The sequence below is a fragment of the Panulirus ornatus genome, chromosome 33 (genome assembly GCF_036320965.1).
Source record: "Panulirus ornatus isolate Po-2019 chromosome 33, ASM3632096v1, whole genome shotgun sequence".
Taxonomy (NCBI): domain Eukaryota; kingdom Metazoa; phylum Arthropoda; class Malacostraca; order Decapoda; family Palinuridae; genus Panulirus; species Panulirus ornatus.
In genome coordinates, this window is record NC_092256.1 from 14,256,357 (window position 1) to 14,328,445 (window position 72,089).

The window sequence follows — 72,089 nt, forward strand, 5'->3', positions numbered from 1 at the left end:
CCCAGAAAATATGTCCTGGATGCCGGGAAATGCTACCCTCGAGGACATACTGTAATTCATGCACAGCAGGAAGAAGATAGTCCTAACCATCACACGCCATCCACGAGAATCAGAGGGTCATCCTTAGAGGCGTCCAGGACTTATAGGAAATAACCACACGTGAGATTAGAGAGTCCTAATAAAGCGATCCTGGAGGCCAGAGAGCCTAAAGAGGGTTAAAGAGCATTACTAAAGATCCTTGTGATCCTTGATCCTTGGCGGTGAAGGAGTGGACTCCCACGTACCATACACCCACATTGTAGCTCGGGTCGGGTCGCCTCTCGCAGTTCCTCTTCCTAGTGCGTCGTCGTTTTCCTTTTCTCTTGGCTCTGGAAGCCTGGAACTGTCGTGCCTTAACCTCTTCCACGCGGAAATTCTTTTGAACATTGGTCTCGACGTTTTGTTTTATGCTGGAATTCACAGGGGTCGCTGGCGAGGATTCGACCATCACACACAACACGCAGGTTGAAGGGGTCCTTCCTGTCTTGTGCTCTTATGCTATAGAGTGTAAGGAAGTACATTATGTATACTATGGCTTCCTCACAGTCTCGTAACTCTGTAATCATGTTATGGTCTCGAAGAATAGCAGGAGGGATATATATATATATATATATATATATATATATATATATATATATATATATATATATATATATATATATATATATATATATCCCTGGGCATAGGGGAGAAAGAATACTTCCCACGTATTCCTTGCGTGTCGTAGAAGGCGGCTAAAAAGTGAGGGAGCGGGGGGCTGGAAACCCTCCCCTCTCGTTTTCAGTTTTCCAAAGGAAGGGACAGAGAAGAGGGCCAAGTGAGAATATTCCCTCTTAGGCTCAGTCCTCTGTTCTTAACGCTACCTCGCCAACGCGGGGAAATGGCAAAAATGTATGAATATATATATATATATATATATATATATATATATATATATATATATATATATATATATATATATATAAGGTTGATAGATATAGATATATACGTATACATACAGAGAAGAAGGCAAGAATAGCTTGAATGGGATAAAACAGAAAGAAATAAGGGTAAGATCTTAATCATGTGCAAGTATCATCATTTCAACACCAACATGTAACTTTAACCTAGTCTCCCTTTAATGTCTGGCTGGAAATCCAGTTCTCTCAGTAACCTCGTGTGAGTTAAGTGTCAAAGGCTTTCTGCTAGTCCAATAACAAAGTCCACTCACACATTTTTTTTTTTTTTTGTCTCGCTGGTGCTCACTCAGCCATAAAATCTAAGAGATTTGTTATGCCTGACCTCTTTTGCGTGTGTGTGTGTGTGTGTGTGTGTGTGTGTGTAATATCACCCTCCTCTTTATCTAACTAAGTGTTCGTTTGTTTGTAAGCCACCAAATCACTCAGTCAATCTATCTCTCTCTCTCTATAATAAATACGTGCTTCCCTTTGACTACTACTTTCACTCACTACCCAGAAAACCTTAGTCTTCTTTCTCCGTTCTATGAACGCAATACAAAATAATATTTACATAAACGTCGGAAATATTCACCATGAACTCTGCTCCAAGGATAACCAGTCGTCTACTTCATTTTGCTTCACCTCACGAGAGAAGCCTCATACTTTTATGTTTGTCTGTTTGTACATGTGTGTGTGTGTGTGTGTGTGTGTGTGTGTGTGTGTGTGTGTGTGTGTGTGTGTGTGTTTGAGGAGCGAGAGGGCGTGAGAAAGTAAGTGATAGGGCGAGAGAAAGTGAGAGAGACAGAGAGAGTGAGTGAGTGAGAACAAGATATGAAACCAGTGAGAAGGCAAGCTGCACTTAGTCACTATCATATTGCCACAAGAAGACCCACCGACCTTGACTTAAACTCGAAGTCTTGTGTTTCCAAACGAAATCTTTCATTCTTGACTGCGTCCCCTCAGGAACTTTGCTGGGGCACTTTCTCTTTCCTAGAGGTCAGGTGTAGCTTGGCTGTTTAACCTATGGAGGTTGTATTCACCTGGTACTAATACCACTAACGTAACGGAATTATTTATGTAATTTACAAGACTCGCGTCATCGCCGCGGACACCTACTGATACCTTAATCGACATAGAGGTAGATTTTAGCCTCTCGACGCTTTGTAAACACTAGAGAGGTGGTCGTCGAAGACAGAGAGAGCGGGGAAAAGTTTTTTTTATAATAAAAGTCGAAGGCAGAGACAGCGGGGGAAAAATGTTTATATAAAAACGAGCTTGACTTTTTGATAGTTTCATTTTTTAAGATATGAATTTAGATTCCCATGAGCAATTGCCGAATAACATATAATTTCTTCTTATACATCCTGAAGGCAAGTTAAGTAGATACTCCCTTGCAGTTTGAACGGACATCAACTCACCACATACCTTCATCAAACCCCAGTATTCTGAACCCTTGAACTCGATGGTACGACCCTTAAACCAGTAGGGACGTAAGACCCTTGCGTTACAAGTCTTGGGTTTGACGACCTGACCTTTGACCTGATCTTTAAAAGGTCGGGAAAAAAGTCTCGAGTCGTCATACCCCAAGGCTCATACCGTCGTGTTTTCAAGCGTCGTACAGTCGTGCTGAAGGTCTGTTACAACGGGTGGGTTCAAGCATCGAACTGTCTGGCTTCAAAGAACCCTCATCGCCATGCTCATGGGTCGTACCGTTATGTACAATGGACAGAGAACTATGCCGATGGACTGATCAATGTGTTTACACCACGGTCGCGCCCCTGGCCAGGGTTCGAATCCGACCCGCGGTGTAGAGAACGGAGAACTATGGAATATAACCGATGTCTTCACAGGTTTGTGAAAACCTCTACGCCCTGTCGACCTACGTCAGTCATATAACAAATCATTGACAGGTTTATATATAATTATCTCCGAACCAATGCCTAAAAAAAAAAAAAAAAGAAGTCCTGTAGTTACTTAAGACCTCTCTATAAGTGCTCCTGCAGCCTAAGGTTGCGTTGCTTTCAGTAGCAGGGAAATATATAAACCCCTTTCCAGTGATAAGTACCGTGATAACTCTATAGTCTGGATACAGCCTGAATTTTCATCCATGATATAACCTCTTGCAGGCGGAGCCCGGTAACACCTGTCTGAATAATAAGAACCGAAAATGCTTATGCGTTCAGTAAACAATACCCCAATTTCCTTTAAGGGAATTCTAGAACAGATATGAATTTTTTTCTGAGATTTAGGTAGCTTTTGGTGTGGCAGACGCGAGCCATTCACGCTGCTCAACAACTAGGATTTTCTCCTCATCATATTCTGTCTTGGAATAAATTATTCGTAGGTTGAAGACGCAGGACCTGTGTGTATGAGAGAAACAGTGAGGTAGCGGTACACACACACATACATATACATATATGAACACACACATACACACACAAATGAATGATAATCAAGAAGCATAAAGAGTATTTGTAGAGAAGAAAATTATATTAAGAATACGAGACTAAGAGAGATGAAAAAGTAAACTAGAAAGGTGGGAAGGAGATGAGGAACATAAACAATAGAAAGAAGGAAGTGAGAAGATAAGGAAAAGAAGAGAGGAAGAAGAAAAGGAAAAGAAGAGAAAAGCAAAGAAGACGAAGGTTAAGAGAAAGCAGGGTGAGGATGGTAACACGAACACGAGAGACAGGCCAAAAGGGAGGAAGCAAAGATAGGAACCCTTGATAAGGTCATACTACCAGCATCCGACGGCACCTTCTTCCACCAACCCCAACCCAACACTGGCCACCCGACGCCGGGACACCACCACCCATTCCCCCCTCAACGACTCCCTCCACCCACCACAGCCGCCCCCCACCTAACCCGTCCCACTCCCAACCCCCTTACCATAAACCTGCTCTCACCGACCTCACCTGCCCACAACGCGGGAGACTTCCTTGATCGCTCGCCGCTCGGGCCCGTCCATGTGTGTCTGCCCGGCGTGGGGTGGCTTGGCGTGGGCTTCTCGTGATGCGCGCGTTATCATCTTCGTCGACCATATTCGTTGTTTCCGTCACGGGAGCGCGTGATTTTGCATCTCTGTACGCTTAGATTTTACTCGGGGATTCGGGTTTGTTTCGTCGCCGCGCCAAAGACCCTAAAGTTGTTGTAGAAGGTTGTGAGCGAGGGTGCAGAGTGGCAGACAGAGAGGGGGGGAAAAGAGTGGTAGATGAGTAGATCATGAGATCCGTGATGAGCCACAAGACGTGTGAGGTAACGTGTGAGGTAGAGGGAGACTCCTATTCAAGTTCATGAGACTTGGTGTATATACGTGTGAGGAAGGAAGCAGATGGCTGGAGGTCTAGTTTACTTTTAGTGGACTCTAAAGCCTAAAGAATATGTCAGGGTTACTTATCTCTGGTTATCATGACTTCGTATTACTGCCAGTCATACATACTCACTTACTCCTTGTATTGTACCTTGAATCTTTGCCACCCCCAGTTAATAGCAGTTCAAGGTGGAAGTTAAAGGCGTTCAAGGTGGAAGTCAAAGGCGTACTTCACTTCCAGTGAGTCATTCTCATGTTCCAGGATGGTGGTAAGGAAACATTTCCTGGAAGCTAGACACCGCTGACGGGGTCCAGGTTCTGGGAAAAACCTTACTCCTACACCTTGAAGATCCCCTCCGGCTGCCAACCTAAATGAGACCTGCGTTTTATTTGTGTGGCGCCCGAGACACATAAGCAGCAGCCCACGGCGCCATACCACCAGCGTCGGACACAAGGTGGGCCGGAACTGATGACTGGCTTGGTTATGCCTCCCACCATCCTGGACGAGGTCAAAGCTGCGCGCTCCACTACAAAAGGGTCGACCAAGAGCCACTCGGCTGGTGAGAACTCAGTTTCACTTCAGGCTTGACAGAGGTGAGTGCTCCCACTCAGTGCTTCCCAGGCAGTTAGTTATGCAAGGGTTAAGATCGCCGGATAGCCTTCATTGCTCTACCTCAGATCAGTTTGTATTGAGACTCCGTCTTCACAGGACGCGAGTACTCATAATTAATTCATGTCGCGTCAGTGGAGTTTATTCTGAACCAGCTGTTGAATATGCTTCCGTTCTTAACTTGCGCTCTGACGACACTACGTCAGTTAGCATATGCCACCACGAACAACACAGTGAAAGTTAGGTACACCAGGAAATTAGCTTCAGTGTGTTGTTTTGCAATTTGCTGGTTATTTGTAGTTCTCAGGTTCATATGAAAATAGATTTACTGATTGATCTATTTTGGTTCATATGAAAATAGATCTATTTTAGGTTCTGTCGATGTGGATATCATCATGACTTATCTCCATAAGGATGTGTTAATTCTCTTCAATGTGACGTTGCAGATGAGGCTCGTGTGGTTGCTACTGATGGTGGTGTTGGCCACCTTTGTGGCGGCTGACGATGCCAAGGACGCCGACAGCAATACCAAAGATAAGAAGGCCGACGACACAGGCGGCGCTGCCCAAGGTCGCACCCGCGACACTGGGAGCAAGACAGGTGAAAGTGGTAACCCTGGTCAGACGAGATTCCTGGGACCTCTCATTCAAGCTGGACAAACCATTTTGGGAGGACTTCTTAGTGGTGGACAACCTGGCCTCAGCGGTGGGCGCCCTGGCTTCAGCGGTGGGCGCCCTGGCTTCAGCGGTGGGCGTCCTGGCTTCAACGGTGGGCGCCCCGGCTTCAACGGTGGGCGTCCCCGGCTTCAACGGTGGGCGTCCCGGCTTCAACGGTGGGCATCCTGGCTTCGGTGGGCACCCTGGCTTCGGTGGGCACCCTGGCTTCAACGGTGGAAACCCTGGCTTCAACGGTGGAAACCATGGCTTCAACGGTGGAAACCATGGCTTCAACGGTGGAAACCATGGCTTCAACGGTGGAAACCATGGCTTCAACGGTGGAAACCATGGCTTCAACGGTGGAAACCATGGCTTCAACGGTGGAAACCATGGCTTCAACGGTGGAAACCATGGCTTCAACGGTGGAAACCATGGCTTCAACGGTGGAAACCATGGCTTCAACGGTGGAAACCATGGCTTCAACGGTGGAAACCATGGCTTCAACGGTGGAAACCATGGCTTCAACGGTGGAAACCATGGCTTCAACGGTGGAAACCATGGCTTCAACGGTGGAAACCATGGCTTCAACGGTGGAAACCATGGCTTCAACGGTGGAAACCATGGCTTCAACGGTGGAAACCATGGCTTCAACGGTGGAAACCATGGCTTCAACGGTGGAAACCATGGCTTCAACGGTGGAAACCATGGCTTCAACGGTGGAAACCATGGCTTCAACGGTGGAAACCATGGCTTCAACGGTGGAAACCATGGCTTCAACGGTGGAAACCATGGCTTCAACGGTGGAAACCATGGCTTCAACGGTGGAAACCATGGCTTCAACGGTGGAAACCATGGCTTCAACGGTGGAAACCATGGCTTCAACGGTGGAAACCATGGCTTCAACGGTGGAAACCATGGCTTCAACGGTGGAAACCATGGCTTCAACGGTGGAAACCATGGCTTCAACGGTGGAAACCATGGCTTCAACGGTGGAAACCATGGCTTCAACGGTGGAAACCATGGCTTCAACGGTGGAAACCATGGCTTCAACGGTGGAAACCATGGCTTCAACGGTGGAAACCATGGCTTCAACGGTGGAAACCATGGCTTCAACGGTGGAAACCATGGCTTCAACGGTGGAAACCATGGCTTCAACGGTGGAAACCATGGCTTCAACGGTGGAAACCATGGCTTCAACGGTGGAAACCATGGCTTCAACGGTGGAAACCATGGCTTCAACGGTGGAAACCATGGCTTCAACGGTGGAAACCATGGCTTCAACGGTGGAAACCATGGCTTCAACGGTGGAAACCATGGCTTCAACGGTGGAAACCATGGCTTCAACGGTGGAAACCATGGCTTCAACGGTGGAAACCATGGCTTCAACGGTGGAAACCATGGCTTCAACGGTGGAAACCATGGCTTCAACGGTGGAAACCATGGCTTCAACGGTGGAAACCATGGCTTCAACGGTGGAAACCATGGCTTCAACGGTGGAAACCATGGCTTCAACGGTGGAAACCATGGCTTCAACGGTGGAAACCATGGCTTCAACGGTGGAAACCATGGCTTCAACGGTGGAAACCATGGCTTCAACGGTGGAAACCATGGCTTCAACGGTGGAAACCATGGCTTCAACGGTGGAAACCATGGCTTCAACGGTGGAAACCATGGCTTCAACGGTGGAAACCATGGCTTCAACGGTGGAAACCATGGCTTCAACGGTGGAAACCATGGCTTCAACGGTGGAAACCATGGCTTCAACGGTGGAAACCATGGCTTCAACGGTGGAAACCATGGCTTCAACGGTGGAAACCATGGCTTCAACGGTGGAAACCATGGCTTCAACGGTGGAAACCATGGCTTCAACGGTGGAAACCATGGCTTCAACGGTGGAAACCATGGCTTCAACGGTGGAAACCATGGCTTCAACGGTGGAAACCATGGCTTCAACGGTGGAAACCATGGCTTCAACGGTGGAAACCATGGCTTCAACGGTGGAAACCATGGCTTCAACGGTGGAAACCATGGCTTCAACGGTGGAAACCATGGCTTCAACGGTGGAAACCATGGCTTCAACGGTGGAAACCATGGCTTCAACGGTGGAAACCATGGCTTCAACGGTGGAAACCATGGCTTCAACGGTGGAAACCATGGCTTCAACGGTGGAAACCATGGCTTCAACGGTGGAAACCATGGCTTCAACGGTGGAAACCATGGCTTCAACGGTGGAAACCATGGCTTCAACGGTGGAAACCATGGCTTCAACGGTGGAAACCATGGCTTCAACGGTGGAAACCATGGCTTCAACGGTGGAAACCATGGCTTCAACGGTGGAAACCATGGCTTCAACGGTGGAAACCATGGCTTCAACGGTGGAAACCATGGCTTCAACGGTGGAAACCATGGCTTCAACGGTGGAAACCATGGCTTCAACGGTGGAAACCATGGCTTCAACGGTGGAAACCATGGCTTCAACGGTGGAAACCATGGCTTCAACGGTGGAAACCATGGCTTCAACGGTGGAAACCATGGCTTCAACGGTGGAAACCATGGCTTCAACGGTGGAAACCATGGCTTCAACGGTGGAAACCATGGCTTCAACGGTGGAAACCATGGCTTCAACGGTGGAAACCATGGCTTCAACGGTGGAAACCATGGCTTCAACGGTGGAAACCATGGCTTCAACGGTGGAAACCATGGCTTCAACGGTGGAAACCATGGCTTCAACGGTGGAAACCATGGCTTCAACGGTGGAAACCATGGCTTCAACGGTGGAAACCATGGCTTCAACGGTGGAAACCATGGCTTCAACGGTGGAAACCATGGCTTCAACGGTGGAAACCATGGCTTCAACGGTGGAAACCATGGCTTCAACGGTGGAAACCATGGCTTCAACGGTGGAAACCATGGCTTCAACGGTGGAAACCATGGCTTCAACGGTGGAAACCATGGCTTCAACGGTGGAAACCATGGCTTCAACGGTGGAAACCATGGCTTCAACGGTGGAAACCATGGCTTCAACGGTGGAAACCATGGCTTCAACGGTGGAAACCATGGCTTCAACGGTGGAAACCATGGCTTCAACGGTGGAAACCATGGCTTCAACGGTGGAAACCATGGCTTCAACGGTGGAAACCATGGCTTCAACGGTGGAAACCATGGCTTCAACGGTGGAAACCATGGCTTCAACGGTGGAAACCATGGCTTCAACGGTGGAAACCATGGCTTCAACGGTGGAAACCATGGCTTCAACGGTGGAAACCATGGCTTCAACGGTGGAAACCATGGCTTCAACGGTGGAAACCATGGCTTCAACGGTGGAAACCATGGCTTCAACGGTGGAAACCATGGCTTCAACGGTGGAAACCATGGCTTCAACGGTGGAAACCATGGCTTCAACGGTGGAAACCATGGCTTCAACGGTGGAAACCATGGCTTCAACGGTGGAAACCATGGCTTCAACGGTGGAAACCATGGCTTCAACGGTGGAAACCATGGCTTCAACGGTGGAAACCATGGCTTCAACGGTGGAAACCATGGCTTCAACGGTGGAAACCATGGCTTCAACGGTGGAAACCATGGCTTCAACGGTGGAAACCATGGCTTCAACGGTGGAAACCATGGCTTCAACGGTGGAAACCATGGCTTCAACGGTGGAAACCATGGCTTCAACGGTGGAAACCATGGCTTCAACGGTGGAAACCATGGCTTCAACGGTGGAAACCATGGCTTCAACGGTGGAAACCATGGCTTCAACGGTGGAAACCATGGCTTCAACGGTGGAAACCATGGCTTCAACGGTGGAAACCATGGCTTCAACGGTGGAAACCATGGCTTCAACGGTGGAAACCATGGCTTCAACGGTGGAAACCATGGCTTCAACGGTGGAAACCATGGCTTCAACGGTGGAAACCATGGCTTCAACGGTGGAAACCATGGCTTCAACGGTGGAAACCATGGCTTCAACGGTGGAAACCATGGCTTCAACGGTGGAAACCATGGCTTCAACGGTGGAAACCATGGCTTCAACGGTGGAAACCATGGCTTCAACGGTGGAAACCATGGCTTCAACGGTGGAAACCATGGCTTCAACGGTGGAAACCATGGCTTCAACGGTGGAAACCATGGCTTCAACGGTGGAAACCATGGCTTCAACGGTGGAAACCATGGCTTCAACGGTGGAAACCATGGCTTCAACGGTGGAAACCATGGCTTCAACGGTGGAAACCATGGCTTCAACGGTGGAAACCATGGCTTCAACGGTGGAAACCATGGCTTCAACGGTGGAAACCATGGCTTCAACGGTGGAAACCATGGCTTCAACGGTGGAAACCATGGCTTCAACGGTGGAAACCATGGCTTCAACGGTGGAAACCATGGCTTCAACGGTGGAAACCATGGCTTCAACGGTGGAAACCATGGCTTCAACGGTGGAAACCATGGCTTCAACGGTGGAAACCATGGCTTCAACGGTGGAAACCATGGCTTCAACGGTGGAAACCATGGCTTCAACGGTGGAAACCATGGCTTCAACGGTGGAAACCATGGCTTCAACGGTGGAAACCATGGCTTCAACGGTGGAAACCATGGCTTCAACGGTGGAAACCATGGCTTCAACGGTGGAAACCATGGCTTCAACGGTGGAAACCATGGCTTCAACGGTGGAAACCATGGCTTCAACGGTGGAAACCATGGCTTCAACGGTGGAAACCATGGCTTCAACGGTGGAAACCATGGCTTCAACGGTGGAAACCATGGCTTCAACGGTGGAAACCATGGCTTCAACGGTGGAAACCATGGCTTCAACGGTGGAAACCATGGCTTCAACGGTGGAAACCATGGCTTCAACGGTGGAAACCATGGCTTCAACGGTGGAAACCATGGCTTCAACGGTGGAAACCATGGCTTCAACGGTGGAAACCATGGCTTCAACGGTGGAAACCATGGCTTCAACGGTGGAAACCATGGCTTCAACGGTGGAAACCATGGCTTCAACGGTGGAAACCATGGCTTCAACGGTGGAAACCATGGCTTCAACGGTGGAAACCATGGCTTCAACGGTGGAAACCATGGCTTCAACGGTGGAAACCATGGCTTCAACGGTGGAAACCATGGCTTCAACGGTGGAAACCATGGCTTCAACGGTGGAAACCATGGCTTCAACGGTGGAAACCATGGCTTCAACGGTGGAAACCATGGCTTCAACGGTGGAAACCATGGCTTCAACGGTGGAAACCATGGCTTCAACGGTGGAAACCATGGCTTCAACGGTGGAAACCATGGCTTCAACGGTGGAAACCATGGCTTCAACGGTGGAAACCATGGCTTCAACGGTGGAAACCATGGCTTCAACGGTGGAAACCATGGCTTCAACGGTGGAAACCATGGCTTCAACGGTGGAAACCATGGCTTCAACGGTGGAAACCATGGCTTCAACGGTGGAAACCATGGCTTCAACGGTGGAAACCATGGCTTCAACGGTGGAAACCATGGCTTCAACGGTGGAAACCATGGCTTCAACGGTGGAAACCATGGCTTCAACGGTGGAAACCATGGCTTCAACGGTGGAAACCATGGCTTCAACGGTGGAAACCATGGCTTCAACGGTGGAAACCATGGCTTCAACGGTGGAAACCATGGCTTCAACGGTGGAAACCATGGCTTCAACGGTGGAAACCATGGCTTCAACGGTGGAAACCATGGCTTCAACGGTGGAAACCATGGCTTCAACGGTGGAAACCATGGCTTCTACAATATCTCACTCGAATCTGCCACCACTTTCCAAGCCCTCTCTCCAAGACTCGTGCATTTACCTCTCTCACCTCTTACGTGTGTGTCATAATATGTACCTGATAAATCCTTCCCCACAGAAGGGGTGATCGGTTGTTCCTTCATATATATATAAAATTTGACTTCCTAAAAATATTACCTTGGTTTCCATTCCGGTGCCTAACTATCATCACTTAGTAAGACTATTTCCTGGTGGTTATTACATGCATTCTTAACACCTTTGTAGGGTTAGAACGGCTAATCCATCTATTCAGTGACCCTTTACTCCCTCTCTAAAATCAAAGCCATCCAACCCCACCTTATGGTTGCACATTTCCTCCATTCATTAAGACTACTCCATAAACTTGACTAAAATTTACCTTTGTTTTCTAATCGTATTTGACTTGACTTTTCTAGAGCCTGCCTCTAGATTCTTCAAAAAAAAGAAAGTGATTCGATATATGAAGAGTATTCAGGAGTAGGGATGATTATAGTCAGCCATATACAGTATGGATAGAACTTGGCAAATCATGAGCAACTCAAAGTTGTAGAAATAATGACAACTCTGAGAGAGACTTTACAATGACTGTCACGAGACAGTTTTAAGCACTGGACGAACAGGATACAATTCCTTTATATTGTCTTGAAACGGTGGACGTTGTGACAGAGATACGAAACTTATTCATTCATTTATTCATACATGTTACATAAATACATAAATGAGGAGATGTGAGAAATATACCTAACATGAGTCTATGAAATCATGAATTCAGATCATGACCCTCGGAAACACGCATTAGCGACCGAGGCCCAGCGGTGCCTTGCATGTGTGATGACCGAGACATGTGTCGAAGCAGCACTTGTCGAAGCCGCTGCAGGCACCGTCGTTGGAGCAGGACGTCGGTGCGAAGAAACTCCTTGTGGGAGGACACTGTGGCCGGACAGGTGGACAGCGGCCTGGCTTGACAACACCAGCGTGGCTCTGGGGTTCGTGGGCGTCCTCACAGCAGTAGGCCTGGCCCTTGGGCGTCCTGCACCAGTAGCGGCAGTCGCTGGGAGGAGCCACGGGTGATGGGAAGTAACCACCACCCAACCCGCTGTGAATTCCACCGATTCCTCCACCCACTCCGAGTCCGCTGTGATGACCGAGTCCTCCACCCACTCCGAGTCCGCTGTGATGACCGAGTCCTCCACCCACTCCGAGTCCGCTGTGATGACCGAGTCCTCCACCCACTCCGAGTCCGCTGTGATGACCGAGTCCTCCACCCACTCCGAGTCCGGCGTGATGACTGATCCCCCCACTCACTCCGAATCCACTATGGTGACCACCGCCGATTCCTCCGCTCACTCCAAATCCACTGTGGTGGCCACCGCCGATCCCTCCACTCACTTGGAATCCATGTTCTACCCCGCCGAATCCACCGATGGAGCCTCCGAGTAATCCTCCCCCGAGTAATCTCGCCGACTTCTTGTCGCTGGCAGCGAGACCCTTTGACTTCTCTGCTTTCTTGTCTTCAGCTGCCGCAAGAGCAGCCACCATCACTAACACGCCTATAAACTTCATCTGCAACAAACGTTAATGTCGAATAAACATCGGCAAATGGACTGATCTCTTCAGCAAGACCTTACGACCCTTAAGCACGACGGGATGACATCGGAGGACCAAGGTATGACCCTTCGGTATGACGGCGCGATGTTTGACCTATCCCTTAAGGGCCAAGCCATCATAACGAGGGATTACATCTCCGTGACCAAACGTCGTGCTCAAGGTGTCGCTCTGTTGTGCACAGAGAATCTACTATGTTCCTCTAACATATACCAGAACCCTAGTTTCTATTTCATGAGAAAAGGATTACTGTTCTGACGCATTCAGTACAGATAATACTAGAAAATATATGCATGAACACTGTGGTTCACAATGGTGCGACCACCTCACCTTAACAGCAATGGAGATGGACTGGGATGGTTGTGCCGGTGGGAAGGGAGCACCACCTTTATATACCAATGACCAACTGGTGACCTTCGCTTCATCAGTGACAGCTCGCCTCACCCTCCCTACCCTACCTCTCTCTCTCTCTCCCTCTCCTTTCACACACACTCTCTCTCTCTTCCCCTCCCCACCTCACTCTCTCCCTCTCTCTCATCCACAGACATACCTAATTCTGTTTTCTCATGTTCTGCACTAAGTTTTGAGGGTAAAACCTCTCTCTCTCTCCCTCTCCTTTCACACTCTCTCTCTCTCTTTTCCCCTCCCCACCTCACTCTCTCCCTCTCTCTCTTTCATCCAATGACATACCTAATTCTGTTTTCTCATGTTCTGCACTAAGTTTTGAGGGTAAAACCTCTCTCTCTCTCCCTCTCCTTTCACACTCCGTCTCTTTCCCCTCCCCCACCTCACTCTCTCCCTCTCTCTCTTCATCCAATGACATACCTAATTCTGTTTTCTGATGTTCTGCACTAAGTTTTGAGGCTACAATCTTTACTCATGCGAATGATTATGTGACCTAAAAAGGTAGAGAGGGTAGGGATGAAAGAAGCAAAAGGGAAGTAGGGTGGTAACGGGAAGTGTTCCCCCCCCACTTCCGTGTAAGGGTCTGGGGGTCTGTCGTTTTTATGAATACGGCAGGCAGGTGGGACGCACTGCCCCGCCACGCCACGTAGATCCCCCAAGCCCTCATTGAGAATGGTACCCGGAAACTATCTGGGCTGTGCAATCCTTCATGGTACTTTTTCTCATTACAAGCTCATGGCTTCAAGGTCAAGGCTAACGCAATGGCTGTGGTTCGGCAAAATACTAATAGTTTTAATGGCCGTTTAATGCCTTCGTCCCAACACCAAGCATTGAAAAAATATAATACTCGCTCTTTTCATTTAGCAAACTGCAATGTGGAGCGAGGGTACCTAAGCAAGGGGATCGTCCCATACCCTAGCCAGGAGCAGCTGAGTGGTTCATCTCTCCAACACTTCATCAGAGAGGGTTGAGTGGTGATGAATTCTGCCACAGTTTTACTTATCACAGAAAGTGTTCGGGATGGTATGACACCAGCTCTGTCCAAGAGACAAGTGACAATAAGTCTATAGGCCTGTATGATGACAAGATGGCATACCCAACAACTGACATGACATGACTGATTAAGATGACTGTCATCTCCTCTCACAGGTACACACGGACTCATGTACACTCCTACGTAAATGCAGAGATGTCGACACTCGTTTCGCTTACACAAATGATGCACTTTTAAAAAAATGCATTGATATGACAGTACTGTACTGACAGAACAGTTACATTACACTGGTCATACTCACACTTAGCTTGTATATCATATTGATTATATTCATAATATGCTTATATATGTAATTATATTCTTACTGGCATTATGCATCATATTGATTATATATTCACACTTATACATCATATTGATTATATATTCACATTGTTATACATCATATTGATTATATTTACAGTGAACTTATACATCACACTGATTATATTCACAATGAACTTATACATCAAACTGATTATATTCATACTAAGCTTATAAAACACAGTGATTACATTCATACTAAACTTATACATCACAATGATTACATTCATACATACCTTATAATTCACACTGATTAAATTCTTACTGAAGGACTATGAAATAACATTACAAGGTTTCATCGCATTCATCGTTCTTATTTTCTGTATTATTATTATCGGCTTTCTCTTCCCCTCACCGTCGATGACTACTTATTCTAATATTTCTCGCCAGTCAAACAGTGCACTATGAGGCTTGTGTGATCTCTAACCACAATTGGTGTATTGCAGGTTTATTTTTTTCGTACATGTTTGCAATTTCCCCGTGAGCCAGGTAGCGTCAAGAACAGACGACTGAGCCTAAGAGGGAAATCTCCTCCCTTGGCTTCTTGCTCTGTTCCTTCTCTTGGAGAGCTATACAGGACGAGAGGATTTCCAGCCACCCGCTTCAATTCCTCTTCGTCGCCTTCTACGACACGCAAGGAATACATAGGCAATATTTCTTTTTACCCTATCCCCAGGGATAATATATATATATATATATATATATATATATATATATATATATATATATATATATATATATATATATATATATATTTATATATATATAACTTGTTCTTAATATCTAATAAGGAGGAAATACCAGTAGGGGAAAAAAAAAAGGTCCTCCCTCACCCTTCGTTACCTTGGCCACCGCTTGTACTCTTCCTGGGTCAGAATCACCTCCACAATCGCTTGCTGCTCCCTCACTGAGCGACAGTAGACGATCAATCCATGAAAGCCACGCAGGCAACATCCCTCTGAACACTCACGCACGAAAACACCCCAAGGAAAGAAGGCCAGTAGGATCTATATTCTCCTATATTGCCGGGAAGATATGTATGTCTATGGAGATGGATGCCTTTGGTGAACCAATACAGCTAGGTGATGTCAGTAGCGCGTCCATCCTAGACATGTGACAGTGACAGAGATGATGAGGATGGTTGAATGGGTTGTGGTATGAGCAAATCTAGCGTTGAAAAAAAAAAAAGGTGATGGTTTTGTTGCCCGTCTCAGATGCCTTCTATTAGAACAGGAGCAGACAGTGGGTCAAGCTTAGCATAAAACGCATCAGAGAAACTTGCCGGCGAACTATTCTATTACCAATATCAGGTTTTGCTGGGTTTAGAAATTCACCACGACAAACCTTAAGACTGAACTACCAGGTGGTATGCCCGAAAAGTAGTAATGCAATAAAGTTAACACCAGCATCGTGAAAATAACCTATCTTGAATCAAGTTATTACAAAAGTTATTAAGCTTTCCTATCTTGAATTAAGTTATTACTAAAGTTATTAAGCTTTCCTATCTTGAATTAAGTTATTACTAAAGTTATTAAGCTTTCCTATCTTGAATTAAGTTATTACAAAAGTTATTAAGCTTTCCTATCTTGAATCAAGTTATTACAAAAGTTATTAAGCTTTCCTATCTTGAATTAAGTTATTACTAAAGTTATTAAGCTTTCCTATCTTGAATTAAGTTATTACTAAAGTTATTAAGCTTTCCTATCTTGAATTAAGTTATTACTAAAGTTATTAAGCTTTCCTATCTTGAATTAAGTTATTACTAAAGTTATTAAGCTTTCCTATCTTGAATTAAGTTATTACAAAAGTTATTAAGCTTTCCTATCTTGAATCAAGTTATTACTAAAGTTATTAAGCTTTCTTAACTGGTTGTTTATTTCATCTCTTCTAGCCTCAAGAATTACGTGATCCAGGTAGACGAGTCGCTTTACATATCTGTGCAGACAGCGGTGAAACTCAGCACATAACACGAGCAGATTATCCTTGGAGAAACTGCCACACACACATTATCCTGTTATGCTTTACTATCATGTGGTCCAAGTTTTCTGTTATATCTAGTACTCAATATAAAGCATTTAACATTCTCCCAATTGAGTAATATTCATATTGTTGGTACTGACATTTTTAAGGAAGGGAGAAACCATCACCCACGTAGGTTTTCTGACGAAGAGCTGATGGGCTTGGCGAAAAATATGACGTGGCCTGATGAAAGGCCAAGGGGCAATGGGATATCTGTTTCGTTGCTACGTTACGGGGTCCGTTCCTGATCCCCTTTCTCTTTATCAGATCCCACCTCATTTTATTCTAAATATGAAGTGAAAACCCCTCGCCTTGGCTTCACCATCGTTACCTATCGTACTGCATACATTTCGCTTCGTTTATGACCTCGTTGTTGTCCTATTTCGGGATCGTTTTGTGTCAAGTTCCTGAGGTACGTTCAGTGAGAGCAAAAGGTCCCTGAAGGACAATGTCCTACAGTGAGGTAGTTTACCCTCAACGTTTACGTAACATCGTTTTACAGCTCCTATTAATTCAGACGATTATAGGATCGAATGCTTTCTTTCCATTTCAGAAACACGTAGATTAAGAGACCTGTTCAACTGCAATCAATAATTTCATTGTCATATCTTAGATTCTGCATCTGAAAGTTGTGACCTTACTGAAACGGCGAACAACGAAACCATCGTAAGCATTAAATTCAATTGGTTCGTTTATATAGGTTAACCTACTGAATTAGGGTAATGGAGGTCATTTGCTAATTTGTGGTTTAACGTCCTGCTGATCCGTGTTTGAGGAACCGAATTTCAACCTATATAGCAAGACAAGGCCCAAAATTTTTCTAGTTAATGGCAATTAGTATGGGTCCTTAGTGTTCTTGATTTGTTCTTCAGCGTAAGGATTATAATCACATTCAATAAGCTTCTGGAAATGAACTGTTTACCAATATGCTTATTCACCCATTCTTATCGGGCGTGGCGACAAATATGACTTGGATTACATGGCTATTGCCTGTATACCGGCCCAATGAAAGGGTAAGGGGCACGTAGATCACGGTTTCGGGATTCGTTATGAGGTCCAGCCCTAGGTTCTTATCTATTTATCAGATTCTACTTAAATGTAAATCTGACCAGGCCATACATGTAAGCTTCTAATGGTTCTCCATCACAATGTAAAGCTTATATATTTTCTATCTTAATTTTTTGTCCAAACAGCCAATTCCCATCTGCAGGTGATACGAGTTACCACTGTCAAATTCCCATCCCTGTAAACTTAACAGAAACTACTACTTTTGAGCATATGCACCACTGAAAGCTGGGTTTAAGGTTGGCCTTTGTTTCATGTTTACCAGCCAGCATCTAATCACTAGGGCTCTATTCAACTGCCTAGTTAGTTTTGGTCAGATGCTGTCATGCGAGATTCAAACTTACTCCAGCCTGGAACATGCTGCCAATTTCTCCTATGCATACAGTGCTTCATATCCAATAACAGTTCTATTAGCAACTCAATATGGTTGCTTGAGAGACTCGTAATGTGATGGGTTCATAGAGATGGGCTTAATTGGAACAGGTAATGGGGAAACATTTCACATAATTCATAAAATGCTTGCAAAATATCCCTTGAATACAACGTAGGTGGAAAAACAGGTATGGTGAGGTTGCGGTCTATCATCCTCCATACTGTCACAGGAAATAAATCTTAAATAAAAAGAAATTCAAGATAACACTTACCTTCAAACGACAATCGCTTGACACTGCCCAACTTCATTATCAGTTGTTGCATAAACAGAGGTGCTGACATTGTAGCTACAGAAACAATTACCTTTCCTAGAGGAAACTTGATGCCTGAAAACACAAAGTGCCACATTGAAATCAGGGCCATACAACCGTGAACGAATTTTTTTTCACATGTATATCATAAAAGACTATATTCCTACCATAGGCTCTTGTCGTGGATGAAAGCTCTTAACTTGACCTGGCACTAAGGGCAAAATAAATGAAAGGATAACCTCACAACTTAGCTTGCTTTAATGATAACAATGATATGTTTACATAATTTCTCTTTTCATACATATTCGCCATTTCCCGCGTTAGCGAGGTAGCGTCAAGAACAGAAGACTGAGCCTTTGAGGAAAATCCTTCTCTTCCATGGTTACATTCACTGCCATGTTCACACAAATGTATCCACAACACTTCAGTTCCTCTAAATTTTCTTCATTCAAACTCACAATCCATCTGACTCATTTTCTGCACTGTTAAACCTAATAACCTTGCTTTTAACCACATTGCCTCTCAACTTTCTCCTTTCAAACGCTCTCACAAACTCAGACATCAACATTTTCAGTTTCTCATTTGAATCTACCACCATTACTGTGTCATCAGCACTTAACAACCGACTCACTTTCCAAGCCCATCTCTACCCCTACAGACTGCATTTCTGACCCTCTCTCCATGACCCCTGCAATCATGTGGAAAATATTTTCCATGAAAGATTATCTTAAAATCTAAAAATATTCTGTGGGGCCTGGATGTGGAAAGAGAGCTGTGGTTTCGGTGCATTATACATGACAGCTAGAGACAGTGTGAACGAATGTGGCCTTTGTTGTCTTTTCCTAGCGCTACCTCGCGCACATATGGGGGGAGGGGGGTTGGTATTTCATGTGTGGCGAGGTGGCGATGGGAATGAATAAAGGCAGACAGTATGAATTATGTACATGTGTATATATGTATGTCTGTGTATATATACGTTGAGATGTATAGGTATGTATATTTGCGTATGTGGACCTGTATGTATATACATGTGTATGTGGGTGGGTTGGGCCATTCTTTCGTCTGTTTCCTTGCGCTACGTCGCTAACGTGGGAGACGGCGACAAAAAAAAAAATATTGAACTTTATTTTGGTACATTCTTTCTGAGAATCCCAATATTCCCAATGCAATCCCATCTCAACAAGCTCAGCACCTAATTCTTTGCAACAGCAAATGATCATTCCTACCCTAAGCACTCAAAAAGTAACAACTCCTGAGCAAAAATAAACTCATCCCCATCTCATCCTTTAGCAACTTGTACTTACTGATCCATTCTCCCATGACAAACACAATATTAGCATTACAATTTTGCATTGCATTAACTCAACAAATACTAATCAATGGTCCCACAGCTGAATTTCAAACTTCAATCTACCAAACAAGGTGGCCCTGGTTAATGCTGGGGTTGCAGTCCTGAAAAGAGGGACTAAGTGAATCCATTTTTCCCATGGAAACCCAGGTGTAAAGGTTCCTAAGGTTTTAAGATAGTTACAATCTTTGGGACTGAACTTGGAAAAATATCCAATAAAGAGATGTACCTATCGAAATGTTACGCTAAAATAAAGTCTAAATAACTTGAACATTCAACAGGGATGGTTCTGAAATTTGCTTATACAAGTAGGTTGAGGTGAAGGAGCGAGTAGCACAGTTAGCCAAATGAAGGGACAGGATCATGTGCTAATGAAATTAAAGGTGAACTTGTAGGTGAAATTAGGTGTGGCTTTTCTTGCTGCTGTGGTGTGATCTTGAAAAATTAAGTCAAAAAATGTAGGACCATCTTTCTTTCCTGCCAATAAATTTCTATATAATAATGAATGGCAACAACCAAAATCCTAACAACTTGAAAATTGCAGTCTCTCCTAGGATCGTCCTTGCTGAAAACAGCCATTGCTTCTATGATATGCTGGCAAGCCTCAGCCATTCATTGTGTGGTTAACACTTACTAGGGTGATGTTTCAACAGGAAGAGTTTCTTCAACCCACTGTGATTCTAAATCCAATAAATCTTTGATAAATAATTTCATGATTACTTCATGGTTTTAGTGACTTGTATAACTTCAAAGCAGAACATCAAGGCAGAGTGAACATGTGTTCCCTAACCGATAGAGAGGTGATGTTAAACGGGGCAAACCTGTAGGCTCATCTGAAACTACACTCCTCACACATATACGAGTGACAATTTCTTGCTTGCCTTCAGGACATTTGCCCACTTTTCAAACACGATTCAACATATCACAAGACCCCTCATGTCCAAGATACAAACTCTGCACTGAAGACACTTAACACCTACTCAATTGTCTTGCAATTGCCCTACAACAATAAAACAAATCACCGCGCTTCATGACCTGTGGTCCTGCCTAATGGATATAGCTTGCTTCCCGAGTACTGCAGGAGCTTCAGAGAAGGGGATCCTGGAAGATAGGAGATCCATTCTTCAGCCTATGCTGGATAACACTTCTTTGAACAGCCTGAAGGGGAGGGTGAACAGCTGGGTTGGCTGTGAACTTGCTGCCCTGTCCAGGATTTGAACCCTGGTGGGTCTCCACATGTTTTAACTTAATAAGTAATGATAGCTGCTACTCCATGGGAATGTTTCTCCAAGTTCATAGCTGTACACAAAATATTGCTACAGTTGCCATCACATTACTGATGGCCTAAGGGAGTCAGCAACCATCACTCCAATTCAAAAGAATATGAAGAAGGTATACATACCTACTCTGAACCAAGGGTATTAATCTATGGGGAATTAATGAATGGGTGTTTTGTTACTTACTCTGTATTTTGTGAAAAACATACCAATACTGGTTAACATTATCTAATATCAAAATGACCTTGACAGTATACTCTTTAAACCATGGAGTTAAGGTTGAAGACTCCTTCAAGATGACCATCATTTGAAATGAAAAATTTCTTGTGAATACATTTATAAATTCAATCTGAAAAGCATCCCAAACCAAAGAAATGATAAATAAAAGGTAGTCAGTCTGTAATGTACACTTTATTGAGGTGATACCTTGATATATGATTTGTAAAAATACCAGATATGTTCAACATATTTTGATCGCCTGAAGCTAAAACACAGCACATTTCAAAATTCTTTGAACAAAATTGCTTAACATTTCCAAGTAATATCATCATAAACACAATACAGACTCTCCCTTTTGGCATATTGCTTCAAGGTTCTAATACAACAAATGATACTAGTTGTAAACCTTGGCTACCCTCAGAAAACTTCCCACACAGACAATTGTACTATGGCACTTTTTTGAGGTTTCCCTCATCACAGTGACTACAAAAAGGCATCAGCAAAATCTTTAAAGTGATTAATAGCAATCAAAAATGCATGCACACATGGTGAATAATGATTAAGAAATCATTCTAGTATCATGCAGAATTCTGGTTTCCTAAACATTAATCACAAGACAGGTATATCATGTGGTTTCTTTTAGCAGCCACCTGAATAACCAGCTGAAGGTCAGTGGAATGAACTGTTTAAAATGAGCAGCTTTTGAGCCCGTAACTCTCTCAAGAGAACCTTGGTTTTTTGAAATGTACTTATCAATTCACATCCATTAACTGTAGACGAAGTCTCCATGCAACTTAATCAGAAATTTTCCAGAGTCAATTCTCTTTGGCTGACCATCGTGATCATATGCGCTTAATGTCATAAGCTGTGTATACTGATTACAATTAACTGTATATAATTTCATCAGAGCTACTGATGTAATGATGAATCTGAGGTGATAAAATGTTCCTCATAGTTACACAATATCTTCTTAGCACATCAGTCCTGAGTTTTAAATAATAGAAAATATTTATTGTTATATTGCTATCTGTGTGTGTTTGCCATGTTTTTCCTGAAAGGTGAGTGCGTTGCTTTACTGCTGCTGGATATATTCTCCAGGCTTGAAGTGGTTGGCGAGAGAAACAGTCCATTGGTCTTCAACACCTCGGGTAAATTCACGAATAAATCTGAAAAGAAAGGTCATCAAGCTGTTGCTTCCAATGGGAATTTCCACAGCAAGACGTGCTATTATGTCACAGCTCCAAATTGGCAAACACCATTTCAACTGCATTCCATCACAATCAATATATTGAGGAAAGTTCAGCTTGTGCTATAGGGAAACCTTTTGTAACAAAGCACAGGAAAAAAATATGAATAATGAACATGAATGAAACTGAAATAAAACTATATACAGAAAAATAATCAAACAATGAATCAAATGATCCGACCTTGTAATCATCACAAATGTAATGGTTTTCAAGTAGTGCTAAATCTTGCTAAGACAGATCACTCTTGTTAATAAAAGGTCTGTGTGGACTAGTTGTGGATAGGGTGCTGGTTTCAGTATAATGCAAATGGGGGCTGGTTTCAGTACAATGCAAATGACAGCTCGATAAAAGAATGAGAGCAAATGCAGCCCTCTTCATCTGTTCCTGGCACTGCCTCACTAACGTGGGAAATGCTAATCAAGAATGAAAAAAAAAGTTGAAATAAATTCAATGAAGTTATTTGCTACAAATTCATGCTCCATATTAGCAGTATATGATCTTGATTGCACTGAAACAAAGTCTTTGGGAGTTTATGAATTTCAGAACCACCAGATTTTTTATAGTCTAACTATATATCAGAAACTTGCTAATCAACTATTATTATAGAAGGAACTTTTTGGTGAAGCATAGATTATGCACTTTCATAACAAGGCTTAAATGATAATGTTAATCAACCCCTTCCAATGAAAGCAAGCATATGAAGACATGGCGAGCTCAACTACCTTAATATTGTTTCCACTATTTACAGTTATCCAACTGTAGCCTCAAAAGCATGTAAATTCTAACAGTCCAACAGAAAAAATCTGACCACAGAAAAGTCAATTCCACCAGAACCATATACTACAATGAATGAATGGCAGGTGCACAAGTCCTTTATGTGTCCTCTGTCTGAATCAAATTTTTTGCACTTAAGAAAGCATGAAGGGCAAGTGCTCTTTCATGGAAAGAAAACAATCTATCTACCTACATCTCTGATGCCTGTTCCAACTGGAACTTCTTTAAAGGGGTAGCCACAGCAATAGAGTCACCATAACAAGGGAATTCCAGTGCTGCTTCTTAACCTTTAGTGCCTCACCCTTAACAGGCCACTGGCAGAGGACAACTCTAGTGCAGTGTTTGCCGAGGCTTCAACCTAATGTTCCTACTGACTACTACTATCTAATGCACTTATCAACTACTTCTACCTAATGCTCAGCCTAATATTCCTACCTACTACTTCTGTCTACTGCTCCTACCATTTTGCCAAAAGGCAGGGCTAGCACACAGTGCTCACTGCAAGAAAAACTAGATTTATGAAGAATGAGCTGTGCGAGTTAAGTGTTGTCAAGTGTTACGTAAGAAAGGTGAGATTGTATGTTTGTGGACAGAATGCCAGTACTCCATGTGTTAGTGAGGCAGAAAGAAAAAACAGCTACCTGGGTCAGAAGAGTGCAACTTGATATTCACTGAAGTGCTGGCTCATTAAGCAGATGTCACAAACCCTCCTGATACCCAGGTGGGTAGTACTGGTAATACACCTTCCTGGTTGTTGGCTGCCTACCAACTACTATCTACAAAGTTGCATTAAAGTAAGGAAATTGAAGCCGGACACTGAGCCTTCCCAAGCACGATGAATGTTTTACCAGCACATTTTGCTTCATATGCAAAAACTGGAAATAAATAATGATTATCCAATAGGTATATATTCTATACCTGATATAATCAATGAAGAGAAAATGATACCTCTTTACTGCAGAGAATCTCCATGCATCCTTCTATTCTTTCATATGTCAAGATAAACACAATAACATAACAATGAAACATAAAATAACTGGTAGCTACAATAATTATATTCTGAAACTGGTAAACAAACAGCACTAAAAGTTTATTTTGAATGGCTGACTTATGGTATACATACAAGTTAAGATGCATATGTATAACTGTAATGGTATATGCACAAGATGCAAATTCAATTTTTCTACTGCTGTGGCTGGCTATCCCCATGTAAGACAGTTGTTGGGAGAGGATTCCATTTTGTAATATTAGCTTTGCTTGTATGTCTGGATTCATTTAATTTGTCTGGATACAACTTCCTATTTGTGTCCATAGAACCTGCTGAGTGAATATAATACAGAAATGAACAGGTATCTTCCCAACCTGGACATTTTGTCCAAGTAGTGCAATTAATGGTGCATAAATTTTCTTTCTGCCTCACCCACACATGGACTAATAGCATTCTATCCACAAACTTACAATCTCTCTTTGTCACACATAATACTTGACAATACTTAACTCACAAAACTCAGTCTTCATTACTCTACATTCTCCTGCAGTAAGCACTATGTGCTAGACCTGCCTTTTGGCAAAATGGTTTGAGCAACAGACATAAGTAGTAGGTAGGAACATTTCGGCAGAAGCATTAGTCAGAAAAATTAGGTAGCAGTAGCAAGTAAGAACATTAGGTAGAAGTCAGTAGGAACATTTGGTAGGAGCCCAAGGAAACACTGCCTTACAGTTGCCCTCTGCCAGTGACCTGTTAAGGGGAGGCACTATGGGAAAAGAAGCAGCACTTGAGTTTACCAATTATGGATACTCTTTTGCTGTGCCGTGAGGGAGTTCCCAGAGAGAATAGGCATCAGAGATATCAACATAAAACTTCCTCCCAGAATCTGCAATACATCCCAAACCTATCAAATAACCCAGGTTTGAGAGTACTTATGACATATATCTGAAACCTACAAAATGTCCCAAATTAGCTCTGGTATGAAAGGATCTACTACATTACTAAACTGTAGACCTTTTTTTGTACCTACCTATAATTGGCAATGGAGATGCGATCATAATTGTCATATACACCTTTTAAACCACCAGGAGATTCTCCTGCAGCTGAATTCTTTAAATGGTCTTGGAATCCCCTGAATACATGATAAACCATTGTAATCTCCACAAAAATGCGCTCACTTGAAGTCCCTGAAATTAAAACAAGCATGTCTTCATTATGAGTACATTACAAATTAAATAAAACATTCTGTGTCCTAATGTGCAGTGAGCCAGGAACAGATTGTTTGTCATACTCCCCTTTCTGGAAGAGGTTAATATTTTTCTTTTTGCTTTGTTAAAAAGTTGGTTGTTAGCATTTAATCCACAAACTTATACCCTCAATCTCAAACATAATACTGGACAAAACACAACTCTTTAATCTCTACTGTTGATTCTGCTCATTTCATACATTAAAAAATTGTGGCGGTACAAAAATTAAATGATTCTCAAATGCTGAAATGGAATGATGCCTTAAAGTCAAGGAGGGCTGGTAAGTCCTCAGGGTCCCCTTGCCCATCATTAAGTGACTGGAACCTAACCCATTTTTCTGACAATGCTCAAAGACCTTCATTCATGTTATATGATACAATGACTGGCCAATTATGGGTCAATTTCTGTTCTCAAAATACTAAATCACATACTATAACAACAGAGCAATACCATTTCTTTCATGCCTACAACTATTCACATGCCAAAAAGGCACAAATACATAGTTTGGAAGCTCTTGAGCAGCTACAATGAGGATGAAATATGGATAGTAAGGTGGAAAGCTAACCAAAATATGGGCCTATTCTAAGCACTACCAAGTGTCATTCCAAAAGATGATACTGTAGAATATGTATTATTCATCTGAAATGACTTCAATCAACTCAGTATAAAGGGACTGAATCCCATTCTACCTATCACACTGTGTGTAAGAGACATCATAGATATTTTATCCAATTAACCTTTATCAGCCCACAAGGGTACTACAAACTGCCATCACTCATGCTGTATGGAAAATTTACTAACACGAATATATTTCTTATTATACTTTATCGCTGTCTCCCGTGTTAGCGAGGTAGTGCAAAGAAACGGACGAAAGAAATGGCCAAACCCACTTCTTATGTGTGAATATAAAACTTAAGGTATATAACTCATAATTCCTAATATGAAGAATGAAGATACTAACACTTGCTAAGCTGATGAGCTGTAAGGTCATAAAGGTATTCATGAAAACTGAACTTCTTGTGGATAATCAATATCAACTAGACACAAGATAAGTGCTAACCAGATAAATCGACTCATAAAAGGATCTTAGGGTAAAACCAAACAATCAAAGTCATTGGACTTACAAGATAAATGAAAAGGGTAAACTTTGTAATTACCAACTACAAAAGTTTGCTCTGCATTGACTCCTTGCACTTCCTTGTTTAACAAAGATGATATTAACAAAAGTTTGCTCTGCATTGACTCCTTGCACTTCCTTGTTTAACAAAGATGATATTAACATTCACATTATTCACACTGCATGCCAAGATGAAGAAGGACAGACAATTGGCCATGTTGGGATCAAATGCATTGTCTGTTGGTGGGAAAAGTGTCATTATTGACATTACAAGTTACCAAGTATACCTGAACAGCTGTGACTGTAATCATGTTGAATTCAGTATCAAAATCAATACTACATAGTTTGGCATTAGAATCTATTGGTTGTCTCACCAATCAATCTATTCTACCAAAGCCTGGATGAATGCTATCAACTCATAGTACATGGCTTACTATTAAAGCCCTAATTTAAGAACAGAATTCATTGGTGGTTTTACCATTTTATCTGGTTTAATGAGTCTTGGATGAAAGCCACCCGTCCAAACTCCATGGCTCACCATCTAGGCCATGAAATGAACTATCAGTAACTGAAAGAAAACAAGGTAATTCTTTCATGAATAACCAAAGGAAAATACTCCTCTAACTACAGTTACCTATTTAAGATACCTACAATGCAAAGGTAAGGTAACTAACCTTCATTTGTAAAGATTATTCCAATTTGGTATGGAAATGAGAAAAATATGTCCTCTGCTACAACAGCTAAGTCCAGTCGCTGCTTCAGTGATAAAAGAGAAAAATTTCTTTGAATTTCTTCCAAAGTGGGCTTTGTTATGAGCTCATCCAGGGCTCCAAAGTTGCCCTGTGACAAGTCATGTGACACATGCACCAGAGCCTGTAATAAAAATCACCACTACAATAATGTGGATCATAACTGTAGCTCATTCAATTCATTTAAATTACAAAGTAAATATTCCTCTGTGACTAATCATATCCTTCATAAAAGGCAATTACTAAAAACAACAACAACATCAATAGCACTTTTTACTAAGCCAACAGAAACATGCAGCAACTTGATGCATGTAATCCAACTAGTGTTTAAACTGTATTTGGATCAACATCAACCCTACAGAGTCTGATAGAAATTAAATGAGAGAAATTTCATGGCATAAACAATAATGTAGCATGGCCAACAACATGACATAATACATAAATCATCTCAGCCAATCAGACTGCATCATTGTCATGAAATACTGTATACTACACAGTATTATATCTGATCTTTGTATCTGCTTTGAGCATTAATTCCAACTTGATACATTTACATCAAATTCATTTTAAGGGTATAGTCTTGAATATGAATGCTTTCTCACAAAACTTGATGATCATGCTGCTGGTGATTGTAGGATGTAGGACAATATAGGTATACTGGTCTTGGTGGGCGAGTTACCTAATATAAGCATTTTAAGATATTTCCAGAAAATGTCTTTTGGCTGGCCCACTGTCTTTCTTATATCAAATGATAATGAGTCAAACTTAGACCTATATGATGATGCTTTTTCTGAAGTGTGCCTTTCCCACAATCATTCTACATAATCTGCCATATCTCTCATACCAGTAAACAATTATTATAATGTACTGTATGTGAAAAGAACAATCTCTTAAATTTTCCAAGCACAATTCAAATGATTAAGGAATAGAACTGACCTAAAGATTCCATTGGATATCATATTGCTATCTATCGAACACCTTCAACTCTGTTACCATTTCCATGAAGGTGGCTTATGTGTATACATCCTCTCAGCTCAATCACACGTTCTCACCTTACATCTAGTAGACTTACAATAACAAAGGCATCCATACTACTATATAGTCTCATAAATGTTCTTAAACACCGTTCTTAAACACCTAGAGTGTTAACCATCTCTCAAGCTCTGCAGATTAAGGAAATACAAAACAGGATTTGGTTAAAATGAAATACAAAAATATCTGTTCTTAATCAAGGCTTACCTGAATAGCTCCAGATTTAAAGGAAGCTAAGGAAAATTCCTGATCTAGGTAGCGTCGAATAATGAGATTAGCAAATATCCAGTTACGTATGGTGTGCCACAAACTGGGCCATATAATCCAAGGAAAGTTCATGAGCTCTGGAGAGGTTTTTTGAGGTTGTGCCTTATCATCCTGTCGTTCAATTCCACGACTACTTCTTCCAGATCTGGAAAAATATAGTGAATAATTCATTAAGAAAAACAAATCATACGTTCAAATTGTTCAAATGAGCATACTTTTCAAAGCAGAGTTTTCAACTGTGGACAACTTTCCATACCTTTTACTTAGGTGGAAATTATTCTAAGTAATGGCACATATGTTTGATACATAAAAGAGATAAGTAAACGCTTCAGCTAATGATAAACACAATCTTCACTAAGAAAATAATGCTAGGCAATGCATTTCTATAAAGTAACTACAGTGATTAATTTGTGGCATATTTCATCATAGACATCCTACATAATACTAAAAAGTACAAAAGATATGCGGTGTCATAGCATTAACTGGTCCATTACAACTTTGCCCTTCATTGGCAATACGTTTTAGAATACTATTCATTCGTACTAACACTGATTTTTTTCTGTATTGGTAATGTCTGTAGAGAATAAAGGTACAGGGCAGCTTTATCCTACATAGTCTAAACATAGCACCTAAAACACAAGTAGCCAAAGCTATTACGAGGAGGGGTTAAACTCTTACAACACAAATTTCATTCCTTAGAAATGACTGAAAGACCATATTAAATCTTTTTCAAATACTGTTCGTGTTATCAACAATAAAATACTTATAAATGCACTACAGTACATCAAAGGATCTTTCACCAGTAAAGTCAATCAATCAACATATTGACGTACATTTAAGTACCACTGATCTTCATACACTGTAAACTTAATGTGGAATCAGCCACCGTGCAGAGATACAACTTTACCCATAACTCACCTATACCAACGTTGTTGTTGTGAATTTCTGAAGACTTGATTATCATCCTCCAAGAGAAAATGATGTGAACGGCTTCCACCAGTGATACAGGACCCCAGTTCTCTTATGCAAGACCCTCTAACTTGCCTCTCATTTACAGGCTCCGTGAAGTAGTTACATAATATCAAGTTATCAACATTTGTACACCATCTCGGTCCATCTTTTATCAACTTTTTCCTTGTTATTCCTTTATTTAACTGTAATAAAAAAGGTCTTGAAAATGAATACATTTTCTGACGGCCTTGACCAGGAGAGTGAGTCGTAGACTCGTACCCTCAACCGACGAGTAACATTGTTTTGTTTTCTAAGATTGTATGGGGTAACTATTCACACGTACTTCATTTTGTTATTTTTCAATGAAACAATTAAAAGGCTATTCAAAGACTACAGAATGAATATCATTATAAAATAAATGATATAGATATGAAGACAATGTCAAATAAGTTTAGCCATACATTGATATCACAGGAAGATGGTGGCTATTGCCTCTGGATATTGAGAAAGTCTGTCCTCTCCGGTGATAGTGCAGAGAATATTAATGATTCAGAGTACAGCTCTGTATTTCACCGAACGATAATAAGTAAGGTGGTAGTATTATCATATTTGTTAAGATCGTTCAAGTTGCTCAAAATCATTCTATATTCGTACTGTAGGGGAAAAGCACTCAGTAAGTGAAGAGACTAAATTAGATCTTCCCAAAAACAATTATTTATGTGTCATTTTGGGTATTTCTTTTATTCTTGGTTGAGCGACACCAAAATGCAAATGAAAAATGTAAGCTACCTGTTTTGCTATGGCATTTCAAATTGCGAAGAATTCAATATGAGCTGAAGAATCAGTCTGGATTTCTTTTTTGGGGGGGGCAGGAGGCTGTCTACCTTTTTTGCCCACGACTGAAAATTCCTTAAAAGATGCCTCGTATCATATGTAACTCCGTGTCCGTTTCATCGAGTTCACTGACCTTTCCTTAAAAAAGAAAAAAAAAAGTCGAAATTAATGAGAAATGGTCACGTGCGACGGGAGATGGAGGTATAATTTAAAGAAATCTTCAGTGAAAAATGAGACCAAATTCCGGTCTATAGATCAAGGGGTAAACAGTTCATATGAACTGTTCATATGCACTGTCTATACCTGTTCAATATACCAATCTAACCGGTTCTAATTCGCTTGGATGAGATTCTATCATCCATACCTTTGACCTCTGTAGAATTCTTCACAAGTCTCTTGGCGTGTTTCAGACCCTAATTCTCTGTGCACTTCATTCTTAATTTTGGCAACAATCAACATGCAAATTCAGATATCACTTAGCGTCTAGCAAGTTACATACATAAACCGAATATAGAAATGGTTTGGTCATTTCTATCATATATAAGTGACCTCCCACACGTCAGTCATCCTCGACTTGTTGGTTAACCTGACCTAATCTGATGTGTTCCCACTTAAGCAGTGTTCCTCTGACGACAACCTGACTATCCAGCCTCTCTATCAATCCTGCCATATGTCAGTGGAAATGGCTTTTGATCCTGTCCTTGTGTGTGTGTGTGTGTGTGTGTGTGTGTTGCTTTCAGGGAAGAACTGTTTCCGAGCAATAAATCCTCATACATCTTGCTGATCTCTCAGTTTTAGAATATTTTTGGATGTATTAAGAAAGGGTCTTTCGTAACAGTCGTCTTGACCTTCGAGCCATTTAAAGATGCTTGTTTTATCTCTCATAGTTCTCCATTTTCTCTAGTGTCGGTGTTCCACGACTTATTCCCACACCTCACAGCCTGTCTTACTTGATTCTGGTACTGGGTTTGTTTGCGTTCCATTGAATCTATGTCTTTAGTTGCTAAACTGAGGAGAACACGCAGCTGCTGATGCTTATATCCTCGGATGGGTGGACGAGAGAGAGAGAGAGAGAGAGAGAGAGAGAGAGAGAGAGAGAGAGAGAGAGAGAGAGAGAGAGAGAGAGAGAGAGAGAGAGAGAGAGAACGCTTTTCTTTGCTCCAAGAATAATTGCAGCTTTAGTTGCAGTAACGACAAGTGAAAACAAATTGAGATCTCCTCTGGTTACACTGACAGGTTATCTATCCGTTACGCTGCGGGATATCCAGAAAGCTGTTTAGGTTACATTCGAACTAAAAAGAACAAACCAACAGATTCAAACCTAGGGGTATCTAACAACAACAACAAAAAGAATGATTCCCCTCAATGGAACATGTGGTATCTGAAACTGAATGCCCGTATCTAGTGAATTAATCCATCCTCGTGGAGGGATTTTCCAATCAATCTGGATCTGAATTCAATTTCCGAGTGATCGGAGCAGGCTGTATCTATTCCCCCCACCACATCAACAAACCTGTACAAGAATAAACAAAATGATGCTCGGTGGGTTTTTTTTCTGGGGGGGAAAAAAAAGGACCACAGACCATAGCAACGAACGAAAAGGACTCTGAGATGGGGTTCACTGAGAAGCCTGATGCTAGTGTCATCTTACGTTGTAACCAATCTAAGCTAAAGTTGTTATATATTATATGACATACAGTTCATACAACACTAGTTAGTTAAAGAGAAGTAGGGGAGTGGGCCCTAACAGTGTATGGGATACTGGGATATCAGGAACAGTGGAGTTAATCTGACACGTTGATTACGGTTTCAGCGAGGCACACTAGGCCTTGTATTACTTCTTAGATCAACAGAGCTTTTGATAATGAATGCTTAATAGCGTTTAGGAGGTTATCCATAATAGTTTCGCTGGAGATATAACTTTAAAAACGACATGGAATATTGCTCCGATTCTCATGAACTCGTTTTCTTTTATTGCTGTTAAGTATCTCATAAAGCACCGATTAATTAATAGGGTAGACTATTTTAATATGAATTAACTGTAATAGCTGTCGCATACATTTCATACATTGCATGATAAACCTTTTTCATAAAGTCATTTTAAGTCCTATGAGTATCTTGCATACAATGTTTAAAATGAAAGAATAAACGTTCATATTCATGGCTCCTAATGATATGAATTAACTATAATAGCTGTCGCATACATTTCATACAATTGCATGATAAACCTTTTAATAAAGTTATTTTAAGCCCTATAAATATCTTGCATGCAATTTTTAAACGGGAGAATAAACTTTCATATTCGTATCTCCTAGTGATTATCTTAACAATAAAAGATCACAGATCTGGACGTAAGATGGAGTATTTCACGACATTACCGTATCTTTTCCGATATAGTTTTCGAAACATATCAACTCAAACATAAGAATATGATCTTTGATACTCGAGTACGACGTAAATTCCTTGAACAGAGCCTAAGATCTTTCAGGACGACGGTGTGAACCTTAAAGCAAGCATTACGGGACAATATCTAGGTCTGATTTGCTTGGCTTTTGACCCGATCCTCGATGGTCTGCTCAAAGACCAATAAATCATACTCAAAGGCATATTGTTGTATTCAAGGGCCGCATCCTCGTGCGCAAAGGTCATAACGTCGTACTTAAGGAAAGTGAAAACATACTGTTGTTACTGGGTTCCGCCGAAAGTGATTTTACTCATGAAAAATCACCTTCGCCGAGGAAAGAGCTTCTCATTCCAAATAAATCCATCGTTTCCCTGCTACTGATTGTAGCGCAATCATGGAACTGCAGGAGCCCCATAAAACGGGCCCTTGTGTTGTATGATTAACCATACACTTATTTTCCTGTCTCAGGATCCACTTTTGTGGTGCTCCCACAGCACACGTCCAACAGACAGGACCCCAGGTTAATAAGCGAGATGATGTATGTATGTTTGTGTATGTAAGTCGCGTGAAGGAGAAACGAAGAATCAAGTGAGCGATTGGTGTCTTTAGTAAGAAAATTTCGTCTTGATAGAGATAGGTGGTGTCCGGATCACAGACGAGATATTGTAACTCGTACATGCCTAGGGGGTGAAGTTTTAGACGTGTGTCAATCTGGTGGAGTTGAGTTTTAGACTGGATTAGAAGAGTGGTTGTTTAGCGTTGGTTGATGTAACTTCTGTGTGTATATGTTTTGTCAACATCTTGTTAGCTGGGAGAAGGGGAGATCTGCGAGAATAAGTCCTTGACGTGTGAAACAGAGGAGATTTCCTATGTCTGACTAGGGGTTGGTGGATGGTTATGGCATGGTTTGTGAGGGCAGGGGTCTAGAACTGTAGCAAAGAAGTGAGTGCTGAGCATACTGAGGTGAGATTGGAAGTATTTCTGCTACGTTGTGCAAGTGGTAATTGTGTGTGAAATGGCTAGGTGGGTCAGGGATTACTTTGAGGGCTTTGTTTTGCATGGCTTACGGTTTTATTTTCACTATTGACTAAAGGGATGACTAAGGCAGTTGAGGCGTATATGATAAACGTATAAGGTTTCCCAGACTCCTTCTGCAAGTGGTAAAAGCATACGGTAAAAGTCTCCTTCAATGAGGCTGTAATATCGTCAGTGGACAGAGAGGAAGGCAGCTATTTCAAAGTCTCTCCCACCTCAAAAGAGCCCACCTAACCTTACTCCTGTGTGAAGTGCAGCATCGATGCTATAACAGCCATACAAAAAGCGGTCGTGAGGTTGTATAATCAATTACTTATGAAAATGTACGTACGTTTAGATGAAGGGCCCTTTTGTCGAAGTGAAGCATCGTCTATCCCTGAATTTCATCGGTTTCAAGAAGAGATAAGTGACACTGTATGTAACTAACTTAATGGCAGTACGAAGGTGGCATATCTGGGTGTCGTGTAAAGACTCGAGTCACTGCGAGAGTTGCATTAGTTGCTATGGCGTTACTTGGCATCTTTCCCTCGTGGCACTGATTGTGGTCATTTGAGTATACATGGCCACTGCCCATGGTGACGCTAGACCCATTTGTGTTCATAAGAATTTGTTCAAAACATATAACTCACATATATATATAAACATATATATATATATATATATATATATATATATATATATATATATATATATATATATATATATATATATATATATATATATATATGAGGGCATTTCTGCTCGGTAGTGTATTTTACACTTTATTTGGTGGCTTTCTCGGGAACTTGATTTCATCAGATCTCTGCTGTTGACACGGCTGACTGGAGGAGACGCGGAGGATGGGAGAGGGGATGGACTAGGGAGGGAGCAGGTACGAGGGAGGAAGAGGGACGGAGGAGGAGGGAATGGAGAGGCTCGATGGTGGAATGGAGGTGTTGCATATCATAAAGGAGAGGAGGTGAGAGACAGGGTGTAAGAGGGGCGGGTGTGTGAGAGAGAGGCGGGCGCGTGAGAGGAGTGCGTGAGAGAGGCGGGTGCGTGAGAGAGGCGAGTGCGTGAGAGAGGCGAGTGCGTGAGCGAGACGGGCGTGTGAGGTGTGTGTGTGTGTGTGTGTGTGTGTGTAGGAACGGAGGTATGAAAGAGGCCCCGTCGTTTTGTAGGAAGCTCTTATTGCCTGGAGTTTCCGGATATTCCACAAATCACATAATATTCTATAACCATATTTCGTACAACCATCAAGAAAACCAGTTACAAGTACGTGTATTGCAGTGTGTGTGTGTGTGTGTGTGTGTGTGTGTGTGTGTGTGTGTGTGTGTGTGTGTAAGTAATTACCTGTTTGTTCTGTCCGGGAAGAGAGCTCTTCACTCGTGAGGTTCCATCTCTTCAACATTCTGTACTCCCCCACAATTTCGTCTCTCTCTCTCTCTCTCTCTCTCTCTCTCTCTCTCTCTCTCTCTCTCTCTCGGGATGATACAGATCTCCAAGTGTTCCATAAAGCTAGAAATCCAAACAGAACTGGCGGCCCACACAGTTCCTGGAGATTTTGAGGCCAAGGCAAATACATATAAATTTAAAGCAGTATTTATTACATATTCTTTATGGTTGCTAAGAAGGCTGTGATTTGGGGCCATGCCACATGATCTACATCGACCATCCTTGATGGGAGGATGAAGAGCAGGATTGACTGAGGGCCGACTGCCACACACTGAGCTGTCGAACCCGGGCGTTGACCACTACACCACGGAAGCTTATGTAGGGACAGCATCATTCGGGAGTAAGGACAGAACATGCAAGATATTTTCTTTTTCTTCACAAAAGGCCGTTGGAAGATGAGATATTCGAAGACACTGGGAGGAATATCGTAAAGATCTGCCTGGAATAGGAAGATCTGTATCTTCGGGGAGAGAGAGAGAGAGAGAGAGAGAGAGAGAGAGAGAGAGAGAGAGAGAGAGAGAGAGAGAGAGAGAGAGAGAGAGAGAGAGAGAATTATATGGCGCTAACAGAACGGGAGGGTCAATGGAAGATTACTGAATGAAGGCTTCTGGTATTGTGTGGTGCGAGTGTGTGTGTGTTAGGAAGAATATTGATAAAAGGGATCACACGGCGAAACAAGATGATTGAAGAAAGGCCGTAAGTATGATTAGAAAAAGGGGGAAGATAATTGAAAAAGAGAAAAGAAAATGCTTTACAGGTAAGGTGAAAGAAGTGAGATAATAAAAGGAAATCACTTTCAGACACAGGTGAAAGCAGGAGGATGAGACTCAGAGACAACTTCAGGTATGACGAAAAGGGGAAACTGATGGAAACCCTCTAAAAACAGCTGGTGCTAAATGCTGAGAAAAATTCCTTCAAGAAAACAAAAAGCGGAAAAGAGTTTTATGGAGAGCAGTGGGTCGAAGACATCCCACGGTTCATAATAAGGAGAGGGGCCCCGGGTAATGAAGAAAAGTGCGTGGCTGACATCTTCCCCGATGAAGATGGATACATTTGATTCCCGGGCTATTAGGAAGGTTGGGCTTATGGATGCGTCTGATGCAGAGGGTTCATGATAATGGTTCTATATTGCACTGGGAGATGAAGGTCTCTCTCCGTCTGGCTGTCTGTTTATCGAACTGGATATTTCTATGTGGATGGGTAATATTACTGCTTCTAGTACTACCACTGCTATATTAGCTACTACTACTATCATTACACTACTAATGTTTTCCTTTTGTACTTCTATTACTACTACTACTACTAACAGTAATGATAAAAGTAATAACATCATGATTACAGTAATAACGGTAGTTGGTTAGTATCTATTTATTGACCCCACCATAAAGAGAGAGTGTCTGAGCTTATTCCAACATCATCATAACTGTTGCCTCGAAGGACCAAGAATCCCCAGCGTCTAATGTTATGTAGATCAAGCTTTGAGGTTTGTCACCCAACTATGACACTTTTTCCTTCGTTTCGCCTAATGCTCTCTTCATTATACAAGTTCTTTATCTTTCTTCGACTATCTAAACTCCGAGATCCTTCATCCAAGGGATGTCAACGTTCACCATAGGGAATTGTTGAATTCCTCCAATGCGGATGGTAGGGGTGACTGAAGCCCTCACGTTCTCCATTCTCAATGATTTAGAGCAAATCGTCATCCATCCCACCCATATTCCTGACCGCTGTGACCACTCGCCTTATATCCTGGATCTGTTTTTCCACCCTTAGTCCTTCGCGCTGTAACTACACAATATAGCCCCCAATTGGGGAGGTGGGACGAGGGAGAGGAACGAGATCGTGTCTTACCCAACGGCAATGACCTGTCACAGTATCTTTTTTTAGACAAGTGTTTTTTCACTTCCTCCAAAATTCGTAAATATTTTCCCCCTTGTCTCCTCATCCTCCTTTTCATTAACCTCTCTATATTTCAATTATGGCCCGGCTTTGACGAGGACTTTTCGTCCGTGAGTGTGGCCTGCAACGTACAAAAGAGGAACTTCCTAGTCCAAAGGTCAACTGACCCTGGAGTTTAAAGGTAACGCTGGCACTCGCAGGGAGCAACGCTATGCCCCAAAGGACATCCTAAACCTCCATCAAAGTGTTCCAGTCAATATAAACACAAGAAGCAGCGCCTCTCTATCCTCCAAGGGAAGGATGGAAGGTTAAGAGGGGTGGATGTCAATGTCCATAGATCTAATTAGGTTCAGAATATGTTTCAGTTGGAGTTTCTTTTCTCTTTTTATTTCCCCACTGGAACCAGAGCGGTCGAATATACTACCATCGTAGTAATAGGGAGCTACAGTGTTCCAGCCATTTTGTTGGCCAAGGAGATGTTTGTTTGCAGAGTTTCGGTTGTTGACAGTAACGACCAGAGTGGTCGACAGACCATCCCCAGACGTGCAACTATAATCTTTTTCAGTGATAATAATAATAACAATTAATAATTCAGTATGATAATGATAATAACAGTATGATAGCAACGATAATAATGATAATAATTCAGTGATAATAATAACAGTAATAATGATAATGATGATAGTAATAATAATAATAATAATGATAATAATAATAATAATGATGATAATAATAATGATAAATGATAATTTGCGGGTCATTGAATCATCTCCAGCCAAAGGCCAACAGAGGAAAACCCAACGTTAAGACCATGAAAATTTAAGTACTTTTACAGTCTTTAACACCAACGAAACTGGAAGTTAATAGTGTGTAATCTACTTTTAATCAGTGAAGACCATGATTGTTGGGGTAGAGGTGTTCTTATACTGATATGTTAGAATTTGTATAGATTCGATGCAGTCAGTCTTCGTGCCGAACTGCAGCTCTGGGACGAGGGATCTCAGGCGACGGGAGGTGATGATGGCGAGCTTCTCCTATACTGCTCAGGTAAATTACCAATAAGCAGGGAGAAAGTTCATATTAAGGACTGAACCAAACAGTTGGAGATCAGTACTGCACTTCTTCGTAAGTGTACAGTAATACGTTCCGTGGCTCGTGTCACATTCTCCAGTGTGAGGAGGTACAACAGTGTCCAGGTATGTATGCACAGGTCGAGGATCAGGAGAAAGATGACTGACCAATGAGAGAATAATGAGGTTGTCGGCTAACTCCCTCCAAGCCACATTTGATCCTCAAAGGAAATCTTTCTACACGCCTTGTGTGTATACGTCCTTCCCAAAACAAACTAAACGATACTAGTTCCCATAACATACGATATTTGGCATGAACCTCTGCTGTCATCCACCTACTAGTCTTCAAGCAGTTCTTTCATCAGACACGTCTGTGCCTACAGTACATTTGCCACACACAGACACACACACACACACACATTCATACCCATGGTGATGGATGCTTCCCTCCCCACGTACATGGGAGGCAGTTTATACAATGTATGTAAATTGTAGTTTGGGTCCAGCGGCATATTGATAGTGATGCTGTCAACGAAACTACGGAAAATGGGAACACTTTTCCGGGGGGGAAATAGAGAGAGAGAGAGAGAGAGAGAGAGAGAGAGAGAGAGAGAGAGAGAGAGAGAGAGAGAGAGAGAGAGAATCATAGAAAAAAAAAAAGACGCGAAATATACAAAACACGGATGCGAATGAAAAGCAATTCTATCCTCCTGTTTCGTGTGTAGCATTATCAGTGTTCGCCGAGGCCGTGATAATCATCTTCGCTATCTTTCCAAAAAAGAAAAACCAAATCACAAAAGATTCCATTTAAACCTTCAAAGTGCATTTGCAGCTGCTCGAAGCACGTGTGTATGCGACCAAACACCGATATTGTCTTTGTTTATGAAACTCGTTTCGCTTCAGCAAATTACGTAAATGATCAAAGATATTCCTTTTTAAGGGTTTAGTAGTGTCTAACTACAGAATAGGTCGTTAGTTAGGTTTGTGTCGTCTATGAAGTAATTACGTGACTCCGGTGGGGAACATGAACACACACACACACACACATATATATATATATATATATATATATATATATATATATATATATATATATATATATATCCCAGTTTATATCGGGTTCTTATTCATCAAGCCCTCCTGAGAAGATGAACAGCTGGGATTGACTGTTGGCCGACTGCCACACCCAGGGTTCAAAGCTACGCCTGCCCGACCCCAAGCAGGCCAGTGATGCCTAATGGTCAGCAATGCTCACCACACCGTGTGTGCGTGTGTGTGTCTATGTGCCTAAGCAGTTACAACCACCTTTCAAGAAAATATTTCGTCATTCACTTTCGTACTATGACATGATGGTATGTCTCATTACGTTAGATATAATCAAACAGTGTCATAATGTACCTTTACGATCCGCACCTCAAAAAAAGAATCTCACAACTGAGAAAAAAAAGAATTGGTCCATGGGGAAAAAGGTTTTATTTAAAAAGCCAGTTGGCGAATATATATATGACAACTGGATGATTAGATTTATTTCTAATAACTCGATTATGTTCTTTTGCATGCATGTGGCCATTCTCGTCCAAAACAGAAAATATGAGAGAGAGAGAGGCATGATGCCACATTGAAAACACTGTCATATTTTGCACGTGTCATAAGCTATGTACATGATACACACACACACACACACACACACACACACACACACACACACACACACACACACACACACCATTCATATTCATGTACCTCTTCATTTACAATAACCCTTGGACTAATTTCTATGATAGAGTCTTGGCGTAACCCGGACCTTTTTTTAAAGGGCTTCTGCTAGCCAAGATTGCGCTACTTGCAGTAGCAGGGAATGGTATAATCAATGACAAAAAAAAAAAAAAAATGCGGGTTCGGTATCTCATTTCAAAATTCATTTGATACCAGAAAAAAAAAGGGAAACTGTTGAGTAGGTCTGAATGCCGTGTCGGACTACCAGTTTCGAGACGAAAGTCTTTGATGATGGATTCGACCCTGAGAGATCAGTCAATGCACCACACATGACCCTAGTTGGAGTGTCTTTGAGGCTCTTAATCCACGCTGTTGCCAGCGAGTTTGGCGAAGAAAGGGAGTGCGATGCTTTTGCTCTGAGGGACTTTGTATAAAAAATAAGAAAAGGCACCAGAGAGGAGCAACCTGAACCCCAAGTTGTTTGTAGAACCGTCGATGTCTCTCTCTCTCTCTCTCTCTCTCTCTCTCTCTCTCTCTCTCTCTCTCTCTCTCTCTCTCTCTCTCTTCCCTTCAACACTGGAGTGGTGGTGTTGCAGAGCTGCCGAAGCACACGGCAAAAAAAAAAAGTCCCGGATGATTAGACCTTATCTCCTACGCCTTTTACGTAAGGAGATAAGAAGAGGTGAAAAAAAAAACAAAAACAGATGGATGAATCGATAGCGTTAACCAGTTACGATGAAGTGCCTTAACGATCGTGTCCTAGAGGAGGCATGACGGCTGCCTTAACGATCGTATCCTTGTTAGAGGCATGACGGCCGCTATGATCCTTAAATCAAAATCCTGAGTAATGTGACGCGACTCCCGAAGTTAAATGGGTGGCGATCTGCGTTCATCTCTGTGATCTCGGTGAGTGAGTGTGGTATGGACTGTGATCAGGGCCAGCCCTAGTCTTCCTGGGGCCCTAATCTCTCTCTCTCTCTCTCTCTCTCTCTCTCTCTCTCAGGGGTGCCCTTTACCCTTCAAAGTTGCCCTACAGTAGCGCGAGCTCTGGGAAGGTAAGTGGATGGGGGGGATGGTGATGCAGGACCTGGTTGCAAGCCCCCGGGGGAAAAATGTGAAAATCTAGGATATCCAGGACGGCATTTTCTCATATCTGGAGGTTGCCATATAACTAGCGGACCCCTTGAGAGGTCTGGGGTGGTCTTCCTACGCCCTCAGGGTATATAAGGCGTATAGGAAGGGCCAGCCAGACCTGACGGTGGTCCTGCCAACCCTCGTCGTGTTAGCTAGCGTTAGGTTAGCGTCACACTTGATCGAGGTGATAACTCTGGACTCCAGTGATGCAGGGGAAATTACGAGACCCAGGTCTCCAATAAAGTCCAGGTACCAGAAGGGTAGAAGTCGTTCCGTTCACTGATCTGTGCGAGAAGAAGAAGACCATAGCCAAGATTAAGATACACTGACACACACACACGCACACACTAACAAACCGCTCTGACAAACTGTTCTATATTTTCTATATTTTTCGGCGTCGTAGAAAAAGAATTTGAATTTTGTACCTGTGTTGCTACCACCGTCTCTTAACCTTGCTACAGGTACCATACATTAACTTTGAATATATATATATATATATATATATATATATATATATATATATATATATATATATATATATATATATATATATATATATTTATGATACCTTAGCTTATACCAGCTACCCATTCATGGATCAGCATCATAGGAGAAGATGAACAGTTGGACTGACTGTGAGCTGGCTCCCCTGCCCGGAAATCAAGCTCAGGTCTGTTATATTGGCTACTCGCATTATAACATTATAACCAGTATGCTTGCCTGTGTCTGATCCATGATAAAGACAATAGTTGTGGTAATGATAAAAACAGAAATAATTATAATGATAATAATTACTGCTACTACGACTACTAATAGAAATGATGATACTACTACTACTACTACTAATAATAATAATAATAACAATAATAAGCATTTTATGGTATCAATGACAGCCAAAGACTTAATATGCAAATAATACAATATGAATATCAAAATAGAAAATGGAGGGTTGGGGTGGGTGGGACGGAGGAGAGAGTCTCTTCTCACACCTACATATCTAGACGTTAATTATCATAATCTAATGATCGTTGAGGATATTCGTAAAAGATCTGTTGTTGGAACGGTCCATTCGATCCCCGGATATTCTCTATGTCCTTGTAGTCCCGAACTGCAACTCCGGGATGAGTGTGTGTGTGTGTGTGTGTGTGTGTGTGTGTGTGTGTGTGTGGTGTTTGCATATGTTTATGTTCTAGTTCTATGCATTTTTTTTGTTTATGCTTTCTTGTTTGTCTTTTGTATCTTTCAAACAAGATCGTTAATGTATATCAACGCTGGTTTACCTGCTTATTTACATGAAGCATGCCAAAGCACGGCTATACATGCATATATAAACCAGCAACTTACATACGTGGCTTGGGAGTGGATGCTGGGGAAAGAGAGAGAGAGAGAGAGAGAGAGAGAGAGAGAGAGAGAGAGAGAGAGAGAGAGAGAGAGAGAGAGAGAGAGAGAGAGAGAGAGAGAGAGAGGAGGTGTTACGGTGATGAATTGTGGGAGGGGATGTGGTAGGGGGTTGGTGTGAGTTGGGTTTAAGCCCGCGGCCCACGGCCCACGAGGCCCGGCCTAGGCCCGGGCCGGGCCGAGCCGGGCCAGGCAGACACTGGTGGTGTCAGTGCGCGGGTGAGCGAGGCTCCGCGTGGGAGTGTGTGCCTGGGCTACCGTACAGCCCACCCGACCCTCTGCCACCGTCGCCTCTCTCACGGTGCGTTGGCCTCTTCGGTGAGGCAGCGAGGGATCCGTACCTGTTGACGTGAGGGTATATCCAGGGCGATTCAGGCGGGAGGAGAGAACAAACGCCTCTAATCACGGAAGCCAAGTTTCCCCTTTCCTAAACGTTGGCGATATATATATATATATATATATATATATATATATATATATATATATATATATATATATATATATATATATATATTTTCCTGATCCTGTCCATTATTTCGGTGGGAGGGTCGGGATGTGCGACAGGTGGGTTTGAGGCGGTCACACCCAACACAGGTGTGCAGTTTGTCGTCAAGACGTGGGTAGTTGGGATGAGAGGGTCGCTACGAGACTAGAGTGCTTAAGAAGGCCAGCCAAGTGTAGTGTGGGTGATGGTGTTGGTGGCACTGACACGACGGCCTCATTCTTCTTTCCCTTGGCGGTTGAGGCAAGACAGGTGTGCTGCGAGATCAAGACAGATGCACTTGGGTACACCTGTGGTCTGGGCTGTGTGATCAGCCGTACAGATGGAGGATCCAGCATCATCAGTAACGCTAAGTGAACTTCTGGAAAACTTGTGACAAATCTACAAGTGTCTTTAAAAAAAATAAACTATTTATCTTTTGCATCAATTTATGAACATTATCTTATACTCATATTTGTATACATTATTTCGCACGATTTTTTCCCCATGTTCTTGGCTCAGTAATGTATTCATTCCACACCGAAAATCTGATTTATATACATACAATTTCTTATCGCTGCAAGATCTCTCAGCACAAGCTATACGTCTGCAGGGAGATAGCAAGCTGACCGCCTCCAGTCGAGACGAGGCAACTTGTAAGACAATACGAGTGGAAAAATCCGCGTTGATATATATATATATATATATATATATATATATATATATATATATATATATATATATATATATATATATATATATATTCACCCTTCGACAGTGTCGACAACAGAAGAAAGTACGAGAACACGAGAGATCCAAGAATTCCCAAGAGAGAGACAGAGAGAGGGAGAGAAAGGAAAGTATCATCAGTTCCCGAGACCAAGATTCTTTGAGACCTCATCAAGGATTCCACAGGAGTGGCTGCCACTTGGTTCCTCCTGGAAGTAGAGATAGTCTCACGCCTTCTTCTGGAGGTATTGTAATGTACACCTGGTGTGTGTGTGTGTGTGTGTTCACATGGGGAACCTTCCCTTCCTCCATATCCTCCTCCTCCTCCTTCCTCCTCTTCTCAACTCCTATCCCTTAACTAGTGTTCCCTCGTCAGTGCCCCTCCCTATATATATATATATAGCCCCCCCTCACAGAAATCAATCACCCTGGGTAATACAGTTTGTAAGGATAATGTACAGGAATATTCTGTAGTATATGTACTTACAAAGAACTTTCAATTTTTTCCGTGGATCAATTTGATGAGGTAATGGGCAAGCCTTTGATGAGACTAATGGAACAAGGCAGAGGCTTATCATCCATTATTGATGTATTTAAGGATTTTTTTATGGGCCTGTTATTGAAGTTGATCTCCATTACTCTTTACAACTCACTCCCTCCCGTCGCTCACCGGGGCGCTGCGCCGTTCTTACAAGAAAGACAGACTCCATTACTGAAAGGGTATTCAGAAACTGGGGATATCCGTGCTCTTGCTGTTTCGTGGGTTTGTGAGGGAATTCGAAAATCAATATTTCTTTTTTGTTATATTCATACGTATCTGAATACAGTATTTGTTTATGATAATCTTATGCGCAAGACCGTGTGCGTGTATATATATATATATATATATATATATATATATATATATATATATATATATATATATATATATATATATATTCCTATGAGTAATTGATGAATGTGCTTTTGACTGTCAACTTGACTTTGTTCTCTGTCTGCATACATCCTCACCCAACTCCCTCGAATTTCTGTGCTTGTCTTTGAGTGCGACGGTATGACCCTCCGAGCATGATGAGCTGAACCCCTGAGCACGATGGTACAATTCGTGAACATGACCAGGTCATCGTACCCTAGGGGCTTACTGTCATGCTCGGGAGTGGTACCGTCCTGCTCAAGAATTGTACCGTCGTGCTTCAGGGTTGTACCGTCGTGCTCAAAGCATTGTACCGTCGTGCTCAAAGCATTGTACCGTCGTGCTCAAAGCATTGTACCGTCGTGCTCAAAGCATTGTACCGTCGTGCTCAAAGCATTGTACCGTCGTGCTTCAGGGTTGTATCGTCGTGCTCAAAGCATTGTACCGTCGTGCTCAAGAGGTTTAAGTCTCCATGGACGAGAAGGCTCATCGAACGCCAGACTTTGAATGAATAGAAAGACAGCTGAGTAGTGTATGTAGAGGAAGACGCATCAAGTTTAAACCAGAAGATTAGAGTTTGAATGAGACAAAGTGAGGCTAACAAACCCGGCACTGTATTCTCTCCCTTCCCCCTACAACTTAACCTATCCTGCTCCCTCCACCCCACTCCTGCAAATTACTCTCCTAATCTCGTTACCTGCCTTACTAACTCCCAACTTCCAATTCTCATCGCGACATCCCAAACTACTATCCCCAACTATCCTCCCCCTAACACCCTCCCCTCTCTCTAGCTCCTTACTTCTCCCCATCACACCCCAGACGCTTCCCACGAGAATGTGGTAGGCTGAGTGCCGTGCGAAAGCAGTACGAGGGTTTCAGGGAACGAAGAGTTCGAAGTACATGTCTTTCAAAGTCCCTGGACCACTCATCTTCAACATACGGGCATGTCATCTGTACAACTGAGGGGGCCGATGCAAGACTCTGTAAGGATGGTATACGATTTGATCTATCCTCCTCCGTGTTTCTATAAACCTTAGGGTCGGGAAGATACTGAACTTTGCACGTTATAAGACAAGATTTTAAGCGAAGGAAGACATCACTGAAGAGTAAAGATGATACTAACGAATTTCGATGATATCGGCAGCCAGTTCCGGTCCCGAGATCAAAGACAAGGAGCCAACACTACAGGGTCGAGTTTACGTGATCCCAAATCTTATCATCTTGAAGAGATAAGATGTCTCTCGAGAGCATATTCACATTTTCATATATTTGTTCATGCAAAGTTATGTAAATCATTCACTTCTTCCCTTTCAACGTCTCTCTCTCTCTCTCTCTCTCTCTCTCTCTCTCTCTCTCTCTCTCTCTCTCCTTTACACGAATAGTATTTCTAACATTAGTGTTTCGTCTAGATTTTATATCATTTGGACTCGTCTATAAGTGTCATCGGACTCCGTCTACTGAAAGTTACACCGCGAGTGAAAAGCCACCTCTTAGCGAGGCTGTATCACTGGGAGTACAGTCTCGTGAAAGAACTCCAAGGGAGTCTCCATTTCCCTGCTACTAGTAGTAGTGCAGCCACTGCCTGCAGGAACCTTCAGGAAGGTCCTGGATAACACCAAGGGACTCTCTCTCATAGTAATACGTCCTGGGGTCATGATGATAAATGAATGATTCACTTGTGCGTGAAATGTCCAAGAGCAGCGCGAGTCGGATGCCCGAGGCAGACGGTACCCAGAGTGTGTGTGTGTATATAATGTCATGGAAGTGTTCCTCTTATTCCATGATTTCTTTTCCATCCCTTCTTCAGCGTCTGCCACACTTCTTACCGCCCACTTAACCCTCTTTTTTTGCCACCCATCTCCTTTCCTTTTGCCCATTCCCTGGGCAATCCTGAGACTGTTGCTTTCATCTTTCCTTCCCATCACGATACGATCTTCACAATCTGGTTTTTTTTTTTTTGTCCTCCCGCTCCCTCTGTTACTCCCTACCTGCTCTTGTCCATTGAGAGGCTACGATGTTCTCCCTTACTTATTAGTGATTATCTCCATTTACTCCTTGCCCATCAGGAACGTAGGGTTCCCCTTCCTTCACTCTCTTCCTCAGAGGGGAATTTACCCTTCTCCTCCCTTACGCTAATCAGACAACACCTTGTGTCAAAAAGCTACCCCATCTTCTCCCTTACGCCATTAAGGGTGGAGCCATAACCTCGCCTCCCTTCCCTATCCATCGGAGTGATGGACACCTTGCCTCCAGGAAATACGACACAGAGGATATAAGGCTCGTGCCTTTAAATTGGATCGGGACTGAATGATTTCCAAAAGAGGGTGTAATCCAACAACGTGGTGCATATACATATATATATATATATATATATAGCCAGGTTCACCCATCCTGATGTAACGGCTCCTCTCTATCATCCCATTCAAATGAAAAGGGTGGAGTGATCAAACGCCTTTTGACGTCACTTAGTTGATGAAGAGAACATTTAAGTATTTATAGCTGCGTTCTTACGAGGCAAAATACCCATGGAGGGGCACCAATGTCCATCACTGTCCGACACAAGAAGATATAGTTAATCAAATACAACATATATATATATATATATATATATATATATATATATATATATATATATATATATATATATATATATATATATATATATGCCAGTATTGTAGTATCTGCTGATTAAACAGGAACTCATTACGCCACCAATTATGATGCCTCTTTTGGCAACCCAACTGATGTTGAAATATAGACGTAACACCTTACCGTTAGTGGTGCTACTCATATGCCTCTCACTCCCTCACTCCCTCCATCACTCACAGATCCCTCCCTCCATCACATAAGAGACCCTTCCCTCCCGCTCTCCCTCCCTCCATCACTTACAGATCCCTCCCTCCATCACATAAGAGACCCTTCCCTCCCGCCCTCCCTCCCTCCATCACTTACAGATCCCTCCCTCCATCACATAAGAGACCCTTCCCTCTCTCCGTCACGTAAGTCCCTCACTTCATCTCATAGGTCTCTCTCTCTCTCTCTCTCTCTCTCTCTCTCTCTCTCTCTCTCTCTCTCTCTCTCTCTCTCTCACTCTCTCTCTCCGTCACACACAACTGACAATCATTAATGTTAACCCAGGCAGTCACTAGCTTTTTTCGGGTGAGAGAGAGAGAGAGAGAGAGAGAGAGAGAGAGAGAGAGAGAGAGAGAGAGAGAGAGAGAGAGAGAATGTCGCTGTCATCATCACCTCCTGCATTCCCAGGAGAAACAGGTCTATTTGGAAAGCTTATCAGGATCGTGAAAATGCTAATTCGAAAAAACAGGTATTTGTGAATTCGTTCTCAGTTGGAATGGAACAGCTGGCTCTACTTATCGCCTGCTTTACGTAGCAAAGCTTTGAGTATGTTTGGTAAAGGTTTAGGTGAGACATCTTTACGGCTCTGTTGGTTATCGTTTGAAGATGTCGTCGTTCATCCTGGGGGAATAATCTCACTTTGGAAAAACAATCTCTCTCTCTCTCTATCTATCTATCTATCTATCTATCTATCTGTGTCTCCTAGGTAGGTAGGTAGGTAGGCACTCTCTTCTAGGTAGGTACCTCTCTCTCTCTCTCTCTCTCTCTCTCTCTCTCTCTCTCTCTCTCTCTCCCTTTCATTGTAAGAATACCTTTCATTCCATTTGAGCAGGAGGAAATAACCACGTAGACAATAACCTTGTCCAGTCAGCCCAAATTTGTTGTCGTTTTGAGAGGTGGATAACAACAACATGTTTAGGGATGAAGATTGATCAAGTCTTTGGTATACGAAGCAGCTCCCTAATATAGTTAGATGGAATTCCCTTGTGCACGACGGTGCGACCCTTGAGCACGACGGTGAGACCCTTGAGCACGACGGTGTAAGACCCTTGAGCAAGATGGTGTAAGACCCTTGAGCACGACGGTGCGACCCTTGTGCACGACGGTGTAAGACCCTTGAGCACGACGGTGTAAGACCCTTGAACACGACGGTGTAAGTCCCTTGAACACGACTGTGTAAGACCCTTGAGCACGATGGTGTAAGACCCTTGAGCTCGACGGTGCGACCCTTAAGCACGACGGTACGACCCTTGAGCACGACCGTGCGACCCTTGAAGGTCTAGTCAAAGGACTAGATCATCTTAGACCCAAAAATCATCCGAAAGAAGATCTCACTACGAGGAGATCTAACGATAGTTTTCAAAATGGTAAACGATTTTTGACAACGTAACGTAAGAGAACTTCTACACACACACACACACACACACACACACACACACACACACACACACACAATCGGATGGACGGATATAACGCAATGAAATCCGAGGTAAGGAGATGGAATAGCAACAAGGGGTAAAGTATCTTTTTTCCCCCCTTTGGGTTTAGAGTTGTAGAACAACCCACCAGATGTAGCAAGTGTGAGGACCATCTGTAGCTTCAGATGAAGGGTTCGGCAAGTGCTTCAGTGATGCGTGTTATCAGTAAACTATCCTGTTTCAGGAAGGAAACATTTGTAAAGCTATTTATAAGATAAATGAGATTTTACTGTTTCAGAGATTCAGCTCCGGAGAGGCTCAATGCAGTTCGAGCATAGACAAGACATCCCATTTTCACTTTCCTATAAATTTTCCATGTTAGTATACCATCTCCTTACATGGTGTATCTTAACTTTTTTTTTTTTTTTTTTTTTTTTTTTTAACTTTGCGGGGTTGAACCAGAGGGAGCGGTGGGTAGGAAGGTGCATTGTACTTTACTATTCTATCTCTCCTACATTAAGATGGCAGATTGTCTCGCCATAGACCATCAGTTGTCTAGTTATCTGTCCTTTCCGTGTGCTCCCATGTATCCGAGGGTCGAGTCGTGCCGTCGTGCTCAAAGGTCGTACCGCCGTGTCCAAGGGTCGTATCCATCATTGAGGGTCGTGTCGTCGTGCTCAAGAGGCGTACCGTCGTAATCAAGGGTCGTACCGCCGTACTCAAGGGTCGTACCCTTCGTGATTCAAGGTCTTCTTGCCGCTATGTTCATGTGGTTCGAAATATGTCAAAGCCTTTCAGAGTTGCGCTGTTACCACTGTGTATCGTGTACAGCGAGTAGCGAGTGTTTGGAGTGCATGCGGAGGTGTACTGTTATCAAAAAGAGAAGAGTAGAAATACATGATGGTACTCATTGCATTATTCATTGAATTTGGTTGGAAACGAGGGACGGCACGGCCCAGTTGGTTAGCGCACTCGCCTCACTAGCAGGGGATACTTTGGCTCTATATCCACGCAGGGTTAAATTAAGGCAAGTTTCCCGAATCCTCCCTATTGCTTCTTTTCCACTTGGCAATTATGGCGGGACACCGATGGTACGATGACCAACTAACCATGAGCTACCTGTGGAAGAGAGGTCGGGGAACGATGCGACCTCGAAAGGAGAGAACTGGATAAGTGGACGAGTCTTTGGGAGAGAAGACTATATGATATCTTCTCACTTTGTGATATACTTTCGGGGCGTTGTGGTGCATCGAGAAAAAGCTACCTCCACTCTACGTCTTCCGTTTATGCAGACTGTGTGATGCGTATGTCGACCTTCAACATTAATACCCTAGAGGGCTACTGGTCTTCAAGGGTCACCCTTCAGCACTCATATGCCCCCCCCCCCCCCCAGGAGTACGAGATTCAAGGGTCATATGCCCGGCATCAGCGATAAGCTCCAGCCAACTGTTGCTGCTCGCCTCACTTGAGTGGAATACCTCTACTCTCTCTCTCTCTCTCTCTCTCTCTCTCTCTCTCTCTCTCTCTCTCTCTCTCTCTCTCTCTCTCTCCTTCCAGCCTTGCGTTTGGAAACCACATCAAGACTTCCGGCAAAGTCTGTGGATAGCGGGAGAGATTACTTAAGAACTTGCTCCCCGAAATCAAAGTTATGAAGCTGGCTACCGAGATATTTGTGGGAAGTATTCGTTCTCTCTGGTTGTGACTGCGAAGCGGCGGCTGTCAACCGTTTGGAGATGTTTCTCGCTTGCTTAGTTGCTGGATAACTCAAGTTCAGAAACGACGCTTCGCCTTGCGGAACACGAAGGAGACTTGGGATAGACTGGTTTTGTGTGTGTGTGTGTGTGTGTGTGTGTGTGTGTGTGTGTGTGCTTATGAATATCGACCTCCCTTATTCATCTAAGTCATGAACTGCGCCTCTGTTCATACGTCTTGACAGAAATCGTTGTCATCACTTTCAACAGCACAGAAATATCATTAATTACTTTCAGCAATAAAGGGAATACTATTGTCATTACTTCCAACAATATACAAATATGCTGGTGTAACTACTTCCAACAACACAGAAATGCTGTTAAGTGTGTAATCAGGATTTCTATTTTCCTTTTGAACGAGGTCAAAGCTGAGCCACAATAAAACAAACGCGTTCATTCGCCTCTTTCCTCCCTCCGCTGGCGATCCTGTAGCTGATAAGTACGAGGTATTCAACACCCCACAGGAGGCAGTGCATCTTGAAGGTCCCTCTTAGCCAGGCTAAGAGAGAGGATCAGCCTGAATGACGGCTCATTTAGCGGCTGATATTCTGACGGGCTGTCTCCTCTTCTATACTCTCCTGTGCTGCTTGAAGCCGAGTTACTCAGTGAGGATTATATTGCTTGTGGAGGAGGATGGGCTGCCCTCCCTGTGCAGGTACTGTTTCAAGGTAGAAGTGAACTCCCTTTGTGTCTTATTGCCTGGAGATGGGTGGTGTCTTGTGTATACTGCTGAGAGATAGCTGGTGCCTCATGTATGTTACTGGGCGATGGGTGGTGCCTCATGTATGTTGCTGAGAGAAGAGTGGTGCTTCTTGTATAGTGCTGAGAGATATGGGTAGTTCTTGTGTATTCCTGAGAGATGGGTGATGAGAGACAGCTGGTGCCTCGTGTATGTTACTGAGAGATGGGAGTTGCCTCTTGCATAATGAAGCTGCTGGGCTGGGTTATCCACATTGATCTTTTGAGCACGACGGCACGACCCTTTGGATACCATGGCTTGGCCAGCATACCCAAGCGTCATATTGTCGTGCCCAAGAGTCGAACGGCGGGATTCAAGGTGCTACCGTCGTTTTCAACGGTCCTAACGTCGCGTTCAACGGTCCTAACGTCGTGATCAACGGTTCTAACGTCGCGATCAACGGTCGTAACGTCATGCTCAACGGTTCTAATGTCGTGCTCAAGGGTGTGCTACAGTCATGCTCAAAGGCGTTCAAACAATCGACTAGAGACAGGAAGCCTTTTGGATATTGCTTCTTGAAGATGTATCGCACTTGACTGGTCACCATTAAAGGGGAAAAATATTGTCTTGGAGACTAAGGTCTTTCCCCTTGGGAAACACAGGGCTTCAGTCCTGGCCATCACCTCTGATGAACGGAAAAAAAATGTTATTCTTAGATCGCATCGAGGAGGAGGAGGAGGAAAAGAGGAGGGGGTGTGGTGTGTGTGTGTAAGGGTATTAAATGAATGATGGTGATTGTGGCACTGCAAGGGTGACTGTAGTGGCTGTGGTCGTGACAGTGGGTGTTAGTTGCTTTCATTGATGGTGGTATAGACCCAAACACTAGAGAGTGTGGGATATCAGCTCTGGTGGGAGGGATGGAAAAGAGGACGATGGAGTGGATACATCATCCACTTAGATCCAATGTATGAAGCATTAGAACACTTGTCACTTATTTGAACACTCGTCACTTATTAGAACACTTGTCACTTATCAAAAGCACTTTTCACTTAAAGTTTGTCTTCGCACCCCACGGTCCTGGTTCAGATGCACATGACAGAAGTATGATAGCGGGAGATTATGAATATTCTTACCCATGAAAACTTTTCAGCAAACTTTCACAGCCTTCAGTCACCCGCCCAACAATGTCTTAAAACACCAAAAACGCATAAAAATGTTACACAAACATTCACAAACTTCTTTTTTTTTTAGTCTCCCGACCAACATTGCCAGAATGACCTGGAAATTAAGAAAATGAAAAGCATTTTACACACAAAACGCTTACTACAGCTTTTCATCATCTGAACAACACTGTTTTCAAAACACGGAAAATGAATGATACATTTACACAAACATTCACAGGTTTCTGTCACTTGACCATCTCACACAGTTGCACATATTCCACAGTCGCACTGAGGAGTACGAAATAATGTGTTCGAGACTCTACCTACTGATGGAGAGTTTGAAGATGTGATAAACCAAAGAATAGTCAAACTAACCAAGATTTTCATTCTCGGATCAACAAGCATTAGCAGGAAAACATATGGTAAATGAGGCGGTAAGAATATCATAGACTGGTCTGATGCTATCGACTTACGTAGACTGCAAATTAGACGAGAATATGAACGCAGGGATACACACTCACACACAGATAGATAGATGAATAGTTTTTGCATTTGTAATGTTGGTAAATCGACCAAAACACGCCAATAGTTAATGGGGAAATAGATCTTCCTGAAGTGTATATTGCTGCTTGTTCACGCAAAGCATCAGTAATGAATATATTGTTCTGACAGACACCAATATTTTTTAATGAACATTGTTAACTGGAGTCATGAACGACAATGATGGCAAAATATATATATATATATATATATATATATATATATATATATATATATATATATATATATATATATATATATATATATATATATAATCTTATAGCTCCTAGGATACGTAAATGGACAGGGAAATGATAGAGATAGATTCATGGTAAGATAAGTGATAATCAAATAGACTAATATATATAGCTATCTCCATTTATACAAACAAACACTCGATACACAAGAACACATAACTATATAGCTAGAGACAGCCGTGCACAAAAATGATACACCTATACACGAAGGAAATTCAGCAAGAGACAAATGACACAATAAACCAGATTCTTTCGACGAATCTGCAGCGCTTCCACCGTTTTCTTTATTTTCTCGACGCCGAATTCTTGTTAAGAATGGTTGTTACGACGTCTCTCGGCGTGCTATCGACGTGTATTTACTCTCCCCCTGGGGCGTGGGGTGAGCTGGACGAGAGAGAGAGAGGAGAGGGAGATGGGGAGGGGACGGAGGCTCATGAGCTTGAAGGACAAAGAGGAAACAGGGATTCAAAGAGGAATCATGCGTGAAGAGGGAGGACAAAAGAGGCAGATGAGGCGACTGGCAGTGAAGGAGAAAACGGTCGGGAAGAAAATGGATTGTGGGTTACAATGTTCCAGGAAGAGGGGTGGTGGGGGAAGGAGGAGCTGGTGGGAGGGGCAGAGGCGAGCTTACTGGTCGAGGGGACAAAGGGGATCAGAAATTAATTTCCTTTTGAGGTGGCTAGAGAGAGAGAGAGAGAGAGAGAGAGAGAGAGAGAGAGAGTTGAACTATTCCTACCCGAAAGAAAGCGAAGCACTCATCGTAACCAAATTACTGAGCCATGTAACACAATAGTGAATAGTAAACGCGATTATTATCACCATGGTAAAGTAATGGAAGAGGTAGTAGTAGTAGTAGTAGTAGTAGTAGTAGTAAAAGTAATATTAGTAGTGGCAGTAGTGGTAGTGATAACAGTAGGAGCAAAAATGATGATAGTCTTTCTTTTCTGTTTTGGTTTAAGGGTCGTATCAATGTGGGTTTAAAGTTAGTACCGTTGTGGTCAAGGGCCATACCGTTGTGGTTTTGGGTTCATACCGTTATGGTGAAGGATCGTACCGTCCAGCTCAAAGGCTCGTAGCCCAGTGCTGAAGGATCGCACTGTAATGCCCAAGGATCGTACCATCGTACCCAAAAATCGTACCGTCATACCCAAGGATCGTACCGCCATGCACAAGGATCGTACCGTCGTACTCAAGGATCGTACCGTACTGCTGAAGAGTAATCTAATCTTTATTCACACGATTCATGCCTTGTCTGTTGTCGTCTTGCCACAAACTACAGAATCACGCAAGTTCCAACGATTGCTAGCGACCGTCTGTGTTGTGGCGACTATTCGATAGATGGTTGTGGGGGTGAAAAGAATTTTTTTGTTCTTAGTGGCCATTCGAAGTGAAACATTCCTTTTCTATTCCATGCATTTGCCGAGGGCTTCCTGGCAAAATTTGAAGAATATTTAGGTTCTCCCTATCTTTTCCTAAATGCTCAATCTTCCCCCTTAAGTTTTTGGTGGTCGGAGTAAGGGGAGAGAGTAATACTTTCTTGTAATGAAGTCATTATTGACAGGCCTAATATCATATACTGCCTCTTTGGGTAGGATAAGTTATATAAAACTTTGATTATTCATTTTGCACCAAGACACATTCAATTTCTTGTGATCGACATTTGCATAATGTTTTTTCAGAATACTATTTGCATACGATTACTTTGATGTTCGACGAATAGAAATATGTAAAAGGAAAAGGATTCTTTTAGCAAAAACAGATAAATAAACATGTACATAAAAACGCTGAAAAATACGAAAAAAAACGACAAAAAAATACCGAGGCTTACATATTGTTTGATAAAATTTTCCTAACTTGATGCAGTTAATTTCTGCATGACGTATTCTCTAACATGAAATGACTAGTTTTCAACATTTAATACTTACAGTGATAGAATGCCAGATTTCATGAGTACATATTTGAAAAAAGTAAAGAAAAAAAATGATTATATATTTATACTTTTACAGTGGAAATTGATATTGCCTGTGTATCAAGTGAAATATGCAATTTATCAAAGTATATATATATATATATATATATATATATATATATATATATATATATATATATATATATATATATATATATATATATATATATATATATACACACACATTTCTTATAGATACATATTGTACGTATTTTCGGGGAGCGGAACCATTTAATCAGCAAATAGATTTGGATGAAATAATTCAGACAACCAGAACTTCCTAAAGGATTCAACGGGTATCACGAACTCAGATTCGGGCTCATAAAGTAGGAGAGAACAAGATGATTAGATTCTTTTATTACAACTGAATTGTGAAGTTTCTGGACATTCGAAGAGATCAGATTCGGTACAAATTTCGACTCTCGGAACAGCGTTCGGTACACTCTTCGCTCAAGCTTCGATCACCACACACACACCTGCGTGTCTGTCTCCCCCTCCCTGTGTTAGTGTGGTGATGAGGTCACGTCTGTTTCAAGATCCCAAGTCAATGTTCTTCTTTCATTAATTAGAGACACCACTTTGTCCTCCTCCCTTGTGCTGCTCAGGCTATGTTATACTGTTTATATATACGAGGGAATACACACACATATATATATATATATATATATATCAATTCACATTGTGTGTGTGTGGAGCAATAATGTTCCATTGTCTTATGTGAGGCCAAACGTAACCGTCCACCATTATTTTTTCCGAGAGTTGTGGGCAGCGAACTGTTGCATGCACACAAGCCACACACATTCACACAGGTCGTCAGTCTGTATCAACATCACAGATGGGAAACCATCATGCTGCTTTGTGTATTGCTCTATATATTGACAATGCAAGGATATACGCGTGTGCGCGCGCGTTATAGAATATATGTATATATATATACATACGTATATGTATAGTCATATAAATACGCAAAGAGGCAATTTACACTAAAAAATATTTATGTCTATATAAATAGAGAAATATATGACAGTGATTTCATTGCAGATTCGGTGATGCCTGATCACTGGCTACGTAATGGAACTGCTTTGACAAAATACACATATATAAAAAAGGGGAAAATAGCGAGAGTATAATTTGTGAAACTCGTCCATCGATCTGTGATATTTCATTTTTTCTCATACTGCGCTCTAGCCCTGCCTCATGCGGTGAGTGTTACGCGCTAGACCTGCCTTATGCGGTGAGCACTATGCGCTAGCCCTGCCTCGTGCGGCGAGTGCTACGCGCTAGTCCTGCCTCAAAGTTTCATCGTCAACAATCGTACGTAATTCCCTCTCTCTCTCTCTCTCTCTCTCTCTCTCTCTCATCTACGCCTACGAAAATTTACATGCACCAGACGCACGTCTTCCCTTGTAATGTTTGGTACAGAGGTATATTCATATCACGAAATGATCTCTCGTTGGTGGAATAGCTTTAGAACTTCAACTATTACAGAGTCTGAAACAGTTTTGCATAAAAACGAAGAGAGAGAGAGAGAGAGAGAGATAGAGAGAGAGAGAGAGAGAGAGAGAGAGAGAGAGAGAGAGAGAGAGAGAGAGAGAGAGAGGAGAAAAAAACTTCAATTTTTGACAGGGACTTCAAACGGAGATGAGCAGGGGGCATTGATCAGGCGTATCGACAGCTCTGGATAAAAGGTGTAAGGTTGAGGGGAGAGATTGTAGCCCAGAACAGGCTACGAACGGGGCATTAGTGATGAATCTGTGGAGGTCACAGTAGGCAGAGATTGCAATAGAAGGGAACGTTTTCAAAGCCCAGATAGCAACCAGAAGGCGGCACCTTCCAGGCGCAGAAAGCAACAGAAGGGAACGTCTCCTAACCCTCAGAATGCGACAGAGAAGGAGACGGACGTGTCCGAACCCCTGAACGCAACAGAAATCCTTCGTAGCCCAGAATGAGATAGAAATTGAGACATGTTCGCGATACAGTTACATGTTTGTATCCTTAAATGTCCCTCTCACGCTAAGGCAGGTCGAGAGAGCCCTCCGTCCATCGAAAACCCCTGGACAAACGTGTTCCATCATTTTTTTTTTCTCCTCCACTCACTTCTCTCTTTTTACCCGCGCTGGTCCCGGCATCGTCTACCACATAGCTGGATTGTTCTTCGCCAATCAGATTTTGTGGCTTCCACTTGATCTCATATAGGTATGCAGTCAATCACTCGCTTCAGGGTCTCTATCCAGTGGCGATGTTGCTAATCTAGGAATAAACGACGTGCAATAACCTCGAAATACCTGGAGAGAGAGAGAGAGAGAGAGAGAGAGAGAGAGAGAGAGAGAGAGAGAGAGAGAGAGAGAGAGAGAGAGAGAGTTATGAGACGTTGAGATAACTAGTAGCCACAGAAAAAGGACTCCTGGAAAGAGAGAAGTAACACATAGGGACCAAAGATAATAGGCAAAGATAGAAAAATGTTTAAGAAAATGTTAACGTGATGCATCAACACTCGGCAGTCTTGCAGGACAGAACAATGTGGCACACAACACAAAAAAAAAGCTTTTAGCTGTTATTGTTTAGTGAATAAAAGAAAAACCTTGATAGTTCTTTTATTATCTTCCAAAATAAAGGTACCAGTAACAGCAGTAAAGCCTCCTGTATCCTCCTGTACCCTCTCCAGTACCACTTCGTACCTCTCCCGTACCTCTTCGTACCTTTCTCGTACCTCTTCGTACCTCTCCCGTACCTCTGTACTCTCCCGTACCTCTCCGTACCAGTGGTACTCTTGGCGTTAGGTAGGATGCGTACTGTCCCCCAATCCAGCTGTCTGACGATCCGGTCGGACTAAACCAGTTTTTCATATCCCACGATACGTGAGGGTGGGACATTGTATACCCCTTGGTATGCTAGGATGGGACTTGATATATTCCATAGTATGCGACACTGGGATCAGGTATATCCCATGGTACAAGAAGGTGGGACTAGGCATATCCCTTCGTACATGAAGCTGGGATAAGGTATACCCAATTGAACATGAGGGTGGGACTTTTGGCATATCCCGTGCTACATAAAGGGAGAACTTGGTATATCCGATAATAAACGAGGTTGGGACTTGGTATATGCCACGATATGCGAGGGTGGGACATAGCATATCCCAAGGCGAATACAGATGGGACGTGGTATATCGCATTTCATCACATCACCTTCGATTCCTCGTACCAGTAATCCACCCACAGCAATCACAGAGGAGTGGAAATGGGCAAGAACATCGTTCGAAGCAAGACTCGAACCCAGGAACTTCAAGTTTAGAACCACGACTGCAAATCCAACCTGCCATCACACTACCGAGATAAGAAACCAGGAAGAATATGTGATCATTGGATAGTTGGCTAAGAAAGCATAACAGAATGGTTTAAAGAATGAGTAACTATTCAAAACAGTACAGAGAAAATACGTATCTGTGGTGCAGAAAGTAAGAACAGAACCGATTCTAAAACAAAAACAATCAGGGATAATATTAAACAAAGAAAATGGAAAAAAAAATGTTTAAAAAACGTTTATCTTAAAAGGAATTCTTATTCCACCATAGCCAAGGACAAGGTCTGTCAAGGTGTCCTTAAAAGCGAGAAGGATCTCGGCTCCTCCAACAAATAAGGCTGGGTCGAAGGATAGGGTGACACATCTTGTTAACGAGGTGAACCTTCCCTTGAAATAGAAAAAAAAAAGGGTGAACAGGTTTGTTAAGACACCATGTAGGAAAAAGAAATCTCTTTCCCCTTGAATGAGATCTAAGATCATACAGTGTTGAGATCTCTTTGAAGGTCATGAGAAAAAGATCACTACCCAGGGATCTTGGGGAGGAGTCCACACAGTTTCGGGACGACGCTGGTAGACAGTGTACACAGTGAATACTTTGTAGACTCACATCGACCCGTTGTTATACATAAGTCTGTAGTCATTACTCGTGAGGAGTACGAGAGGCTATGGCTTTAGTATGAAGACATACGAGAGAGGAGAGATCAAAAGACGATAAGATGTCAGAGTTAAGGAACTTTAGTAGGAAGATCAGAATTGTTGAGTTACTCGAATAAATAGGTTATGGATTGGGGGGAAAAAATAAAAGAGGTAACCACGCCTGGTATGAGGATGGGCAACATATGAATGCTATAAAAAGAATTACACAAGAAAAAGATCGGACCATTCCCTCCCGCTCTCAAATCTCTATCTGAAAAGATTCATATCTATAGGACAGATTACGATTCTCACTCTATCCGTCCGTCTTTGTGAAAATATATGTATTTTCCCCTCATATTATATCGTGGCGATGCTCAGAGTATGGGACTGTCGAAGGAAACGCGGAACATCAAGGAAACCTAAAAGAACGAAGCTCTGCGAGAGAACTTAGCTGAAGATCCAGAAATCAACAACATAGTAGCGAAACTGTAAACTCCTTCGGCCATTGTCACCGGCAGGAGACTCCTCCTCCTCCTACTGCATCATCAGGATGAGAGAGACTCATTACTCAGGGGGAACGTTACTTCTTTGCATCATGATGGATGCGACTTCCCCTTCCCCTTCGCCTCGACAGGAATAGAACTCTAGGGTGCTTCGAACGCGTTGTGTATATCCTAGTTACGAGCCGTCATCATCTCCTCCTCCGGCCAGCGACTGGAAGCTTCTACCAACGGAACGGGTAGAACGGCGAGTCTATCTTTCATTCCTCTTTCCTGCCTGATCCCTGACACCCGCTGAGGGAGGCACTGGCTAGATCTGCTGAGGCCAAGTTAGAGCTACCTGGGGCCCAGCTAGACCTGCAGGGACCCAGTTGGATCTACCGAGGCCCCAGCTAGACCTGCAGGGACCCAGTTGGATCTACCAGAACCCAGCTAGACCTGCAGGGACCCAGTTGGATCTACCGGGGCCCAGCTAGACTTGCAGGGACCCAGTTGGATCTACCAGGACCCAGCTAGACCTGCAGGGACCCAGTTGGATCTACCGGGACCCAGTTAGACCTGCAGGGACCCAGTTGGATCTACCAAGGCCCAGCTAGACCTGCAGGGACCCCGTTGGACTACCTGGGCCCTGCCTGCCCAGGTTATATACAAAATTTCGAGGTATATTCGAGATTACTCGAGAGACTTGATACCCCCTCCTGAGGCCAGGGATGGGGCACTCGTTCAGCAAGTGGCTGGAATAATACGAATAATGAAATACAGGAGAGAAGTCTCATGAATCTTCACAGAGTAAAAAAAGAAAACCTAACCTTCTACTGGCCGAAGAATTTTTAGTGCTAGCACGTGGGTACTTTCTATGTAAGTGTTCAGCTGGAAATTCACATACCATTTACTATTGTCTCAAGGCTGCCAAGAGTACGAACGGAGAGTACGAAAGGCGATTACACAAGGAGAGTACGAACGTAGAGTACGAACGTAGAGCACGGATGGAGAGTACGAACGTAGAGTACGAGGGAGAGTACGGGCGATGAGTACGAACGGAGAGTTTATTCTTAAAGACCCATTGTTGGCCACCGAAATGACGGTGTGCATTGCAGATCTGTGCAGTCGTCCAATAACGTTAATGGACTGCCTGCCTGGCTATTGTCAGCGCGCATGTTGCGAGGTTTGTAACGCTCGGTGCACTGAGCGTCCTCCCGCTGTTTATCAGACTTGACGCGTTTCGGTATACCGAGTCAGGATGTTGGGATGACGCCCCGAAGCCTCTACAATATTTAGTTATTTAGTTCTCCTCTCTCTTGATAAGTTCCGCTGACGGTCTTATGAATCTCCAAACACAGTGTCGAAGCGGCTACTGGTTCGGTTAAGTGGGAGTATTTCGGTCGCCTGAAAGTTCTTGTGTTCGTTGTTCGGACGTTGATGTGTACCGTTGGATGGATCAGACCTGAGGAGGAGGAGGAAGGAGGAGGATCTTGGTGAGGGGGAAAGTGATGGGGAGGGGAGGAGGAGGTGTGGTGGTGAAGGGGCATTAGGGAAAGAGGTCGATGGAGGAAGGGAGAGAGAGAGAGGAAGGGAGGCGCTAAAGGACACAGAGGGACGTTGTTGGATATGTCGTGCGTGTGTAAGTCACAGTGTGGTTTCCATCGTCGGTCGTCTTTTAGGACGACGGCACGACCCTTGAGCACGACCGTGCGATCCCTAAGCACGGCTGTCAGGCCCATCATACCCAAGAGTCACGCCGTCGTGCTCATGGGTCGTGCAATCCTCGTGCTCAAGCATCGTGCCGTCGTCGTGCACAAAGGGTCGTGACTCGCATAACACACTCCGTGGTCGACGGTAAACATGGCCCATAATAGGTAAGGTAATATGTGTAATATGTCGCAAGGTTTATGATTCTATACCATCGTTTAGCTCTAACTTGCCTCCCTGCCAGAGTCTGTTCCTCTGGTCTGTTTCTCTCAGCAACCAAGAAATGGTATATCGAAAAAGAATGGAAGGGACGTGTGGAATGGGAGATTAAATGGATACTCAATGAACTCCCCTTCCCTTCATTTAGTGTCTCCTTCCCTCCCTTTCTTTCCTTCAATTGATGCCTCTTTCCCTCTCTTCTCTTCCTTTCCTGCCCCTCTCCCTCCCTTTCTCCTCTCCCTTTCCTTCCTCCTCCTATCTACCTACGTCTACAGGAGTGTCAGCTTACCTCGCTAATTAGGGGGGTGGGGGGCACGTACTCAAACTGCTCTTTTATTTCAAAATGGCCAATAAAAAAGTTAGACAAAAAGGAAAATAGAAATGAGCCTTAATGAAATCGTGGTTTAAAGCCTTTAAGCATTAATACCATTAATACAGATGTTCCACCAACCCCTGAATAAGCTTTTAAAAGCTTAATGACACTAGCTCATAATTAATTTCATGCTTTCGAACCAATTTCTCCGAGTATTTTTTGATGGGAATTGGAAGGAGATTATAATTCTAGACCACTAGAATTTCTGGACCTGAGAATTTTGTTTGGTGATGCACCTCTTTAAGGAGACATTCAATATATACATATATATATATATATATATATATATATATATATATATATATATATATATATATATATATATATATATATATACCAGCCAGAGAGGGAGAGTTTCTTAAACCAAGATAAACCAGTCAGTGTTCTCAGCTCTCACAGACCAAGTGTTCTAGCCTCATAGACTTGAGTTCTAAACCTACGTACATATCTGAAACCCACGTAATCAATATGCTCAACCCACATAAGCTGAAAATGTTCTAGATCCATATAAACCAACATCATAAGCCCGTATAAACTCAAGTGTCTTAAACCCATATAGCTAGATCGTCATCAAACCATACAAATCAAATTGCTAAACTCATATAAATCTGTGTCCTAAGCCTATAAAAACCATAGTATCCTCAAGCCATATAAATCAGGGTCCACAAACCATAGATAAACCATCATCTTAAACCTCTATATGAAGCCCAGTCTCCTGAAGTCACATGGACGTAAACCACTATCTTAGAAATCCCTAAATCCATGTTAACTATGTTATCAGAAACCATATAATGACGCATAGATGTAAATCCCTAAATCCATGTTAACTATGTTATCAGAACCCATATAATGACATCAGAACAATTAGAACGATAGCATCTGCTTCAGAGAAACAACGGCAACGAATCAAAGGATCCGGACGAGCGATATGAAGATGTACATTAAAACACCCTTGTTTTCCCCACAGTTTTAAACATTGTTTAGGAGTTTTACGACGAACGAATGATATAACGTCACTTCCACACACACACACACACACACACAACGCTGTATGTTATACAAAAATGCTCTGTGCTATACAACAACGATGTACGTTATAGAATAACGATGTATGTTATACAAAATCGCTGTATGTTATACAACAGCGCTACATGTTATACAACACGCCCATTCATAGTGACGGGTACAATTTGGTCAACATTCATTCATTATTGTAAATAATAATGTCTTTTATGTCAGCCATTCTGTTATTCACCGAATGGGGGGAGGGGGGGGGAGGGAGGAGGATTTTTTTTCATTTTCTATTTCATGGTAAATATTTGTGACGGTATTTATTTATTTTTTTTTTCACGTCTAGACCAGATGAAAGCTTCGACCAGAGTCGGTGAGAGCCATTATATCAATGCTGGACTCGTATTCGACCAGACGAGCAGTAAGGTAGATCAGTATTCGACCAGACCATCACTCGTTATGATCAGATCTCCACCAGAGTCCCACTCGAGCGAAGCACCACTCGACCAGTCGACCAGACCTCCACTTAACCATACCGACAGTCGACCAGACCACCACTCGACCAAACTACCAAATGGACTAACCCACCACTCTTCTAAACTACCAACAGGCCAATATTTAATCTTAACCAGACAACATACGTCGACACTTCTCTCGACCAGATCGACAATCGACCATAATACCGATCTCATTTGCAAGGAACATCTTCGTATGAGATAACGATGGGCGTATGATCGGCCATCCCCGTCTTAAGATAAGAGAGATAAGACTTTTAAAATCATTATTCACGATGTAAATACCTTCTCTGTGTGTGTGTGTGTGTGTGTGTGTGTGTGTGTGTGTGTATGTATGTGTGTGTGTGTGTGTAGAATGCCTTTCCCTGAGGGAAATGAATGAACTGCCGGGTTCTTCATTAGTGAATGACCTATTCTATTCGTCGTGGTATAACAACTGTTGCTTACGAAACGAAAGGTTTCGAAACTTCGAACCCCTGAAGTATCAATGTTATATGCCTGGCTTTAACTCATCAAGCCACTCATACAACGCCATCTATCCTCGACCACAAGAAAAAGAAAAAAAGAAATTGTTTCATTCTTTAATCTCGTTTGCTCTCAAGTCTTATCCGACCCCCACCCCCTTTCTTTTATGTGGTCTCTCTCTCTCTCTCTCTCTCTCTCTCTCTCTCTCTCTCTCTCTCTCTCTCTCTCTCTCTCTCTCTCTCTCTCTCTCTACGACCCTCTCGTCGTTGCCAGACACAACCCAAATTGAGTCAAGTTTTGATGATGGCTCTGCCACACTCCGAGTAGTGTGTATGTGGGGGAATGGGAACGCGCCACGACATCACCATCCCTTCAGTATATATATATATGTATATATATATATATATATATATATATATATATATATATATATATATATATATATATATATATATATATATATATATACACACACACACGCACACACACGAGTCTTAGAAGGATATGTGGTGTTAAGAGGTCATATTGTAGCAAGGCAGATGTATGGTATGGTCTTGTAGAATGTATGGCAGGTGATAGAGTGGTCAAGGAGACATATACAAGAGTACAGCAGAAGGTACAAGGCGGGGAAGGTAGACAGTGGGAGAGAGAAAAGTGACGTAAGACGATGATGATGTCACGAAGGAATTATTGGAGATCAGACACGTATCAAAGGAAACTTTTTTTTCCCCTACATGGATCGAAACAGGTGGATATGAAGCATATTTCGTTTGTTTCGATTTGAAACTTTTAAGTTTTATTTTGTCTCAAATGAATCTTTTTTCTTTTTACCTACGTGGGTCGAAACATGTGGATATGAGCCACGTTTCCTTTGTTTCAATTTTAAACTTTTATGTTTTATTTTCCCAGTCAAGTAGGTATATCACGTGTTCATTATGATTCCATTACTCACTGGGGAAAAAATGAAGTCATTCTTATCATTTGATATATTTTTTTACTGGAAAAATATTTTTTTCACAACGCTGATGTCTTATATACATTAAAATTTTATTTTTGTATAATTACTGATACACATACAAAGCGAATAATTAATGATATCGCATTAAAAAAAAACCCTCCGACAGGTAATTAGTGGCTATTCTAAAATGAGTGACAAAAAATTCCCCAGTTCACTTTTTACGCCGGGATGAAGAAAACTGATAATAACTGAAAGACTTATGAAAGTGGAAGTCCATTAAGGAACACCTTGGGTGAGATCTAGGGAGGGCAGCCACCCCTAGCATCGAAGTTCCTGCTGTCCCCATTCTCTGTCACCTCTCTCTCTCTCTCTCTCTCTCTCTCTCTCTCTCTCTCTCTCTCGTTCATTTACCTGGCAATCGTCCGTCGTCTCATATCCTTCCCTCACCTTCCACGTCTCCCCTACCCTTGTCTAATAATGTTGACTTCTCCTTGTCCTACGTGGTACTCCCCCCCCCCCCCCCCCCCCCCCCCCAATGGCGCCTACCCTTAAGGCAAAGCTGAAACCCTATCTCTCCCACGGCACCCCACTCTGCCTTTCTGATGGTATGAACCACGAGAGACCACTATGAATATCAAACTCACGTGGAATAGAGGTGCACCTACGTGTATGAATCAGTGAGTGGCAAAGCTCCTCCTACCTAACAGAAAGCAACGTGTGGATATAGATGGCAAATCTACGGGTTGAACGTGACAAGTGGGGTGCCACAGGGGTCGATTTTTTGACGCCATTTCCTTGATGATACTTACAAGATAATCTGAAATTGGGCCTTTGTACCTAACATCTCAAAATCTGCAGAGATGATATAGATAAATGAATAAACCAAGGCTATGAAAAAACTGAAAAAATCTTGACAAATTAGCAAACTGTTCAGATAAACGTCAAATGATATCTGACGAAAATGTACACTTATACACTGTGGAGTTAAGAACATTAAACATGACTTCAGAATGTTCGGATATTGGTCATCCAAAGCAAATGAAGAAAAGGATCCTGGAGCCGTCATCAGCAACAGTTTCAAATACACTAAATAGTGCAAAGCAGGAAGCAGCAAATGAAGAACGCTAATCACAGATCATCAGAAGCAATCCAGATTCTTTCCTGTGTTTATTAGCGAGACCACATCTCCAATGTGCAGTCCAGTTCTGGTTAGATTCCAAAAAGTGTATAGACGAATGAAAACTTCAAAGAAATGATAAGAAGAAATTCCAGAATGCCTTCAACATTAAGAAAAATACCGCACGAAGAGAGGCTATGAGGATTAATACAAGACTTAATACAGATCTTTAGGATTCTAAATTAATTTGAATACAGATCATGAATTCTGAAGTCCGAGGTAATTGCAGGTGCCAGAACCAATGAAATGAAGCTTAAAAATACAGTGTTACTGTGGAAAAAAAATGGTTCTTTACAAGTAGAACCGTTGAAAGTTGGAACAAGTTTAAATCAACAGTTGCCAGTGTAAAACTGTGAATACATCTGAACGAGAAAATTGAAAAATGAATGCTTGTATAAACTAATGCATTTTCATATACAATATCCCCTAAGAACCTAACCCCCGATTGAAACCACTGGCAGAGTGTAATGTAGCATAGTGTAGGAGAGTGGAGTAAGATAGTGAATAGATAAGTATTCCACTTCATTCTTTCCTGTTACATTCTATGCTGACTTTACTTCACCAGTGCATGGTATTTCTTCCATTGCATCTCCTGTCGGCTGTTGCTGTTGGAGAGGGAGTAAACGATGCGGGACAACAGTCCCTTACTGCCCTATACTAACTTCAGCCTATCGCAGTGATAGTAACGAAAGCTCACGGAGAACCTCGTTCACTGGTCAACAGATCTGCTGTTATCTGTATATCCTCTGTACTCCTGCGTGTTCCAAGTCCTTGCCTCTCCCATGTCACCTTCTCCCAGGTAAAGCCCGCGGCCTCACCTACAGTGCCTTACCACCCCAAGGCACTGCTCCTCCCTTCTCTCATGGCATCCCCAGGTATAAGAACTCCCCTTCCTCTCCCACGGTGCCTCCACCAAAGGTAATGCTCTCCCATCACCTCTCCCATGGCAGTTGTGCGTGTGAAGAATGTGTGTGTGGATGCTGGAGGAAGATGAGAGGGAGAGAGAGAGAATGACAAGAATGATCCCACGTGGAGGCGAGAGGCGGTGGGGAGAGAGAGAGAGAGAGAGAGAGAGAGAGAGAGAGAGAGAGAGAGAGAGAGAGAGAGAGAGAAAGTGTGTGCAAGGGTGGTGTTGGGGTGGGGTGGGGCGAGGGTTGGGGGGGGGGGTGACTTCATTACTCTGGCACATGAGGTAATCGATGCGACGCCCCCTCCCCCCCCTCTAACGACCAGGTCCGCTGCCTAACCCAACACCTTCCTTCTCTCTCCCCCCCTCCCCCCCGTCCCCACGCCACCCGCCCTAGCCCTCACCTGTTGCCCGCCAGGGTAGCCCCACCACAGACCCTGTACTCACCACAGCCCTCACCTTTCCTCACCACAAGAACCCTCCATCAACATACGCCTTATCATAAATCCACAAACATCCTCCCACCTACCCCAGTCACCCACCCCAAGCACAGTCCCCAACCACAGACCCCCCCAGCTACAGTCCCTTAACCACAGTCCCCAACCACAGACCCCATCCAGCAGACCCTCCTCCACAGAAAATGATATAAAAAGCAAAAAGAGTGTACAGTGAGGCTTGAATCGATGCCAACCTTAAGAAAAGAATATAAAGCACTGACTCTGAAAAGAATTTCATGAATTCTAAAGTGAAATTAAGGAATTTTGGCCATATTATCTACTGCACATTTTAGCTACACTCAGCTATTTCAAACTGGATCCAGGGACAAGAGACGATTCTCCGCTAAGAATTAAGGTGCAGTTATTGACAGAATCTTAAGGGAGAATCGATGTTGATTATAGTATTCAAACTTAAATAAACAAATTATGATTCAGTACTCAAACATCGACAAATAGATGAATTATGATTCAAGGTACTTTAACTTAAAAATCTTCTTATGGCATGAAGATTTTTCAAGTTGCGTTAAACTCTTGTTCTATTTACTTACATATTTCGTTTTTATATTAAGATTTTATTGGAAAATACTCGACATTTAACCATTGTTTTTTTTTTCTATTTTCGTTGTGCATAAAATCTGAATCCAGGCCCACCATTAGGGGGATACATGCGATTATGTCTCTCCTCAATACAACATAAGTTGCCCCTCTTACATGGACGGGAGGACATGCGAAAAACCAGGAGACGGAAGATACAAGGGACTATGATAATGATGTCATCTACTGCAGGATAGTACGTGGGAGGACACGGGATGGTCAGTACGTGGGAGGACACGGGATGGCCCAGATATTAGGAGACCTAATGATGTATGGCTCCAGCACCGTGCATAGGCCAGTCAGATAACCTGACGGTCTTCGGACGAGGTTATCTGCTGCAGGAGAGCACAGATGGGAGCAAGAATAAAGATGATCTGTTGGTCGATGAAGAAGTTATCTGATGGAGGATAGCACATAAGAAGACAGGGAAGAACAGGAAATAAACGAGTGGATGATCTATGATAAGGTTATCAGGTGAAGGACAGCAAGAGTCTCCTCAAGTCTTGATATATTCAGACGTAGACAAGAGAGTTGATCACAAAGGCCTCCATCCTAATCCATCACCACTCCCTCAGTGGACGACGGGGGGGAAACCCTCTCGTGTGCTGGTGAGTGTTACATACAGTTATATAGATAATACACAGATCACGCAGACCCAGAGCGAGGTGGTCTGGCCTCAACACTTAGAAGAGAGAGAGAGAGAGAGAGAGAGAGAGAGAGAGAGAGAGAGAGAGAGAGAGAGAGAGAGAGAGAGAGAGAGAGAGACGAGAGAGAGAGAGAGAGAGAGAGAGAGAGAGAGAGAGAGAGAGTAAACACGGGGTGGAGGGCCGCTTGAAGTGTGTGCAAAAGCTTGGGTACAATACTGGATGAAGACGTAGAGATAAAGAAAAAAAAAAAGGAAGAAAATGGCAAGATGTTTGAGAGGAGAGCTCACTCAAGTTACCAGAAACAAAAAAAAAAAAAAAAATCAGGAAGACATCCTTGCACGGGAGAAGGACATCGTGTCTCGTCTCGACGCCTTCCAGTGACGTCGGGGGTGCAGCAGTGGCTAGTGCGGGGTTGGTTGGTTGGTGTTGTTATGGGCGAAGCTCGAAGGAGTGGCTGGAGAAAGTGTTTCCAAGGAGAGTGGGATCACGAACCTGTGTGTGTGTGTGTGTGTGTGTGTGTGTCATTCCTCCCACCCTACGTCCCTAATATCTGTGTGTGTGTGTGTGTGTATGTCATTCCCTCCCACTCCTACGACCCCTAATATCTTCCGCTCTCTCTCTCTCTCTCAAACTCTTCTCCATCCCTTCTCTATCTTTCTCCCTCTTGCTATAAATTGTATCACCTTCCTCTACCCTTTATCAATTCCTCTCTCCCTTCTTATTCCTCTCCCTCTTTAACATCACATCCGTGTGTGTGTGCGTGCGCTCTCTTCATCCTCTACAGTCAACACTGGCGTGAGTGACACGCAATAGTTACCAGATTTAATTCAATTCCCTTTGAGACCAGAGAGAGAGAGAGAGAGAGAGAGAGAGAGAGAGAGAGAGAGAGAGAGAGAGAGAGTTTCCTGGTATGTTTGCGACGCTCATTTTTCCCCCATCTCCCTCACACGTTCGTAATGTAATCCCGGGTTCATTCTGAAAGTCTGATTAATCCCCGTGGATTTTGTGGCGTTTGTGTCACTCTCTAGCTGTGTGTCGTAATCAGGCCATTGTCATTTTTTTTTTTTTTTGTTTAGTGTTTAGCTGCGAGGTAAAGACGGACGGGCCACGTGTCTGGCAGGATGGGAAGGAGGGAGCGAGCGAGGGAAGGAAGAGGTGGAATTAGATAATAGCTACTGGGTAAGTACAGGGTAAACGATTGCGTTGCAAGTGCTAATGGTGTGGCGCAGGAGAGAGAGAGAGAGAGAGAGAGAGAGAGAGAGAGAGAGAGAGAGAGAGAGAGAGAGAGAGAGAGAGAGAGAGAGAGAGAGGGAGAATTTCCGAGGACTGAAAACGAGGCGTTGCGACAAGGCAAGGCGAGGCGCGTAGTGCGGCACTAGGTCCGCACTCGAGCCAGCTGTTCATCCTCACCCTTTAGGGTTGGTCAACGATACCTGACTATGTCAGCATGTATATAGAGCATAAATAATATAGCTTTGATTACGAAATACAGTTGCTCGTAGTGCCATCTCAGCTTAAATTACAAACAATAAAGATTATAAGGAAAGGAGTCTCGGTACCCAAGACAAAATCAAAGAACAAACAAGAGGAAGATTATCGCTGGTTGATGAAAACGGAACAAATAAACATAGAAAAAACATCGCCTAAATATTGTGATTCCCCCAAAAAGCACAACCACACCATTATGTGTGATAAAGGAAACGCTATGTTACCGAAAACACACCCAAAGGATCTGCTCGGGATGTAGGAAACTGCTTCATTACAGTGGTTCACACCCACAGTTCGTAACAATGTTACGGGAAAACCAACGCCCAATCTATCGCTTAATGTTCTTTGTTCTATTTTGATTGATATGGATATACTGTAGAAAAAGTAGATGTTTTTTTTATATTTGGTTTACCTTTGAGTGGAAACATGAGACAGTACTCTAGGGTTTGGATAAGACCAAGAGAATAATTTTGGGGTCAAACACAGTTCGAAACTGTTTCAGATTTGTTGCGTTGGCTGTATGGTGGTTTGGTTTTCAGTGAGACGTCAGGCCTTCAAGGAACAGTTTCTGATTCGTGGGAGGAAAATGGGAGTAAAGTAGGTTTTAGTGAGGGGTAAACGGCAATGCTTAATGGTTTGGTCCAAGTCTTTGAATACAGTCTTGGTTTACTGAGAAGAGAAGGATTGGTTCATAATGGACTAATCGAAATATTCATACGAAAGACGAGAATGAACGGCATGTATTTTTTTTTTTTTTATTTAGTTACTGAATCAAGGGTTCGTTTCCTGGGTACGTCTAAGGGTAAGAAAAATAAGATGTCTATTTTGACTCGAGGAAGCGAGGGAGACATAAGCACAGGAAGGATTGGGAGGTTGAGGTAGGGGACGGTACAACTTTGTGTGTGTGTGTGTGCGTGTGTGTGTGTGTGTGCTGGGGAAGACAGGCAATTGCTTTACGCTTGAGTGTGGCGGGGATAAGGAATGAGGTGATGTATGACGGCGAGCGTGGAAGGGGAAAAACGCAAGTTTATGAGGTGTAGGGGAGGAATGAAGGGATGAAATACAAAGTTATGAGGATGAGGGGAGGGATGTGGCACAAGTATAAGGCATGAGGATGAAGTCTGTGAAGGGTATTAAGCGTGAGGATGTGTTGTGAAGGTAGAACAAAAGGATCAGGCGTGAGAATGGAATATAAATGAAGTGTTTCGATGATAGAACTTAAGGAACAGGTGTAAGGATGTGAAAGAGAGGATAAGGATGCGTTACGAGGGCAGAATATAAGGATGTGTGAGGATGTAATTAAAGGATAACGAACGAAAATAAACAAAAGGATAAACAGACAAAAATATGACGTATTGAAGATATATGTTGATGAAATTTGGCACCGAGCTGATTAATGAGATTTGAAGGAAGGGATCAGTCACCCTCTCACCAAATTAAACCATTACGTCGGAATTATGAGGCACGAGAGAGAGACATGACTCACTCCTCATGCGGGAGATCCTCACACCCTTTCGAGCCACCTCTCCTCGAGAAAGGTCGTTAGATAGTTCACGACCAACCTTTTGACACAGTGCGATTCCGTGCCCATTCCCTCTCTCTCTCTCACACACTGTAGGAGCGTTACTCACTATAGTCGTACTGACAACACTGACGTTGTACCTACTACAATATTGACGTGGTGACGTTTGCCTTACATCCTCGAAGACGGACAACGTCAGTAAGAGCCGCGGAGTTGTGTGGGGGGAATTCACAAGTGG

The 72,089-nt window shown here is 42.9% G+C and overlaps 3 protein-coding genes across 5 annotated transcripts; 1 reads left to right on the forward strand and 2 right to left on the reverse strand.

The window, feature by feature from the left end:
• Window positions 1–4,723: 4,723 nt before the first annotated feature.
• On the forward strand, window positions 4,724–11,807 carry LOC139759664 (uncharacterized). Its single transcript, XM_071682069.1, has 3 exons — window positions 4,724–4,881; window positions 5,344–5,912; window positions 11,743–11,807. Exons 2-3 carry the CDS (start codon window positions 5,402–5,404, stop codon window positions 11,805–11,807), a joined length of 576 nt encoding a protein of 191 aa, XP_071538170.1. The 5' UTR covers window positions 4,724–4,881; window positions 5,344–5,401.
• A 195-nt stretch (window positions 11,808–12,002) lies between these two features.
• On the reverse strand, window positions 12,003–18,442 carry LOC139759486 (uncharacterized). 2 transcript variants are annotated; one of them, XM_071681663.1, is made up of 2 exons: window positions 18,419–18,442; window positions 12,003–12,889 (listed from the first exon to the last, which is right to left on the reverse strand). In XM_071681663.1, exon 2 carries the CDS (start codon window positions 12,887–12,889, stop codon window positions 12,122–12,124), a length of 768 nt encoding a protein of 255 aa, XP_071537764.1. In that variant the 5' UTR covers window positions 18,419–18,442; the 3' UTR covers window positions 12,003–12,121. The 2 variants fall into 2 exon arrangements, with proteins under 2 accessions (XP_071537764.1, XP_071537763.1); XM_071681662.1 differs by lacking the exon at window positions 18,419–18,442 and adding an exon at window positions 13,262–13,300.
• A 3,036-nt stretch (window positions 18,443–21,478) lies between these two features.
• LOC139759485 (m-AAA protease-interacting protein 1, mitochondrial) lies at window positions 21,479–29,967 on the reverse strand. 2 transcript variants are annotated; one of them, XR_011715069.1, is made up of 6 exons: window positions 29,641–29,967; window positions 28,663–28,867; window positions 27,349–27,547; window positions 27,153–27,242; window positions 25,341–25,497; window positions 21,479–22,467 (listed from the first exon to the last, which is right to left on the reverse strand). XR_011715069.1 is itself a non-coding variant. In XM_071681661.1 (5 exons), exons 1-5 carry the CDS (start codon window positions 29,907–29,909, stop codon window positions 22,374–22,376), a joined length of 924 nt encoding a protein of 307 aa, XP_071537762.1. In that variant the 5' UTR covers window positions 29,910–29,964; the 3' UTR covers window positions 21,479–22,373. The 2 variants fall into 2 exon arrangements, 1 of the variants encoding a protein (XP_071537762.1); XM_071681661.1 differs by lacking the exon at window positions 27,153–27,242 and having other exon boundaries at window positions 29,641–29,964.
• Window positions 29,968–72,089: the final 42,122 nt, after the last annotated feature.

Bases quoted from the DNA above. Each gene is read 5' to 3' on its own strand.
- LOC139759486 (XM_071681663.1), bottom strand. From the start codon at position 12,889: ATGAAGTTTATAGGCGTGTTAGTGATGGTGGCTGCTCTTGCGGCAGCT.
- LOC139759485 (XM_071681661.1), bottom strand. From the start codon at position 29,909: ATGTATTCATTTTCAAGACCTTTTTTATTACAGTTAAATAAAGGAATA. The intron at 28,868-29,640 runs GTGAGTTATGGG...ATATTTTTCCAG, and splicing joins CAACAACAACGTTGGTATAG to ATCTGGAAGAAGTAGTCGTG. The intron at 25,498-27,348 runs GTTAGTTACCTT...TTTTAATTTCAG, and splicing joins AATAATCTTTACAAATGAAG to GGACTTCAAGTGAGCGCATT.
- LOC139759664 (XM_071682069.1), top strand. From the start codon at position 5,402: ATGCCAAGGACGCCGACAGCAATACCAAAGATAAGAAGGCCGACGACA. The intron at 5,913-11,742 runs GTGGAAACCATG...TGACTTTTCTAG, and splicing joins TGGAAACCATGGCTTCAACG to AGCCTGCCTCTAGATTCTTC.